The 72,089-nt window shown below is 37.1% G+C and overlaps 1 protein-coding gene and 1 non-coding gene across 2 annotated transcripts; both read right to left on the bottom strand.

The window, feature by feature from the left end:
• Positions 1-1,955: 1,955 nt before the first annotated feature.
• On the bottom strand, positions 1,956-2,062 carry LOC127133099 (small nucleolar RNA R71). Its single transcript, XR_007807093.1, has one exon. It is a non-coding gene; the product is annotated as a small nucleolar RNA R71 (small nucleolar RNA).
• A 30,112-nt stretch (positions 2,063-32,174) lies between these two features.
• LOC127128589 (ent-copalyl diphosphate synthase, chloroplastic) lies at positions 32,175-39,866 on the bottom strand. Its single transcript, NM_001427714.1, has 15 exons — positions 39,632-39,866; positions 39,059-39,127; positions 38,855-38,958; positions 38,494-38,776; positions 38,170-38,353; positions 37,328-37,542; positions 37,120-37,240; positions 36,917-37,029; positions 36,560-36,786; positions 35,092-35,207; positions 34,900-34,998; positions 34,560-34,799; positions 34,327-34,450; positions 33,202-33,396; positions 32,175-32,542 (listed from the first exon to the last, which is right to left on the bottom strand). The coding sequence occupies exons 1-15, from the start codon at positions 39,717-39,719 to the stop codon at positions 32,318-32,320; spliced, it is 2,403 nt and encodes an 800-aa protein (NP_001414643.1). The 5' UTR covers positions 39,720-39,866; the 3' UTR covers positions 32,175-32,317.
• Between the last annotated feature and the right edge of the window lie 32,223 nt (positions 39,867-72,089).

The raw sequence follows: 72,089 nt of genomic DNA, 5'->3' as shown, positions 1-72,089 counted from the left end.
TGAGGGATGAATATAAATAGATCTTAAGTGGTACCCTGTCGATATCTCTCCTTTTTTCCGCCGTGCAAGCTTTTACAGCAACATATTTTACAGCATTCTACTTTCTTAGCATTTTTATTTCCTTTTCTTTTCTACTTAATTTCCAAAGCATTGAATTTATTTTCTTTCACACTAGTTTCTACACCGGAAACTATTGTGTAGTTTTTACTGGATCTAACCTTACGTTAGGTCATAGTATTTTATTCCTTCGCCTTTATTTTCCTGTCCGAACGAAGATTGTGAAGAACAAATCTAACCGGTTTCTGGTGGAGTGTTCAAGCATCGAAGTTAGGGAACAACCAAGATTTCTATTAATTTTACAGGTTCATTAATTTATTGTTTTAATTTATATATGCTATGTACTGCTGTTTATCTATACTGTTTGTCTGATATGGCTGTATTTAAGCATAATTATTGTTTAGGCTTGTTTAGCATGTCCGGCTAAATAAACTTAGATATCGGTATGTAAAATAAGCGGAATAAAGGAATCAAAACTAAGTTGGTTTAAATTTATTTAAAAATATAGTCACTCTTTTTATGGTCTCAATTTACAGAGTTAATACCAAAGTTTTTGTACGAGAGTAAAAGACATAAAGAAGTTAAAATCAATAGAACGACAGTTTGAGCTTTTAACTGGACAGTGTAAATTGGACATTAACCTTAAATCAGGGCGAGAGCAATTTTTAAAGTTAATTAAATTCTAATCATTTTCAAAAAGTATTTTTAAAGGTTAAATGTGAGGACGAGAGTTAAGCATTTAAGTTTAATCATATAATCTAAGTCAACAGAGCGAGAGTTTGAGACGAGGGTGTTTAAACGATTAGTATTTCCTTAAAAAGAGTTTCTATAGATTCTATTGTTTTCAAAAAGTGATTTTAGACTTAACTAAATAGTGAGAGCGTACGTTAATATAAAGTCATAGTCTGATTCAACAGAGCGAGAGTTTGAGAGAAGATTTTTAATCAATAGTGTCTACTGAAAAGACTTATTTTAAAACTAAGAATCCAACGAAGATTTGATTCCCTAATTACGACGAACTACATACCGATATCCGCGTTATTTGATATTTAATCTAGATCCGATTTTAGTTTTACTTTTCCCCCTAACCAACAAAGTATTATCCGCCTTAGCTTTACGAAGTAACCTTAGAAAAACGGTATATCGATTCATTAAGTTCCTGTGGGATCGATATATTTTAAAACTACGCGATTAGACTGTGCACTTGCAGTCAATACCCCAATCGACTCATAAAGTCGCGATCAAGTTTTTGGCGTCGTTGCCGGGGACTTTTATTTAGTCGATATCGTAACTCTTCTGTTACGCTGTAGAGACTAAGGCAATTTTTATTTTTCCCTTGTCTTTCGTTGATTTGTATGCCACACACTCGCTCACAAGGCGAACCGTACTACTTACGAATTAACGACGTTGAACGATATCTCCGAGTCTTACGACGAATTCGGGAGTATCGTGCTGCAAACAATCTTCCTCCAATCGAAATTCCTGATCTCAAAAATCTTCTTCCTTTTCCGATACCCGAGATGGCAGAACCAGCTCGTGCTCTTCGAGATTACGCCGCTCCATCACAAGATGAGCCGCATTCGAGTATTGCTCCACCCGCAATCGAAGCAAACAACTTAGAACTTAAACCTTCGCTGTTGCAGGTAGTGCAACAGAACCTATTTTCTGGAAATCCTACCGCGGATCCAAACCTTCATTTATCCGTATTCGTCCAATACGTTGATACTGTTAAAGCTAATGGTGTCACTTCAGAGGCTATTCGACTTCGTCTCTTTCCTTTCTCGTTAAGAGATAAAGCTAAAAGATGGCTTCAGTCTCTTCCTTCCAACTCAGTCACCACATGGAATAAGTTGAAGAAAGTCTTTCTTGCCCGATATTTTCCTCCAAGCAAAACAGCTATGTTAAGAGCCCAGATAAATGGATTTAAACAGAAAGATAACGAGTCTCTTTTCGAAGCATGGGAAAGATACAAAGACTTGATGAGACTTTGTCCACACCATGGTTTAGAGGACTGGTTAGTAATTCATACCTTCTATAATGGTCTCTTATACAACACAAGGTTAACAATAGACGCCACCGCAGGTGGTGTGCTTATGGATAAACCCTACGCTGACGCTTATCAACTTATCGAGAGCATGGCCCAGAACCATTATCAGTGGGGAAGCGACCGAACGATGGTAGAAAAACCTCAAACAAAAGGAGGCATGTACGAGATAAGTAGCCTTGATCATGTTAATGCAAAAGTGGATGCTCTTGCCCAGAAAATTGAAAGTTTAAATGTATCACCTCCAGCCACCGTGGTTGTTGTAACTCAAAATTGCGAAGTCTGTGGAATTCAAGGTCACACTCCTACAGATTGTCAACTCCTAACAGGAATCCAAGCAGAGCAAGTGAACTATGCTCAAGGAAATCCCTACTCGCATACCTATAACTCGAACTGGAAGAACCATCCTAATTTTTCATATAAGAGTAATAATGCTTTATACGCACCAGGTCAAGCTCCCAGTCAAGCCCCAGCTATACCTCCTGGATATCAAAAGCCGACCCCATCTACACCTAACAATAACGTTCCTAGGAAATCCAACTTGGAAATCATGATGGAGAACTTCATAGCTTTTCAACAGCAAACCAATAAAGAGTTCTTAAACCAGAATGTACACACTAACGAACAGATTAAACAACTAGCAAGTAAAGTAGATGCCCTGGCTACCCATAACAAAATGTTAGAAACACAAATCTCGCAAGTAGCTCAACAACAAGCGCCTACCGCTGCCCCAACTAGTACATTTCCTGGACAGCCCCAACCTAACCCGAAAAGCCACGCTCATGCAATTATATTAAGAAGTGGAACAGAGGTAGAGGGACCGTATGACCCAAGGATTGAGAACCAAAACTCTAAAAAGTCAACCGAGGAAGAAAGTAAACCTAAGGAAAAGGAAGAGTGTAACAAGGAAATCATAGAAAAGAAAGAACCTTATGTACCTCCACCGCCTTACAAACCACCTATCCCTTATCCTCAAAGGCAAATTAAAACCAAAGACGCGGCCCAATTTAAAAAATTTGTTGACCTTCTGAAACAATTAAACGTCACCATTCCTTTTACAGAAGCTATTACACAGATGCCTTCATATGCTAAGTTGTTAAAAGAAATTCTTTCTAATAAAAGGAAACTTGAAGATAGCGAAACAGTTACACTCACTGCTGAGTGCAGCGTGATAATCCAAAATATGCCTCCTAAACTTAAAGATCCTGGTAGTTTCTCTATACCCTGTCACATCGGAAAATTTGTCATAGACAAAGCTCTATGCGATTTAGGAGCCGATATCAGTGTTATGCCCTTATCCATATGCAAGAAACTGGAAATGGGAGAATTAAGACCAACTAAAATGTATGTGCAATTAGCAGATCATTCCGTTAGATATCCCGTAGGAATTCTTGAAAACGTTCCCGTGCGCATAGGTCAATTCTACATTCCCACCGATTTTATAATTATGGACATAAGAGAAGATGAAGTTACCCCCATTATATTGGGAAGACCATTCTTAGCAACCGCCGGTGCCATCATAGACGTAAAACGAGGACGACTCACTTTCGAAGTAGGAGAAGAGAAAATTGAGTTCATTCTTTCCAAATTTTTGAAAGCACCTGCAATAGATGACACATGTTACTTCATGGATATCATCGATGAATGCATAAAAGAAACAGAATTAGAAAATGACGAATTGACCGACTGTCGTGTAGAAGACAGACTGAACCAATGTTTAGCAATAACATCGGATCCTACGCAATGCCTTAAGAAACCAACCCTCGACCTGAAAACACTTCCCAAAAATCTGAGATATGAATTCCTAGACATAGAACTTGAACGACCAGTGATAGTCAATGCATACCTAGGAAAACTCAAAACCGAAAAACTCCTACATATCTTAAGAAAATATCCAACCGCACTAGGATACAACATCACCGATCTTAAAGGGATAAGTCCTTCTATTTGTATGCACCGCATCATGCTAGAAGAAGACTGTAAAACTTATAGGGAACATCAGAGGAGACTAAACCCGATCCTGAGTGAGGTAGTGAAGAAGGAAGTAACGAAGTTATTAGAGGCAGGTATCATATATCCTATATCCGATAGCAAATGGGTTAGCCCTGTACACGTAGTACCAAAGAAAGGGCGTATAACCGTGATCGAAAATGAAAAAGGAGAAACTATAACCAAACGAATCGAATTGGGATGGAGAATGTGCATTGACTATAGGAAGCTAAACAAAGCAACCCGAAAAGATCATTTTCCTTTACCATTCATAGACCAGATGTTAGAACGACTAGCCAAGCATTCTCATTTCTTCTATCTAGACGGTTACTCAGGCTTCTTTCAAATACCAATTCATCCTGATGACCAAGAAAAGACAACGTTCACATGTCCTTTTGGTACTTTCGCTTATCGACGAATGTCGTTTGGCTTGTGCAATGCTCCTGCAACCTTCCAAAGGTGCATGATGGCAATATTCGCCGATTTTCTCGAAAGCATCATGGAAGTCTTTATGGATGACTTTTCCGTATGCGGACAAAGTTTCGAAGAATGTCTTGAAAACCTAGAAAGAGTTCTAGAATGATGTGTAAAAGTAAACCTAGTACTTAATTGGGAAAAATGTCACTTTATGGTACAAGAAGGAATTGTTTTAGGACACATCATATCAAATAGAGGAATTGAAGTAGACAAAGCCAAAATAGAAGTAATCGAAAACCTTCAACCTCCGAAAACTGTGAGAGAAGTACGAAGCTTCTTAGGACATGCCGGTTTTTATCGACGATTTATTAAAGATTTCTCTAAAATAACTAAACCTTTAACCGGATTATTAATGAAAGACGCTGAATTCATCTTCGACAATAAATGTTTAGAAGCATTTCAAACACTTAAACAAGCATTGATCTCCGCACCCATAATGCAGACTCCGAATTGGAATGAACCATTCAAAATAATGTGTGACGCAAGTGACTACGCCGTAGGCGCTATTTTAGGACAACAAAAGGATAAAAAACTTCACGTCATATATTATGCGAATAGAACTCTAGATGAAGCACAAATGAATTACGCCACGACCGAGAAAGAACTTTTAGCAGTAGTATTTGCACTAGATAAATTTCGTTCTTACTTGGTCGGAGCTAAAATAATCGTTTACACTGACCACGCTGCCATTAAGTACCTCTTAACAAAGAAGGACGCTAAACCCAGACTCCTAAGGTGGATCTTGTTGTTACTAGAATTTGATTTGGAAATCAAAGATAAAAAAGGAACTGAAAACGTAGTAGCAGATCACCTCTCTAGACTTGAAAACCTGGAACCGGTAAGAACATTGATCAATGATGATTTCTCGTACGATAAACTTATAGCTAATTTGGAAGAAAATAGGGCTGATGAACAGGTAGAGACCACCTTGGTTGTATGCGTTACACCATGGTACGCTGATTTTGTCAATTATTTAGCCGCCGGAGTGGTTCCACTTGATTTATCCTACCAACAAAAGAAACGATTCTTCCATGACATAAAACATTATTACTGGGACGACCCTTTACTTTTCAAAAGAGGCCCCGATGGTATTTTCCGTCGGTGTATACCTGAAGAAGAGGTAGAAAGTATAATCCAACATTGTCATTCCGCTCCTTATGGTGGACACGCAAGTACATCCAAGACCTGCTCTAAAATCCTACAAGTCGGTCTTTATTGGCCAAACATATGGAAGGATGTGCATGCTGCTGTCAAGAAATGTGATAGGTGTCAACGCACAGGAAACATATCTAGACGTGACGAGATACCACAAAAGGGCATTTTGGAAGTAGAAATTTTCGACGTGTGGGGAATAGATTTCATGGGACCTTTTCCATCTTCTTTCGGTAACAAGTACATACTCGTAGCGGTTGACTACGTATCAAAATGGATTGAGGCTATAGCTTCTCCAACAAACGAAACACGAGTAGTAACTAGACTCTTCAAGAATATAATCTTTCCAAGATTTGGTGTCCCAAGAATAGTCGTCAGTGATGGTGGATCACTTCATATCTAAGATACTCGAAAAATTATTGTTTAAGTATGGCGTAAAACATCGAGTAGCAACACCTTACCATCCTCAAACTAGTGGACAAGTGGAAGTATCTAACAGAGAAATGAAACAGATATTGGAAAAAACAGTCGCTACATCAAGGAAAGACTGGTCATCAAAACTACTCGAAGCTTTATGGGCATATCGAACCGCTTACAAAACTCCCATAGGAACAACCCCATTTAGGCTTATTTATGGTAAATCTTGCCACCTCCCAGTGGAGTTAGAACATAAGGCCTATTGGACTATTAAAAATTTAAATTTAAACTATAAGGCCGCCGGTGAAAAGCGAATCCTTGATATAAACGAATTAGAGGAACTTAGACAAGACGCATACGAAAATGCCAGAATCTACAAGGAAAGAACGAAAAAATGGCATGATAAACGTATATTAAGAAAAACTTTCAAACAAGGCGATGTAGTCCTTTTGTTCAACTCTAGACTTAAGTTATTCCCAGGAAAACTACGCTCTAGATAGTCAGGCCCTTTCCAAGTCACTAATGTCTTTCCTAGTGGAGCTGCGGAAATTAAGGGAAAATCTATGGAAGCATTTATCGTAAACAGGCAGCGTCTGAAACATTATCACTATGATGAAAACAATGAAGACTCGCTAGTCCTGCACTTAGACGCATTGTCTCCAAAATTTATAGATTAACATTTAATACTTTTATGTTGAGCTTGCGACAGTAAACAAAGCGCTTCGTGGGAGACAACCCACAACTTTCTATTTTATTTTCTATTTTTATTTTATTATTCTTTTCGATTTTATTCAGTATCCATTCTTCATTTATTTTATTTTATAAAACTTTTCTTCTTTTCTTCTTTCGGCATCTGGCCAAATCCTGACTAAATTCTTGTTTTTCTTTTCTTTAGTTAACATTAACCTGATGGGACATATTTATCGTATGGGTATCAAATTCAGAGGGAGACCTCAGAGACAAAAATTTGAAGAACTAGCAGAGAGAGAGATGCACCCAAGTTTATATGCTGATGATTGGGCAATGACTGCCCTTGGACTAAGAGAGAGTGTCCTGTATCTGCTGAGTCAAATAGGGTGGGAAACCACTCCTATTCGAAGACAATTTGTCACTTACCGGAGGCTAACTCTAGAATTCCTTAGCTCCCTGATGTATCTACCAAACCATGGAAAAGGAATAAGCCGAGGTTTCATTCAGTTCAGGATGTTCGACATGGAGTATCAGTATAACATTCAAGAATTTACAAACCTTTTAGGGTTCCCTACTTCATTTGATACATTCACCATGAGCCAAGAAGACCTTTTTGAATATAGAGAGCTTGAGCATTTTTGGGGAAGTTTGACGGGAAATGACGACCCCGAGGAACATGAGTTTCTTTCTGGAAACATACATAACCCGACCTTTCGTTATTTCCACAAGATCCTAGCACACACTCTTTTTGGGAAGAAATCAAACATTACCACAGTATCACGTGATGAGCTCTTCATAATATTTTGTGCTTCCCAGAACCGTCCAGTGAATGGTGCCACTTATATGTTGGCGAGTTTTGACCGCCTTATTCAAGATGATCGTGCACCGATCCTAATAGGAGGATTGATAACTATGATTGCTAATGCTATTGGACTGTGCCAACCCATGCTTGACTTGAACCCTTTTTGTGGCATTGAGCCTATGAATATACCTTTCCTCTTCAACACTATGTTTATAGGAAACCTTGGACCTGAAGAGTTTGAACTAATAATTAATAACCAAGATTTTTACCTATTCACCATGCCTAGTCCGATGACTAGTGTCCATAACCGAAATAATTGGCTCTACAACCTGAATGGAATACCTTCTCCTGTTAGATCTGTTGAATCCATCCAAGACTATGAGATTTATGACGACCAGATTCCTTATGCTGAGTCGGATCCACAGACACCAACTGGTTACCATGATGTTGCCTCTCCACCTCATCCTATCCCGCCCGCAAAATCGGGAATACCTGATCATAGACATCATATGCCCGGAACTGATTATAACACCGCCATTCAAGCCTTGATGTCAGAACAAGATGCCATTAGAGAAGAGTTAACTAATATGGGACATGAATTTCTGGGATACATGAGTAGTATGACAAATCAATTCCACGAGTTGCTAAACCGTGTCAATTCCTTTGCTCCTCCGGCCAGAGATCCTACAAGTGGCTAGAAGTTTTTAGTTAATTAGTTCTAGTTTTAGGCAATTTATAGTTTCGTTTAACATTGCTTTTAATCTTAGTATTTGATTTTCCATGTTTTCTTTTGTCTTCAAATGTTACATTATATTTATTGAAGCTATTGGCATTATTGGTTTATTTTATTTTGATTTATGCAATATCTACAATTACCCATAATGATATTCACTATATACTACTACTTACATAGCCTATTAAAGAAAAATATATATATACATTATGGTGTGTAGTAGAATAGCATACATGGCAATTCAAAAATATAACAATAGAAAATATAATAAACAAAACAAAAAAAAACAAAAAACAAAAAAAAAATTATTAATAAAAATAATTTATGAAGCACCCACGTCAGCAGTCACGAGCGCCAGTGACCGTTGCAAGCTAACTGGTGTGACGAGCGTCACACAAGCCATCACGGTCGTCACGCAAATGCACATGACGCCCGTAACACCTTCTGTCACTAGCGTGACAACTCCAGAATAGGTGAACATTGGTGACCGTTGGGGACATGACCGTTGCTCCCCATCTTTTCATTTTTCCATTCAACTCACCTTTACTCCATCCCACTCACATTCATCCACATTTATTTTTCTCTCACCCACTCACCTTCCCAATTCCAAAACTTTCCCTATAAATACCTACATCACCTTTCTTCCTACACCACATCATTCCAACAAACCACTCTATACAAATACATTTTCATCCCCTTTCCTTCTTTCAACCTACCTATCACTATGGGAGAGAACCCATAATTCGGAAATATCACCTTCCGATCTGAAGATGATAACTATCAACGAGAGCAGTTCGATCGGTTCCAACAACGAGGTATCGTATCTACCAGGTATCCTGATTTAAATTGTTTACAAAAATTAGGATTACTTCAAGGTGTGCAATGGCTACTTAGGCTTTCTGATTTAACTTTTCTTTGCTCACAAAATCAACCTACCTACCCATCACTCACCTTAGAATTTTTAAGTTCTTATTCATACACCACTCCAACCAGTGAAGACGAGTACTTAACCGGTACCGCAAATTTCCGCATGTTCAACACCGAGTACTCACTATCCCAGGAACAGTTGAGTGCCATGCTACACTTTCCTATAGGAGGCCAAGTCCACCCAAGAATCCCTCCGAACTCACAGTGGCACATAAACACCTTCGACCTCTTTAGAAAAATATCCGGTGTGGAAACCAATAACTGGGATGCACTACTTGCTTCACACATACATAACCCCACTATCCGGTATTTTATCCGCATTCTGCAAAACACCATTTTTGGTCGACCCAACAACAGCAAAGTCAACGCAAAGGAATTATTCTTCCTCCACTGCGTCTTTGAAATGGATACAAAGGTAAACGCTGCTTCTTTCTTACTTCACCATATTCGTACCCTTTGTGCTAGAGGCCGCCAACCTTTTGTGATTGGAGGATTAATAACCACCATAGCACTTGGTCTGAATCTAGGGGACCGACTTCAAAATTTGCAATCTCTGCCACCCCTATTTATGGATATAAGTTATTGTCGCTCCAGCCGCTTAATCAAAAATAGGGTAGGCGGAAGGTATTATCTTATGGTGAATAACCAAGAAGTCCCAAGCGTTGTTTTTCCCAACATTGCCCTCACAGATGTCACCAACCCCGACCGATTCATCTACGATCTGAATGCTCCCGAAGCTACCGAGCCTATACAAGCAAACCCGCCCCCGGATGAGTTTGAGGAAATGGAGCAAGGTGATCAAGGTCCTGAATAACAATCAGCCCCGCTTAACCCTTCCGATAATGCAACTGGTCCATCCTCCCGACGTCGTCGAAGAAGAAGGCCAGCAACTAATGATGACATCATGGATGCTATTGATGTTATGCATGCGCAGAATAACGAAGTAATGCAACTGATGTGCCAGATGCAACAATAACAGGAAGCGAGGAATGCAATAACCGACCAGCAGTTCACTGACTTGCTCAACAGGTTTGATGACTTGGAAGTTCGTCAACGATCATCAGGTCAGAGAACAAGAGGACGCAGGCATAATTGAGCATATTTATTTATTTTTTCCTTTCTTTCATTTCGCTTTTCTCTAAAACATTGGGGACAATGTTTCATTTAAGTGTGTGTGTGTGTGTGTGTGGGGGGGGGGGGGGGGGGAACTTTGTTTCAGTTATGATTATTTCTCTTTCAACATTCCTCTTTCAAGTATGTTATTTTCCCTTTCATTGTTATTTCCCTTTTATTAATTTATCTAATTTAAAATATATATATATATACATATATATATATATATATATATATATATATATATATATATATATATATATATATATATATATATATATATATATATATATATATATATATATATATATATATATATATATATATATATATATATATATATATATATATATATATATATAATATATATTTATTTCAAGTCGAGTCCCTAGTGTGAAATTTTTTATTATCTATTCCCCTCAATTTTCTCGAGCCATAACAAAAATTCAACACACTCAATAAGTATAAAGGTTGCTTATTTTATCAAACTTGAGTAAAATTAAGACAAAAATTATTACTGCCCTAACACTCTAAAAACCTCAACATGTTAGATCGGGCTAAGTACCTATTATGCCAATTCCTTGAACTTTTAGTTTTATAGTAACCCCGAGTAGTTTATACGAGAAGTCAGCACCATCTTAATAGCAAACTACGTGGAGAGCCGATGAATATAAGTGAATGATTCCCAAAAACAATATATTAAAAATCAGGTAATGCACTAATTAAGTTAGGTGATCCTTACCCGATCATTTAATCCAAAGGTTGCGGACCCTACAAAAACATTGTATGAATGATCCATTGTGAGTTGGTTCAGCGGTTTCTGGTGCTGAACTTGGTAGGGCGGACTACGATCTGATCCCCCGCAATTTGCAATGGACCAAATAACGAAGTTATCCAACTTATGTACCAGAACTTCTAGCTAAAATGGGATCAGAATCGCTAACCGGTTATTCCACTATGTGCGCGAAAAGATAAAGGGCTTAATGTGATTTCACTAGAACGAAAACGGGTGAATAAGAGTAAAAGAACTAGGATAGCTATAATAGCACGACTCGAACTGGTTTGCATAAGGTGGGGTTATCTAGTGTTGTTACAGTAATTTGTGATGTTAAGATTAAGCCCAAGTTATTTTTAAACGAGATTTACTTGCAACCTACTACAAATTGAGGTGTGTTTGGAAATTTCATCTGGCTAATATTTTAAACCGATTTCTACATTGTATCTTGCTTGAGGACAAGCAAAAGTCTAAGTGTGGGGGAGTTTGATAACATGAAATAATATCACATTTTTGGACTTGATTTAATTAAATTATATTATTATTTGGTCCGATTTATTTTATATTATTCGATATTACTTGGTATTTTCCTTCTATTTATTTCAGGTAACATTATTTGAAGCATAAGTGAAAAAGAAAGAAAAGGGGTGCAAAAAGAAGCATTCCACTAAAGCCCAACCCACAACTACAAAGGAGAAGCGCTGTGATGCTGTGACGACCGCCACACAAGGCGTGACGAGCGTCACGCCCCTCTGCTCAGTGTTACGAGCGTAACACAAGGTGTGACGAGCGTCACACCCCCATCCCTACTTTTTTGGCTTTGACGCGTAACAGAAGCATGTTCGCCCTTTTTCTTCGCTTGACTCGTTGACACACGAGGAAACCTACTGAAGGAATTTTTGGGAAACGGTTACATGAGGGATGAATATAAATAGATCTTAAGTGGTGCCCTGTCGATATCTCTCCTTTTTTCCGCCGTGCAAGCTTTTACAGCAACATATTTTACAGCATTCTACTTTCTTAGCATTTTTATTTCCTTTTCTTTTCTACTTAATTTCCAAAGCATTGAATTTATTTTCTTTTACACTAGTTTCTAACCGGAAACTATTGTGTAGTTTTTACTGGATCTAACCTTACGTTAGGTCATAGTATTTTATTCCTTCGCCTTTATTTTCCTGTCCGAACGAAGATTGTGAAGAACAAATACAACCGGTTTGTGGTGGAGTGTTCAAGCATCGAAGTTAGGGAACAACCAAGATTTCTATTAATTTTACAGGTTCATTAATTTATTGTTTTAATTTATATATGCTATGTACTGCTGTTTATCTATACTGTTTGTCTGATATGGCTGTATTTAAGCATAATTATTATTTAGGCTTGTTTAGCATGTCCGGCTAAATAAACTTAGATATCGGTATGTAAAATAAGCGGAATAAAGGAATCAAAACTAAGTTGGTTTAAATTTATTTAAAAATATAGTCACTCTTTTTATGGTCTCAATTTACAGAGTTAATACCAAAGTTTTTGTACGAGAGTAAAAGACATAAAGAAGTTAAAATCAATAGAACGACAGTTTGAGCTTTTAACTGGACAGTGTAAATTGGACATTAACCTTAAATCAGGGCGAGAGCAATTTTTAAAGTTAATTAAATTCTAATCATTTTCAAAAAGTATTTTTAAAGGTTAAATGTGAGGACGAGAGTTAAGTATTTAAGTTTAATCATATAATCTAAGTCAACAGAGCGAGAGTTTGAGACGAGGGTGTTTAAATGGTTAGTATTTCCTTAAAAAGAGTTTCTATAGATTCTATTGTTTTCAAAAAGTGATTTTAGACTTAACTAAATAGTGAGAGCGTACGTTAATATAAAGTCATAGTCTGATTCAACAGAGCGAGAGTTTGAGAGAAGATTTTTAATCAATAGTGTCTACTGAAAAGACTTATTTTAAAACTAAGAAACCAACGAAGATTTGATTCCCTAATTACGACGAACTACATACCGATATCCGCGTTATTTGATATTTAATCTAGATCCGATTTTAGTTTTACTTTTCCCCCTAATCAACAAAGTATCATCCGCCTTAGCTTTACGAAGTAACCTTAGAAAAACGGTATATCGATTCATTAAGTCCCTGTGGGATCGATATCTTTTAAAACTACGCGATTAGACTGTGCACTTGCAGTCAATACCCCAATCGACTCATAAAGTCGCGATCAGTTTCTTTCGCCATATGTCTTATCAGTTATTCTTCTGTGCATCGGCCAAGCTGACTCACTGCTATAATACTCGCGCTAATTAACCGAAGAGAATGGAATATTTAGAGCAAGAGAACAGAGAGATGAAGGATGAGATCGCCAAAATTACGGTGCTAATGAATTCTGTCATTGGTGCCCATAATCAGTCATCACCAACTCCTGCAACTCCTCCTCCTCAAAGGACCGTTATTTCTGAGATTGCTTCCTCAACTGTTCATGTTGCTGCTGCCAGTCAACCCATTCCTGCTATGCCTGTTGGATTCCCTTGGGGAATGCCACCAAATTTTATGCCAGAAGGGTATGCGTCCACATTTGTTTCTCTGCCGACATCTATCCCGGTCATATTAGTACCATCTCCTGTTGTTCACACTCTTCCTCGTGTTGAGCACACCATTTATTACTCTGAACTGTCTGACGGTCCAGATGTATACGAAAAGATGGATGAAATAAAAGATCAACTTCTTGAGCTGCTTAAAGAATTGAAAACTCTGAGAGGGAAAAATTTGTTTGGGAAGAGTGCTGTTGAACTCTGCTTAGTCCCTAATGTCAAGATTCTGGTGAAATTCAAGGTCCCAAACTTTGAAAAATACAAAGGGAATACTTGCCCGCTGAGCCATCTTGTTATGTATGATAGGAAAATGTCTATGCAAACTGATAATGATCAGCTGTTGATTCACTATTTCCAAGATAGTTTAATTGGAGCTGCCTTGAGGTGGTATATGGGTCTGGATAGTGCAAGCATTCGTACTTTCAATGATTTGGGTGAAGCCTTTGTCAAGAAGTATAAGTACAACCTGGATATGGCACCTGATAGAGATCAATTGAGGTCAATGTCTTAGAAGGATAAAGAGACGTTCAAAAAATATGCCCAGAGATGGAGAGAATTAGACGCTCAGATAAGTCCGCCACTTGAAGAGAAGGAGATAACTAAGATTTTCTTAAAAACGCTGAGTTCATTTTACTACGAAAGTATGATTTCAAGTGCCCCAATGATTTTACCGAAATAGTAAACATGGGGATGAGGCTAGAAGAAGGAGTCCGTGAAGGACGTTTGACTAAAGAAGAGGCGTCAGCCAGCAAGAAATACGGAGGTAGTTTCTCTAAAAGGAAGGAAGGAGAAGCTAATTCAGTGTCGGTATGGAGGCAGAGGAGGCCTCATGTCAGAAAGAGTTCTCAACCCCGTCAACATCAACACCAAGTTTCTTCAGTAATTCCTATTTTTTCCAACAATTCCAACAATCAATCAGCTCCAATTCAACAACAACATCAACAACAGCCGCAACAAAGAACCAACTACAACAACAACAATAATCACCAACAAAATTTTGAAAGGAAGAAGGTCTCCTTTGACCCTATTCCTATGACATACGCAAAATTATACTCGTCCTTGGTACTCAAAATTTGGATCCAGCCAAGAAACCCTCTGCAGATTCCTGAGCCACTACCATGGTGGTTCAAGCCTGATCTTCATTGTGCTTTTCACCAGGGAGCCCCTGGTCATGATATAGCGAACTGTTATCCTTTGAAGTATGAAGTTCAAAAACTGGTAAAGAATGGTATGGTGTCCTTTGAGAATATAGCGCCGAATGTGAAAGCAAATTTGTTGCCTCCTCATGGTAACGCGTCAGTGAACATGGTGGACGGTTGTCCCGGTGAGTTCAAGTTTTATGATGCCCGCCATATCAGAAAATACTTAGTGGCAATTCATAAATACATTTGTTTGGTCAGTGAGTGTGAGCATGATCACAATGGTTGTGTGATTTGTAGTGTGAACCCACGTGGGTGTGTCATTGTCAAGAGGGATATTCAAAAGCTGGTGGATGAAGGTCTTATTCATATTTTCCAGTCCTGTCATTGGGACAATGATGTGAACGTAATTGTACCAATATTCAAAACCTCTGAGCGGGTAGTCATTCATTTTGATAGCAGCAATAATAATAATGTCAATAAATCAGTATCGGCGTTGGTTATACGGTTAGTGGTCCATGTCCCTTATGCATCCGGTAAAGCTGTGCCATACCAATATAATACAACTATGATTAAGAATGGTCGAGAGGTTCCTCTACAAGTTGCAGGTCCACTGGTGAATATTGTAGATATAGCAAAGGTGACCCGTAGTGGTCGTATGTTCAGTCTAGTGTTTCCAAAGGTTGTGGAAGACGTATTAGTGGGTAAGAAGGCAGAGATTCCTATAGTGAATCTGGTTAGTGATCCAATGTGTCAGTCTGGTGAATCTAGCAAATTGAAGACTAACAATGATGATGAGGTGTTGAGACTAATCAAGAGAAGTGAATTTAATATTGTAGAGCAGCTGCTCCAGACACCGTCAAGGATCTTTGTGCTATCATTGTAAATGAATTCTGAAGCGCACAGAGAAGCATTGCAGAAAGTGTTGGAACGGGCTTATGTTGAGCATGATGTTACTGTGGATCAGTTTGAACACATAGTTTCCAACATCACTTCTTGTAATAATTTGAGTTTTTGTGATGAAGAGCTTCCTGAGGAAGGCAGAAATCACAATTTAGCGCTGCACATTTCAATGAATTGCAAGGAGGATGCTTTGTCCAATATTTTGGTTGATACAGGATCATCATTGAATGTGCTGCCAAAGTTAACTCTATCAAGACTCTCTTATCAAGGCATCCCGATGAGGTTTAGCGGCGTGGTTGTTAAAGCGTTCGATGGTTCTCGTAAAACTATCATTGGAGAAGTGGACCTTCCAGTGAAGATAGGTCCGAGTGGTTTCCAAATTACTTTCCAAGTAATGGATATTCACTCGGCCTATAACTGCTTGTTGGGAAGGCCATGGATTCATGAAGTTGTAGCTGTGACGTCTACTCTTCATCAAAATTTGAAATTTGTGAAGAACGGAAAGCTTGTCGTTGTTGGTGGAGAGAAGACATTATTGGTCAGCCATTTGTCATCTTTCACGTACGTTGATGCTGAAGAAGAGGTTGGAATGTCGTTCCAAGCCTTATCTATTGTTGATCAATTGAAGAAAGCTGGGGCACCCATGTCTTTTTTGAAAGATGCGCAAGAGGCTATTCAGGCTGACAGTATTGAAATATGGGGTCGTGTTGTGGAGATCGCTGTGAACAAGAACATAGCCATACTCGGATTTCAACCAGGGTTATTCAACACCAAAGCCAAAGTTACGCAACCAATTTTCCGCATTGTAGGGTTCATTCATGAGAATGATCAACACTCAACTGCCATTATTGAAGATAGTGGTGATGAAGATGAAACTTCCGCCAACTTTGTGACACATGGCCAGACTTGCAACAACTGGGTTGTTATTGATGTTCCTACTGTCATTCACCGTTCTAAGTAATTTTTTTTATTATTTTAAGAAAAGTCCTTCTCCTATGCCTAAGGGAGAAGTGAACATTGTCGGGCATTTTTATTATTATCATCAATAAAATACAATTTTATTCATCCACATCTATGATGTTTATTTTTACTTTTTGCTTTTTCTAAAAATGGTAATCACAAAAAAAACATAAATAAATAATAATCTTCCATCTGCATAATATTTGTTTGCACTTCACTTCTCTAAAATCAAAACATCAAATCATTATGCAGGTTGGTTCTCAAACCCATTGAATACAATGATCCTACTCCCTCCCCAAACTTTGATTTTCCTATGTTTGAAGACGAGGAAGAGAATGATGATGAAGAAGTATCTGATGAGTTATCCTATTTGCTTGAGCACGAGGAGAAAGCCATTCATCCATTTGAAGAGCAGATTGAATCAGTCAACTTGGGTTCCGAAGATGATGTGAAGGAAGTCAAGATTGGGTCTCAACTGTGTCCAGAAGCTAAGACGGGGTTGATTGATCTTCTTCGAGATTATTCTGATGTGTTTTCCTAGTCCTATCAAGACATGCCTAGTTTGGATTATGAGATTGTGGAGCATAGATAGTCGTTGAAGCCAGAACGCCCGCCGGTTAAGCAAAAGTTGAGAATGGCTCATCCTGATATGGCAGTGAAGTCAAAGAGGAAGTGCAGAAGTAAATTGATGTTGGTTTTCTTGTTACCTCTGAATATCCGTAGTGGATGGCCAGTATTGTGTCTGTTCCAAAGAAAGATGGAAAAGTTTGCATGTGTGTTGATTATAGAGATTTGAACAAAGCTAGTCTGAAAGATGATTTCCCTCTACCACACATTGATATGTTGGTAGACAATATAGCTAAATTCAAAGTCTTTTCGTTCATGGATGGATTTTCCGATTATAATAAAATCAAGATGGCACCTGAAGATATGGAGAAGACCATACTCATTATACCATGGGGAACATTTTGTTATAGAGTGATGCCTTTCGGTTTGAAGAATGGTGGTACAACGTACCAGAGAGCTATGACCACTCTTTTTCATGATATGATGCATAAAGAGATTGAAGTCTATGTTGATGACATGATTGCTAAGTCAAGTGATGGAGAGGAACATGTTAAGCATTTATTGAAGTTATTCCAGCGTTTGAGGAAGTATAAACTCCGCTTGAATCCCAATAAGTGTACTTTTGGTGTTCGTTCTGGTAAGTTGTTGGGATTTATTGTCAATGAGAAGGGTATTGAAGTTGATCCTGCCAAGGTCAAAGCAATACAAGAGATGCTTGCGCCTAAAACTGAGAAGCAAGTCAGAGGATTTCTCGGTCGCTTGAACTATATCTCAAGACTTATATCGCATATGACTGCCACATGTGAACCTATTTTCACGCTTCTTCGAAAAGATTAGTCTTGTGATTGGACTGAAGATTTCCAGAAAGCTTTTGATAGTATTAAAGAGTATCTGCTTGAACCTCTGATTTTGTCTCTGCCTGTTGAAGGAAGACCTTTGATCATGTATTTGACTATGCTTGATAAGAGTATGAGATGTGTCCTCAGTCAAGAAGATGAATTAGGAAAGAAAGAATATGCAATTTACTACCCCAGTAAGAAATTCACCGACTATGAGACTCGGTATTCTATGCTTGAGAAGACATGTTACGCATTAGCTTGGGTTGCTAAGCGTCTGCGCCAGTATATGTTGAATCATACTACTTGGTTGATATCCAAAATGGATCCAATTAAGTACATTTTTGATAAGCCTGCTTTAACTGAGAGGATTTCCCGTTGGCAGATGTTGTTATCTGAGTATGATAATAAATACTGATCTCAGAAAGCCATTAATGGTAGTGTCTTGGCTGCCCATTTGGCTGACTAACCTATTGAAGATTATCAATCAATGCAGTATGATTTTATTGATGAAGATATGTTTTACTTGAAGATGAAAGATTGTGATGAACCATTGCTTGAAGAAGGGCCAGAACCTGGTTCTCGTTGGGGCATGGTATTTGATGGATCTGTTAATTCATATGGTAATGGCATTGGGGCAGTGATTATTACTCCTCAAGGCACGTATTTTCTGTTTATAGCTAGATTGACCTTCAAGTGTACAAAAAATATGGATGAGTACGAAGCTTGCATTATGGGGCTTGAAGAGGCCATTGATCTCAAAATCAAATATCTTGACGTCTATGGAGATTCGGCTTTGGTTGTGAATCAGATAATAGGTGAATAGGAGACGAATCAACCCGGTTTGATACCATATAGAGATTATGCGAGGAGGATTTCAACGTTCTTTACAAAGGTTGAGTTTCATCATATCCCTCGAGATGAAAACCAGATGGCAGATGCTCTTGCAACATTGGCTTCCATGATTATGGTGAAATTTTGGAATGAGGTTCCCAATTTGACTGTGATGCGTCTTGATAGGCCAACTTATGTATTTACTGTTGAAGAAGTCAAAGATGAAAAGCCATGGTATTTTGATTTCAAATATTTCCTTCAAAGTCAGATTTACCCGCCAGGGGCATCTTTGAAAGATAAGAAGACTTTGAAAAGATTAGCCGACAATTTCTACCTGAATGGTGATGTACTTTATAAGAGAAACTTCGATATGGTTTTGCTCAGATATGTGGATAGATACGAAGAAGGCCTATTGATGACTGAAGTCCATGAAGGTTCCTTTGGTACTCATTCCAATGGACATGCTATGGCAAAGAATATGTTGAGAGCAGGTTACTATTGACTGACAATGGAATCTGACTATTGCAAATTTGTGAAAGAAATGCCACAAATGTCAAATTTATGCAGATAAGATTCATATTCCTCTGACACTGTTAAACGTCATTTCCTCTCCATGGCCCTTCTCCGTGTGGGGAATTGATATGATTGGTATGATTGAGCCCAAAGCTTTGAACGGACATCGTTTCATTCTGGTGGCTATTGACTACTTCACGAAGTGGGTTGAAGCGGCATCGTATGTGAATGTGACCAAGCAAGTTATTGTAAGGTTTATCAAGAATAAGATTATATGCCGATATGGTGTTCCAAGTAAGATCGTTATTGATAATGGATCGAACTTGAACAATAATATGGTGGAAGCTCTTTGCAAAGACTTCAAGATCGCACACCATAATTCTTCTCCCTACAGACCCAAGATGAATGGGGCTATTGAAGCTGCAAATAAGAACATTAAGAAGATCATTCAGAAGATGGTTGTGACATATAAAGATTGGCATGAGATGCTCCCATTTGCTTTACATGGGTATCGTACATCCATCCGCATTCCAACAGGGGAAACCTTTTTCTCTCTTATTTATGGCATGGAAGTTGTGCTCCCCGTGGAAGTTGAGATCCCATCGCTGTGTGTATTGATGGAAACCAAGTTGACAGAAGCCGAATGGTGTTAGACCATATATGATCAGTTGAATTTAATTGAAGAGAAAAGATTGACTGCCATATGTCATGGTCAGTTATATCAACAAAGAATGAAGAAAGCTTTTGATAAGAAGGTCAAGCCTCGTGTGTTCAGAGAAGGCGACCTCGTGCTCAAGAAGACTTTATCTTTCAAACCTGATGTTAGGGGCAAGTTGACTCCTAATTATGAAGGCCCGTATGTTGTGAAGAGAGCCTTTTCAGGTGGCACTTTGATTCTTACAACTATGGATGGTGAAAAGTTCACACGTCCTGTGAATATCGATGCAGTCAAGAAATACTTCGCCTAAAAATAAAAGAACAACTTGCTAAGTTGAAAACCCGAAAGGGCGGCTTAGGCAAAAATGAGCGTCTCGGTGGATTGAAAACCCGAAAGGGAAATCTAGGCAAAAGTTAGAGACATAAAACCGAAAATTTATCTCGGTAGATTGAGTACCCCACCTTGGGGCAATCTAGGCAAAAATTAGGGATTATGGCAAGTAACTGCATTCGGCTAGTCTTGATCTTTGAAGCAGTTTTGAGCAGTCATTTAGTTCTGATTCGTCATTCTCAACCAAAGACAAGAGCACAACGAACTTCAAAGTTGGTATGGAGAGTAGTGATCATTGTATTCAATGTAGAAATTTTCCATGTAAATTACCATTTTCAAACTTTGTAAAGATCCATGGAGTCCCGTCATTTACAAACTACCATTCTATTAAATAAAGTTGAGCTTTGATCCAATTACTTCTATTCTTATTTACTTATGTTAAATAAAATTGAATTTTTATGATGATAATTTTGAAATAAATTAATGAATAGTTATTTTTCTTAAAATAATAAAAGCATTCACTTTAAGAATAATCAATTTCAATAAGGAATGTCAACATCAATCTGAGAACAAGCAAGTCTTAAAGTGTGAAGCATTATTGGTCTTCCCCAAGCAGTTGGGTATGGTAACTTTTTCCTCCCCAACAGTTCGTCATTTATCCCCAGCTTGGTCGTTGAGTTTCTCCCCGAGTGGTTTCTCATCCCCAGTAGAGTTTGTGGGTCTCATCTCCAGTTGAGTTGATGATTGGTCCCCTTTGCAAATCCATATTCCCCTACTGAGGTGCTCATGTTTTGTATCCCCTAATTTGTGATTTGTTATTGAACCCTGGATATTTGAAACCTTTATCTGGTTTCCAGATCCCCTTTTGCATTTGTTTGTGTTGCATAACCGCGGCAGTTTCTCCTATGTGTGAGTCAGATCTGGTTGTCTTTGCCTTGGAATTGGTTTATTTCGTAATTTCCAAAAAGAATTTGATGATTATTGTGATGGTTCTCCAATTTTCTCCGACAAGTCACAACATCCCCAACATTTTGCTCGGTTCCCCACTCAGAGTTTTATCTCTGATATTCCCCGACGGAGTTTGTCTTCTGATGAAAATTCCCTCTCTCTCAGCAGTATTTGGTTCCGAGCAATATTTAACTTTGTCCCTTGCAAGGTTGTCTCCCATTTAACATGGTGTTGAGTTAAAATTCCCCGCAGTATTGACAATTTGGATCCTCAATAGATCCTTTTATCTATCCTTAACATGTTTGGTCGATCATCTTTCAGCAACACTCTCTTCCTCCAGAGTTTGCCATGACTGATTGAAAGCATGTGCCCCATGAATTTTCCCAGCCATAGTTGATTTATGCAGAGCTAGATGATTTATTTTCATTCCTATCATTTTTCTCCAGTTGGTGCTTCCATCTTGTTGAGATTAGCTGAGTGTTGTAGTGATAATTCAAATCTTTGTTATTTGTATCCTTTGTGTTGTTTTGTCAGCATGATCATAATCATACACGTGCATATTCATGCATAAAACACAGCATCAGATATTTCATTATGCATTTTATCGCATTGATTTTTCTTCTGATCCCCTGCTTTGGTGATATTATTTTCCCGTGCAGATTTGGTGTGTTTGTCGTCCTTCAATTAAATCATATCAGCCCTTTAAGCAGAAAGAGTTTAACCTTTCTCATTCCCCACTGAGTTATTTCCTCGTGGATGACTATTATTTCAGTTTCCTCCCCCAGTTAATTATCTGGATGGAACCACTCCCCCTGAGTTATATCCCCATTGGGTTGAGTCTTTGTTTGACCGTTTCTTTCTAGTTTTTACCTAAATAGATCTTTTGGTCTCCGAGAGTCTATTACCAAGTAACTGGTAATATTCTTCTTGATGTTGAGTATTTTACTTTTATCCAATACCCGGTAAAATGTAATCTATTTTCTTTGTTTTCCCCGGCGGGTTCGTTTTCACGTATCCCCGGTAAGTCTATCCTTGATATGTTCATCCTAACCGATGACATATATTCTTCCATTTCTTTTTTGGTAGTCGTAATCCCTATTTTATTCCCTAGAGAGTCTATCCTTGATATGTTCACTTTAACTAGTGATAAATTTACTCTTCTCTTTGGTATTCGACCCAGTAACCGGTAGTTATAATTCCTACTTTCCCCTGCTGAGCCTATCCTTGATATGTTCATCCTAATCGGTGACAGATACTCTCTCTTTGGTATTCTACTCAGTAACTAGTAGATATAATTCCTATTTCTCCCCGACAGTCTACCCTTGATATGTTTACCCTAATCGGTAACAAATATTCTTCCTCATTCCCCGGGTGGTCTATCCTTGATATGTTCATCCTAGCCGATGACTGATATTCTTCCTTTGAGTTTATCCTTAATATATTCGCTTTAACCAGTGACGGATACTCTCTTTTAGGTCTTCTACCCAGTAACTAGTAGTTTTAAATCCTATTTGATCTTTTCTCCCCAACAGGTTATTCTTACCCAGTAACCGGTAATGAATACACCTCTTTTTCCTCAGCGAGTCATGCTTGATATGTTTACCCTAACCGGTAACGGATGTCCCTTTGTCAAATTGTATTATCTTCTCACCCAATAACTAATAACGGATAATATATCTCTTTCACTCTTGTTTTGAAGTTCATTCTTCCCCAGTTGAGTTTGAGTGCGTATTTCCTCAGTGAAATTGCCATCCCCTATTCGGTTTGAGTATTTCATCTTTGTTCTGATCTACCCGTTTCCCCTGGAGATCTTCCCTGGTTCCGCAACCGAGTCTTTCCATTGATTTATTTTTCATGGAAATCCCTTGCGTCTCCTAGCAGTTTTTAAGTCGTGGCTTGGCCTAAGCACAACTTTTATCCCCTAGAGTCTTGGTCTCCTTAATGAGTTTTCCTTATGGAATGCATTATGCTCTTGTGGATCTTCAGTCTCTTCCGGATTTCTTTTCCTTTGTGGCAATATATTCCCCACAAAGATTATTTTAACATTCATATCATATGTATCATGAGGTCTCTTAGGGACAAAAATTTGTTTCTAGATGTTATTATTTAAGTCCATTCTACTGAGTTGATACGAAGATTTTAAGCTTCACATCCTTAGTTAGAATTTCCTTAAATAGGGGAAGCTGTAAGACCCCAATTTTGACCCTAAGATCCCTCATGCTATCTCATCATATACATTGGCTTTGGGATCACACCTTGGCATCCTCCTTACCCCTCATTCATTGGGTTTGCATTGGGAGAGATCACCAAGCACTATTTGATTATATCATACTTTATTTTCTTTTGTTTACTAACCAAAATACCAAAAACATATGCACACATAAAGAAGGGCTCCCTAGGAGTACCTAGGACACTTTGGGTGCTAACACCTTCCATCTGTGTAACCAACCCCCTTACATGTAATCTCTGGCATTTTATTAGTTTTGATTTGAAAACTTCTTATCTTTGGGGTTTGTTCGTACTTTTCCCTTTTAGTTTGAAAATAATAAAAGCGCGGCGACGACTCTGGTTTTTATTGACGTCAAGTTTATCCATAACTTAATGGTCATGAATTTACCGCTACAATACTCTATCATTGTAACTAATAATGCAGTTACATAGAAAAAAGATTAAATAAAACTTCAGTATGAAGGCAGAGAGAAACTCTGCAGAAATATTCTCCCTTTTCCCATTTTCTCTAAAATCATAATTTCTCTTTTCTTATTCAATTCATATTTTCTTTTTTTCTTAAATTTGTGTGTAGCAGAATCATCTTGCAACGAATGTGTGGTTGATTCACTTGAATGAAGAGTGAAGAACAAGAGGAGTAATCAATCGAAAAGATTGATTCTTATTCGATAAAATATATTCGAAATTCTCCAAACATACGTGAAATTCCAATATCAAGAATACTCGAAATTCCAACAACATATATGTATCTTTAAGCTATAGTAAAATTTGGGTAAAGTAACAAACCAAAAAAAGAAAAATTTTAGGAGAAATTTATTAGAAAATGACAATATCTATACATTGAATCACAATAACAAATATTTTCCTTTTTGTTTCAATATTACATTAAAGGAAAATATATATGCATATGAAAGAAAGTGAACTAATACCTATACAAATCAATAAATTTGATTAAACAACTTTTTCAAAGAGAACTTTGGCAATATGAAAGTTGATGGTCCTAGAATCACAGAAAGCTGCATAGTAAAAGGACTTTGCAATTGTGAAGAAAGTATTCTTGACATTAAAATCAATGTCATTAGGACATTTTTGAAACACCACTTGTACAAGTTCTTGCATTTTGAACTCTACTTCTGAGGTGGTGATGTTTTCTTGCATTTTGAACTCTACTTCTGAGGTGGTGATGTTTTCTTGACAGCTGATGCCTTTTAATTCCTAGATTTTTCATTCAAAGAAAATTTAAATAAATCAAAAAAATTAAACCAATCAACAAACAATATACCATAAACTTTTATTTTGACTAATATATATTAAAACTTAGTATTTTTTTAAGACCGACTAAGATCAATATTATTGTGTCTATTAGTCGGGTTCCATTTAAATTAAGAGCATAATGCGGGCACAAGTCTATGATTAGATTGTGAACATATTAGAAAAATAGGGGTGAGTGTCTTCGACCTCGATTGAATGGATTTTTTGTGGTTTTGATGTTTCTGCAGGTGTTATCGGTTTGAAGAATTCTAGCTTCGACTGATATTGATGCCAATAATTTTGTGCATTTTATTTTTGTAATTTTGTTTATTGTTATTTTTTATTCCGAATTTGATACTTCTTATACCTTTCTCCCGAAGTTCCAGCTTACTTTGGCCCTAGTTTCATTTGCCTATAAGAAATATTATGTAGTGCCTAAAACATATGCACCGTATCCTATATAAGTGATATGTGGTATGTATAATGTTCAAAAGATTTCAATTATGAGTATTTTGACAAAACTCAATATCATGGTTAAAATAACATTAATTCTAACTAAGTGACTTGTGAAGTCTGTAGACTTGAGAGGGCTAAGAGATTGTTGAACTATTAGACAATTATTGTAATTTATCTAGATTATTGGATTAAGTCCTTATTGAAGGCGAATCACCTTGGCCGGATGAACTGGAGTAACTTTGATTTTCAAGCGAACCAGGATAAACTTTTGTGTTGTTTGTTTTTACCTTGGTGTGTGTAGCGATGCTAAAAGGTTTTATTTTTCAGTGAAAACAATTCAAATCCTCATTTCTTGTTTTTCTCTACCTTCAGATAGATAGTTTCCTAAGGGAGGAGGAATTTGTGAAGTGCACAACTGAGCATGGAGTACATGTAAGAAGGAGTAAGAGTGAATTGCTTATATTGTATCTTTATGTCAATTACTTGTTAATAATAGGCAGCTGCAAGAAAGAGATTGAAGACTTCAAACGTGATCTTAGCAAGGAGTTCAAAATGTCCGATTTGGGCAACATTTTATACTTCCTTGGTATTTAATTCTAAAAGAGTAGTATAGGTATGATGATGCATCAAAGAAGATATGAAAATGAAATATTCAAACGATTTGAGATGGAATACTACAATGCAACTTTGACACTTGCTGAACCAAGACTGTAATTATTGAAAAACTCTGATGAAGATGATGTTGACCTAACACAATACATAAGACTTATTGGGTAATTGAGATAACATTGTCACACAAGGTCTTATCTAGCCAACAATGTAGGTATGATGAGTAGAATCATGTAGAAGCCAAAGGTATCACATTTAGCAGCGACAAAGACGATACTAAGGCATCTGAAAGAAACTCTCGACTATGACATTCTGTTTTCTGCATCTGATGAACGAAAATAATACAACCTAGTAAGTTACACCGATTCAAGTTCATGTAGTGATGCTGAGGATATAATATCCATAGTTGGTTATATGTCTATGCTAGGTGGTTCACCAGTTGCTTGGAGCTTAAGAAAGGAATCAATAGTAGTACTCTCATCATATGAAGTATAGTACATAGTCGATTCCCTTTGTGCATGTCAAACAACATGGTTGGTGAATTCAGTCGAAGAAATTACAGGGAAGAATCATTAAGCGATTACCATAAAGATCGACTACATGCCTGGTATCAATCTGGCGAAGAATCTGATAGCACATGGAAGAATCAAACACATCTAAATGAGGTTCCATTATCTTTGAGAAAAAGTAGCAAATGAGAAGCTGAGCTTGGAACACTGCAGAACTGATAATCAGATTACAAACATCATGACGAAAGGGGTGCAAGTCGAAGTGCTCAAAAGACTGAGAACAATGATAAATGTAGATAGCTTAGACACAATGAATTAGGTGGCGTGTTGAACGTGTAATCCTTTGTATCGAAGCAGTAATTCGATATAGCCTGCTACCGTCGAAATGTAGAAGAAGTGTGTCTTTGACAGAAAATAAGACTTAGCTTTATTTTGTGTTTTAGCCAAGTTAGTTTAGTTGGAGATTGTTTGGTGTGTGTAGCGGTAAAATGTTTGAGTTCAAGCTATTGATTAACTTAACTCACAAAGCAAGAGTCGTCACCGCGCTTTTATTATTTCCAAAGGAAATGGGAAAAAGTACGAACAAAACCCAAATAAGTTTTAAAATAAAACTAATAAAAAGAGATAAGGGTCCGAGGGTTAGTTATGTAAATGGAAGGTATGAGCACCCTAAACATCCATGGTACTCCATGGAAACCTCTTTGAAAATATGTACAATTTAGTTTGGAAAAAAAGTGTTGTTTGCAAAAGATTGGAGAGATGGGAAAAGAAATATTTTTCTTAATTTTGTGTTTTCCAAGACTTTTGAAGTCTCATGCCTACGTACCAACAAAGTGCAATGGAGGATCAAAACCTCATAGTTCATGGTAAAAGTAATGTTTATTTGATTCATTTTTAATGAAAATACATTTTGTCATTTTAAGGAGAATATCCAACTGGTCACCCACAAGTATGAGAACTTTGCATCATCATGGGAAGGGCTCCAACTTGGATAAAGATCAACAGGTATGTCACTAGCTCTCTTAAATGGAAAAGATTTATCATTAATACTATGGGATACGAGAATTATATCTCAACTATTGAAATGATTCATGTCTAAACTTTGAGAAAATATTTAAAAGGAAAAGTGCATAAAGGGACACAAAATGATTTGAGTGGGTTATACATTTTTTAAGTCTCTTGAAATTGGCCTGAATATGCTTAAGATAGATTAGTATTTATTAGGAAAAGGTTTTGAAAATCACTTGAAAAAATTCAAGGTTTATAGAGAAAGTGGTTTAAGTTTAAAAAACAAGAAGCTTTTTAAAAAAGAGGAAGATTTTGAAAATTAAAGAAAGAGAGGAGAAGAAGAGACTATCATAGAGCAAAAAGTAAAAGTTAGGGAGGAAAGATCTAACCAACAGATAACAAGTTGTATGACATAAGTCAAGCAAGAATTCCCTCCTTTAGATTAAACCTCAAGCAAACCAAATAAGCTAAGAATAATTATGCATCAGATGAAACCAAAATAACGAAGCCAAGTCTTCACTGAGAAGTACAAAATCAGAGGTATCAGATAAATCCCAAGGTCTCAAATCATAATCTCCCAAAGCAAAGGTCAAAGTCCTAGCTCTAAGTCCATAACTCCATTACAATGCTAAGGATAGTAACCTCTAGTCCATAAAATCAAGAGGACCAAATTTTATAGGGGTTTTTCTTTATTAATTTCTTTTACAAGGAAATGAAAGTCCAAATGGACAAGGAACAAATAACATAATCACAAATAAAATGATATGGGATGCTAAAAATAAACCATAAAGTAAATGGCAAAAAAAGTAAAAAGCATAAGGTAAATGACATTGAAGTAAAAGTTAATACAATAAAATGTTAGTGATCAATAAGGGAATGACAGTTTTTGTCATGTTTTGGAGAACACTCAACTATTCACTCACAATCATGAAAAACATGGGCCTTTACATCATATATGAGAAGGGCTCCAACTTAGATAAAATTAACAAGTATGCCACTAGCTCTCATAAATAAAAAGGGAGCAATATTTTCACACAATACCATGAGGAGTAGGAGACTTACAATCTCACTTATGAAAATGACTTACTTTGGGGGACAAATTTAGCACTATGTTAAGCAATCGTAATTGGACTTATGTAGAAGTCACAACTATCTGAGGTCGGTCAATAATAATATTTGTGTTAATACATGCTAGAGAAATGATATGTAAATCATTCTCCTAAAGCCATGTCACACAAAAAGAAAAAAGGAATGATCAAGCACAAAGGTCAGGAGGATGGTCCATTACTTCAATCCATACTTCATAGTGCTTAGGACAAACTTATGCATCAATCCAAAGTACCTTAAATGATCCATGATCATTAGGAGGTAGATTTGAAATGATGAAAGTTCATCAAGTACCAATTCGTGCATCATGAACAAGATGGTCATAAGTCATCCATTTGATCAAGGGGAAAGAAAGAGATGAAGAAGAAGGGGACAATAGAGATCACACCCAAATTAGTTCCAAGGTTTGATCAAGTCATCATCAAAATCAATCATTCATTTTGATTGATTATGGTTTTCACCCCATCAACACCCAAGATCCATTGAGTTTAATGAGACGTATGATCAAAACAAACATGATCCAAGGCCAACAGAAGTCAACAAAAGTCAAACAAATATAAATTGAAATGAAATAAAATAAAAATGCACCAAAAGTATTTTTAAAATGAATTTTAAAATAGAAATAAAGTGAAAAAAATCATAAAGTCCTTCAAAACACCAAATAAATGGCCAAGAAAACTATGGAAGGTTGGAAATAAAATAAGAAGCATATAATATTTTTTTTCAAAATTTAAAAATGCAGAAAAGTATTTTTAAACCAATTAAAACAAAGGAGAAAAGATAAATTCCACAAAAAATAGAAAATCAATCAAATAAAATATGGAAAAATAAAAATCAGATGGAGAAAAATAAAAGTGAATTTTAGAAATTGTTTTGGATGTAAAATGATTTTTCTATGAATTTTAAAAGAAAATGCAATTAAAAATTAAAATAGAAAAAGAAATAAAATCAGAAAAAATAGGGAGCGTTGGATCAAGCCTCATTAGTTTACGTGGTAGATCCAACACCCCTCAAGCTAGGACGCACAATGGGATTTAACTGAAATGAAACATGGGATTGCATTTAAATTGAACCAATCCGAATATTTCATTTAGCCAACGTGTCTCCAAACTCAAATGACCTTAGATAAACTCCGGTCATCTTCTCCGATGGTCCTCCACCGGAGTTTCATCGTTTGATAAATTCAAAATACGAGACCACCAACAATGTGATCGCCTCCTCATCACGAATTCAACGTCATGCTCCAAATTCATTTATCTAAAATGAGCACGGGGAATTTTAAAGAAGTTTCATAAGCAAGCAAGCCACGAAAATTAAATTAAATGATGAACACAATCAATCAATATCAGACAAGTTAGGGGAAAGCATCAGAGAGTGAAGGATTATATTATGGTAACTTGTTTGAGTTTAAATGGTGCTCAGAACTACCTTGTCCAAATGGTGATCAAAAGTTGATGAAGCTCGATCTGGTTTGAGCACTTTAGAAGGTCTCAGAGCTTGGGAATTGTTGCAAAAAATTTAGAGGGTGCCGAAGATGCTAATGGAATCAAGAAATTGGATTGAAATATGTTGGAACTCAAAACATGATAGTTAAACTTTTCTAGAAAACTTCAGATTATAGTAAGGGTTTCTTGGCTCTCAAAAGTTTGGAAATGAATGCAATAGCTTCCTCTATTTATAGGGAATGTGTTTGGATCCAAATACGTGTGGAATTAAGCTTAATTCGTGCAAAACGAATTTGATCAAAATGTGAGAAAAGTGTGACTTGCAATCCATCAAAACTCAGCCAAATGATGCGTTTCAAGGGTCAATTAATTTCTAGAGACTTGGTTAAACATGTTTAGATCCAAAGTACATGTTGATTTGGCTTGGAATTGAGATTAATGGAGTTCAAATTTCGGGCAATGGTGATTTCTTCAGTTCCAAGTCACCATGTTTAACTCAATGGGGCATCTTGCTCAGGAGGCTTTTTGGTCTCATTATTTTTGCAATGTGTTGAAATCATAACAAAGATTAAAATGTTCCAAGAAAGGTTGAATTTGGATGCTTGAGCACGAAGTTGTGGCATATTGAAGTTGACACGAAAAACTAGTCATGTAACTTAGAAAAATCTAAGTCTCAAATGCCTGAAAAGGATTTGTAATGTTTTGATGAATTCCATGACCTTCCAAGCATAATTTGACCTTGATCATTGAAGCAAACTTGTAGAGGGCATCACAAATGACATTATGCAAAAAGAATCAGGCTCAAGTGTTGAAAATTAAAGAAGTTACAATCCTTTAAAGTTGAGAAAAAGTCACTTGAAAATATGTCAAATTTCACTAAGTCCACAAATGACCTATAATGTCTCCAAACTTTTGATGACCCTCCAAGTATAATTCTCACTTATCATGTAAAGAGAAGTTGTAGAGGATAACAATAAGAGTCAAATGCAAAAGTAAGAATTCAAAGATGTTGATAATTGAAGGAGTTGTGATCCTTGTAACTTTGATTTCAAATGTTGACTTTTTAGTCAAACCTCTTGGAATAAAACTTGTGCAGTTGAACTTTTCTTGCATTTCAAAGCACATGGATGATCATATGAACTCAAAATAAGGTTTCTTTGAATGTCTCTTGATTAGATTTCTCAAAGCTTAAGGTAACTTATTGAAGAAGACATGAAAATAAACACATGAACCTTTGACTTTTTTCAGAAGTAAGCAACAAAACTTTCATGTACTCTTGATCAAAATGAGATTGAAAGGTGATTTAGAATCTTATAGATCATGCATTGAAATATATCCCCCTTGATAATCAATGGTTGGACATACTTTAACTTGAGGAATCCACACAAACCCTAGCCGAGGAGCCTGCTTGATACTCTTGATGACAAGCTCTATCTTGCATAATAAACTTAAGGAAACAAGACATATTTTTTTTCTATTTTGATTAGTGGTTAGATGGGTAATGAACATGTAAACACAAAGGTAAAACACCAATAAAGAAGGTGCTTGATGATCTCTGCAAAAAGCAAAACCCAAAGATGAGAGGGAGAAGGACCAAAAGGTGACCTTGTTTGTATGCAAGGATGTCAATGGTATGTGAGATCTTAGTGTTAAAAATTAGGGTATGACAATGTGCAAGCAATCTCAGCTTATAAATAGGGAGATATCATATCATTGTAATTAATAATGCAGTTACATAGATAAAAGATTAAATAAAACTTCAGTTTGAAGGTAGAGAGAAACTCTACAGAAATATTCTCCGTCTTCCTCTTTTCTCTCAAATCCTAATTTCTCTTTCCTTCCTCAATTCATCTTTTCTTTTCTTCTTAAATTCACGTGTAGTAGAATCATCTTGCAATCAATATGTGGTTGATTCACTTAAGTGAAAAGTGAAGAACAAGAGGAGTAATTAATTAAAAAGATTGATTTTTATTCAACAAAATTGATTTGAAATTCTCCAATTATATATGAAATTCCAACATCAAGAATTCTCGAAATTCCAACAACATATATGTATCTTTTAAGCTATAGTAAAATTTGGATAAAGTAACAAACCAAAAAAGAAAATTTTAGGAGAAATTTATTAGAAAACGACAATATATACACATTGAATCACAATAACAAATATTTTCCTTTTTGTTTCAATATTACATTAAAGGAAAATATATATTCACATGAATGAAAGTGAACTAATACCTATACAAATCAATAAATTTGATTAAACAACTTTTTCAAAGAGAACTTTTGCAATATGAAAGTTGATGGTCCTTGAATCACAGAAAGCTGCATAGTAAAAGGACTTTGCAATTGTGAAGAAAGTATTCTTGACATTAAAATCAATGTCATTAGGACATTTTTGAAACACCATTTGTACAAGTTCTTGCATTTTGGACTCTACTTCTGAGTTGGTGATGTTTCCTTGGCAGCTGATGCCTTTTAATTCCTAGATTTTCCATTCAAAGAAAATTTAAATAAATCAAAAAAAATTAAACCAATCAACAAACAATATACCATAAACTTTTATTTTGACTAATATATATTAAAACTTAGTATTTTTTTAAGACCGACTAAGATCAATTTTATTGTGTCTATTAGTCGGGTTCCATTTAAATTAAGAGCATAATAGACGCACAAGACTATGATTAGCTTGTGAACATATTAGAAAAATAGGGGGTGAGTGTCTTCAACCTCGATTGAATGAATTTTTTGTGGTTTCGGAGTTTCTGCAGATATTATCGGTTTGAAAAATTCTAGTTTCGACTAATTTTGTGCATTTTATTTTTGTAATTTTGTTTATTGTTATTTTTTATTCCGAATTTGATCCTTCTTATACCTTTCTCCCGGAATTCTAGTTTACTTTAGCCCTAGTTTTATTTGCCTATAAAAAATATTATGTAGTGCCTATGTAGTGCCTAAAACCTCTACACCTTATCCTATATAAGTGATATGAGGTATGTATAATGTTGAAAAGATTTCAATTATGAGTATTTTGACAAAACTCAATATCATGGTTAAAATCTTATTTATATTCTAGATTTATGATTGTGTAAAGTGCAAGTTGGAGAATTTGAATTTTAGAAAAAGTTTTGAGTTGTCACTAACCTTGTCCTTTTGATAGCAACTAAGTTTATGGCATATAGAGTTAGTGAGTTGAAGAAGATGCTTGTATTGTGGATTGCATACTTGTTCCTCAGAAATCCAATGGTTAGAACATAGGTTTATTATTTGTATCAAAAGTTCTGCTTCTCCTTCACATTTGTCTCCTTCACTTTGCCAACTTGAAAGCCACTTTTTCCACTACAATCACATGAAAGAAAAAAGTCAACATGCTTGTAAAATTTCAACCAATACTTTGGTGATTTGGTTAATCTTCTCATAGTTTGATTCTCTTTTTCTTTTAGCCATGATTTTCTTTTTCAGTTGGTTACTCTGTAGGGTAATAGGAAAAATAAAATCATGTTTAGAATATAAAATGTTAGCAATGGATACAATTTATATTTAATTAATAGCATATTGACCCAACATGTGTTAATGTTAGAGATGGCAATTTGATTATGGAGAATTTTTCTGTGAGATAGAAATAGGGAACAAAATCTCTTTGAAGACATCTAAAATAATTTTTCAAAAATATGTATTTCAAAAATAATTTTTATGAAAAATTATTTAAAATAACTTTAAATTTAAGTGATTTTTTTAAATTGTGACATCTAAAAAATTATAGTAAAATGACGAAATATTTAAAATAAAATTTTAAGAATAATTACTTAAATAAATATTTTATTTGAAGTTTTTTTAAAAATTTATTTGTAAAAAAAGTTTCACCAAAAACATATTACATTATACAAATAATATTTTAAAAAAGCTGAAACAATAAGAGATAATTAAATAACTACTTTAAAAAAATAATTGTTAATTTCCTTTTATTACTTTTTAAATTTTTTTTATTATTAATTTAATTGAAAATAATAAAATTTATTTTTATTTTTTAAACTTATAATTTCCTTAGAATTCAGGAGAAACTGGGATAAGATACATCATCTGCCTCCACCCTGCTAAGTTGATATTTTTAATTAAAGTTTAAAACAAATTTTATAATAATACATTTCAATATTATTAATTGTTAATTATATATTTATAATTAAATTATATATTTTAAATATAACTTTTAGCCAAAAGTTTTGATACTTAAAATCTTAAGTTGAGAGGATTGAGGATTGGTAAACTCACACATTGATGCATATCATATCCAATTTCATGACCATAAGACAATCTTACATCCCATGATATTTCATCTATGGTTGCAAACAGACTCTCAACAAGTTCATGTTCTGTTTTGTTCCTCTTCATCCTCCTGCATTTCATACATATAAAAAATGTTAATTTCAAGTGGAAAAAAAAGATTTAATAGAACATAATTGCACGTGTACGTATAAGTGTCGTGTCGAACATCAGGTACTTACCGGGCAATAGAATAGTCTCGAACATCGATGTGGTCATTGAATTTTTTCGCAAAATCTTTCCTCAAATCTTCATTCCTAACATAAGACTTGATTGTCTCAAGGAGAGCCGTAGTTTTTGCCCAAGCAAGTCTCTCATGAGATCTTTCAGGCTCAAATATGCTCCCGGTGGCCAAAAAATAAGCCAATAAAAGATCCCTTTTGCTCAATCCAAATTCGCCCAATCTAGATTCTAAGTACCATCTAGAAAAATAAACGATTGTGGCAACAACAACGGACGTTAACTCAATAGAAACAAGAATAGCAAAATAAATATACAGAATCCAAATTCTAAGACTCTTACGTTTGAATTGCATTCCATTCGATTAAATGTTGTGCTTGACAATTGTTGTAGTCTAATTTAGCAAGCTCGAGATAATTGTTGTTGTTCACATACGCCATCCTTTCACAATTGAAAGATAAATAAATAAAACATCGCAGATTCAAAATTTACACCCTATATCTAAATTTAATTACGACAAAAAAGATAAATTACCTGTAAAGAGTTTTGCCAATCCATACATCGCTTTCAGCACCATATTGATCAATGTAAAATCTTGTCTCAATGCGATCTAAATTTGCATACCATGGCATGTCCAATGCATAACCAACCTACCCAACAAAAACAATTACATTCATTCATAAGTATTTAGTACAAACAAAAACAAAGTGGTCCTATAACACACATTTAAAACCTAAGGAATATTTGCATTTATCTTTGTTTGTATCTTTGATCTTTGAGGTTTATTAAAACTATTTTATTTTGAAATGCTTTTGGTTAGGAACAATATTAAAATGTTGTATTTTTTGGATCATTTTATAAATTTTAAAAGTTTTATATTGAAATTTAAATTTAAAAATTAGGAGCCAATTTTCCATTTTTAAAAATTTAAAATGACCCGTTTGTAAAATTTGAAAATTATTAAAAATTAATTTACAATTTTTTGAAAAATTTGAAAAATTTATTTAAATCTTATAAAAATATAGGATCAACTTGTAAAATTTTAAAAATTAATAATAATTAATTTGACATTTACTAGGTACATTCATAAGTTCTTGTTATGTACATCAAAGTGGTCCTATAACATATTTATACTCATGAAATGGTTCCATAAATTCCATTTTTTGTCACTAACATAAGACACATCAAAATCCTTAGGAATATTTGTATTTACCTTTGTTTGCATCCTTCATCCTTTAGGGCCTATAGGTGTTGCTCAATATGAGCTGGTATGTAACTAAGACTTTGTAAGTATTTTCTTGCTCAACTTTTGAGCAAATGATTCCATGAGATCTCTCTAATTCTTTTTAGAAAATAGGTAAAATTTTGGGGGTGGATTAAGGTTTTAGATGCACGTATTTATGTTTGTTTCATCTATTATATTTTTTTCCGATAGACACGGACATTAGTATAAAATTTTATAATTTTTAAATTAAAAAAGGTGTTGTGTCCGTAAATCTGTCATACTTCATCCTTATTTTTTTCAGGACAGATCAAGATTTCAAACTCACGTTCTACATAATGTCCGTCTCTCCCCACTCTATTTTTTAGCAGATTATACCTAATAGGATCATGCATTTTTATCACCCTTAACTATAGTCGTTTTAAATTTTTAAATATTTTGTATAGATTAATTAAGGTCTAACTATAACAAACAAAAAGAATATTAATCACAATTTAATAATAATAATAGTTTTTAAAACCATATTTAACCACAATTTAATCGGAAACAAATTAATTATGTAAAATTGCTAGAGCTACTTATAAGTTTGTTAAATTTTAGATGTTTTTAAACCTAGTTATGAGTTTGTTAAAAAAAAATCAAAATTAAACAAGGTAACAACTTTTCTAACAAACTTGTAACTAACTTTGACAAATTTTTCATCTATATCAATCAAATATCTAACTAAATCTAACAAAGTACATTTTAAATTAATGTGGTAATGAGAAATTAGTTACTTACCTCTTCAGGCAGATTCTTCATTATGATCCATTTATCTATGAGTTCATTTGCTTCTCTCTTTTCCTTCAAAAACTTGGCAGAAAAGTGTTTGGCATGTTCAAGAATTTTCTCTCCTGGAAAAAGCACTTGACTGGCTCTAAATAGATTATACATTCCTGTCACTGCTTGTGTGCATTGACCAGCAAAGCAGAAGAATTCACCATTTCTCTCAAAGTGCTTAAACACATCTATCAAAAAAAAATTCATTACTCAAATCGCATAATAGTGTATCCAGTATCCGATACTGACGTTAATATATAATTTATTATTATTATAGTCTCAGGTTCGTTGTGTTAGTGTCGTATCTGCTATACTTACGGGCTGAAACTTGGTGACCATGTAATCTAAGTAATCTGAAAGCCATTGCAGTGTCATCAATATCTTGAACATTTGAATTTCTTGCCCAACAAATTCCCTTTTCACTCCAATATCTGAAATTTCATTTCCTCATTATTTATAAATTTAAATAGGGTATATTTTAAAAAAATTAATTAAAGGGTAATTAGTATTAATTAAATTACCTAGACACATAATTCATACAATCTTTGATCTCATGTCGAAAAAATCGAGATATTCCAAGGCGTTCGAGACGATCAACCACCCAAATATGTTCAAATAAATCCACCGGATACACATTTGGAACTGAAATATATTATATTAATTAATCACATATTTAAGCTATATTAACAAAGAAAAAAGGGTTAGGGAAATAGTAGATGATTAAGTTACCTCCTCCATTGAATTTTTTGACAACATTATTCAAGTATTTTAGGCAATTTCCATCTTTAGTTTGCATTAATGCAAAAGCTGTGGAAGATGGAGAAAACAAGAATGATCCATCTTGTGATTGCAATTTTAGAAGTTGTTTCCAATCCAAGCCAGACATACCCTCCAAGCTATGCAACAATGTTGTTGGCACTTTATGCATTATCTCTTTTGGTATTCTATTCCAACACCACACCACATTCAATTAGGTCCACACACATACCAATTATTGTAAGATACTCATAAATTTCATAGTTATGTTAAGATACTGATAAATTTCATAGCGTATGATACTGATAAATTTCATAGTAATTATGGTACGATACTGATAAATTTCATAGCGTATGATACTGATAAATTTCATAGCAATTATGGTACGATACTGATAAATTTCATAACATACGATATTGATAAATTTTATAGCATACGATACTGATAAATTTTATAGCCTACGATACTGATAAATTGCATAGCAAATATTATACGGTGAAAGATGAATGACTTCATAGCATTTTTAAAAGGTATAAGATGAACCACCGAATAGGGTTTCAATTTTTTATAGTTAAACTATGACGCACAAGTCTTTTAATTATTTTATCATAGTTAAACGGTAATTAACTGACCCAAGTTCTTCAAAAACTTAAGACTAGTTTAAAAAGTTTAAAAGTTAACCTAAATTTGATGTAATAATATATTGTATACTTCAATTTGGTTTCCAAGACTAAAAGATAAGGTTACTTTGGAAACAAATTATAAAAATAGATATGGGCATAGTGGAAACATAATTATGACAACAACTAAGGTACCTTGTGAGTTTTTCATCTCTCTTTTCAAATATGTTTTTCAATATTGGAGAATCATTTGGCACATCAATGTTTAATCCTCTAGCTCTTTCAAGTAGTGAAGGGAAAGCAACTTCAAACCCAATTGGCATATGCTCCTCATTCTCATTCTCAAGCTTGCTAAGATTCTCTCTAAAAAATATCATTCCTATAACCAAACATCAATTAGCAATTATAAAATTACACTATTTCGTCTGTCGCATAAACACGATCCTTTTAATCAGTAAAAATGGTCGTTTATTTGTAACTGCGTCAGTAACTTAAAAATCAGACAAGACTAGTATATACCTTTGTCACACTTTTCTGAATGCATATTCCATGATCGTAACGCGATTACACATGCCAATGTATTGATAATTCGATCATGAGCCGAGAATAATCGACTATCACCCCATGAACCATCTTGAAGTTGATTTTTTGCAATCCACTCTAGACTAGAAGGAAATTGAGGGGTGCTAATAGCATTAACATCTTCAACAAGAGCAACCCAAGCAGTATCATAAGCAGATATAGTTATCTCTCCATCTTCCAATGAACTCAATATTGATTTTATTTTGTTCACTAAACCCACCTTTTTATTAATAAAAAAATTAATATTAATTAACGAAAAATTAAATAAATATTATTTAATCATAAAAGTTAAAAGTACCCTAATATCTTGCTCCTCTTCATCATCTATGACTATGACATCTTCCACATTAATTTCACTCAACTTTAATGTTGCTACATTAGTTTGAAATACTCCTTCATATTCTGCAAAGCAGAAAATATAATATTAAACTATTTAATTTAAAATAATATTTTAAGAAGAAAAAAGGTACTAGTTTTAAAAGAATCTCAACTACATATATACCCTGAGTTCTTGATTTGGATATAGCTCTACATCTTTTCTCTTTGTCTTTAGCCACAAACGACACAGCACCTATATATAAAAAATAATAAAATATAAAATATAATAAAATATAAAAAATAATATTAATTTTTCTTTTTATATTGTTTTCTATTTGGGTTAAGGAAAAAACAAGAGACAAGTTCACATCTTCCAACTGTGACATTCTTTTGATAGTGAAATCTTAAAAGCTGAAAAGCTATAAAACCAAGATCACACACTTATTATTTAAATTAATCTCTTAAAGTAAGGTTAAACTTCAAATAACAAAAAGTAATTACTATATTGTCAAATTTAAAGAACCAAAATTCTAACTAAGTGTTCTTTTTGACGTTTGAGCTTCCAAACTCAGTTCTAATAATATAGTAAGGTTGAAGATAAGTAACATAAAATAATAATTATATTATATCAATTAACATGTAATGTCCCTATATAAGAAAGAAAGTAAAAAAAGAATAGATAAAATATGTATATGGTTTTGATTAAGAGAAAGAAAGATTCACCATTATATGTAAATGTGTATGATAAAAAACATACCTAAAGAAGAGGATTTGGTGAATGGATGAAGAAAGAAGAGAGAAGAAGAAGATGGAAGATGAAAGTGGGTGGAGAAGTGAGTGAACATGGTGATGATGATGATGATGATGATGATGGAAAGAAGTAAGTAATGTTTAGTTTTAGAGTGATGTATGATGAAAGAAAGGTAGATAGGAAGTGAGTGTTTAAAAGGCAAAGAAGAAGAGGCAAAGAGACAGAAATGACTTCTCTTGAGATTCCCACTAATGGATGCATGGCATCATCTCAAAACTCATTTACTTGAGGGCACACGTGTCCTTTTCTTTATTTTTTATTATTTTTATTCTTTTAATGTTCATTGCAATTTATACACCAATATTTATATTTGAAAAATAGAATTAGGGTTTATTTTGTATCCATGATATGACAATCTCATAACACATTTTTGTTTTATGGATATTTTGAAAGATAGCACATATTTCCTCACTATTTTTATTTTCTATTTTAAAAAATGTCAAAACATATTGTTAATGAAATTCGTTAAAAAAAATTCTAGGTTCACTTGTCTTCTCATTCACATTGTGAAACCTCTATAATGTTTTATTATCTTAGTAATTGTGAAACCTCTTCTCAAGCATAAGATAGTACTTAAGTGTTTTTTGTCGGTTGATCCTTATATTGTTTTATTATTTAAGCTTGAAATATTTGCTTCATTTTACCTTATAGACAATACCCTAGAGATGTTATGCGATGTGACCTTTCATGTTCAAACTTTAAATGATACTTTCTCATTACATGGACTATGATTGATAGAGTCATTAAATTATATGCTTTTATATCATATAACACATTCTTTTTTTTACTTTTCCACCCCATGTTTAAAACTAAAATTTCAAATTGTCTCACTTTGAATTTTCTTTTACCTTAGTGCTACTTTTTAAAAAGAGTTTCGTCTAATTAATGGACGAGTGCATGCTACGTTTGTAGTCAGTAAGGAGTTTAGTTATTCATTGATCAAGGGATGAATATTTTATATTTTTTAAGCATGCACCCGTCCATTGATTGGATGAACTTCTTCATAATTGCAAATGCAGCATACACTCGCCCATTGATTGGACGAGTCCCTTCTTGAAAAGAGATATTTTGGGATTATTTTTTTCAAAATGTAACAGTTTGGGATTTTAATTTTAAAAATGAGGTAGAACAGTAAAAAAAAGTCACAACAACATAGAGTTTCACAAAGCCCTTCTCCTATTTAACACTCAATTAAGTTGACATCTCTACTTTACTCTCGAGTAAAAGTTACTTTATTCAATTATTACTATAACTAATATTCGTCTTTTTTATTCATTCAATGATTATTACTATAACTAATATTCGTCTTTTTTATTCATTCAACAACAAATATATTGCATCTCTATATAAACTAAATACATGAGTTAAACAAATATTTGATATATTTTTGTTCATTCAACAAATGATATATATAATTTTTCAACTGATATTGTTCTGGTTCAACCAAACAACTCAATAAAATCGGTTTAACTCAGAGCTTCATCTACTCAGATAGACAAACAATTAGACTTTCACTAAGCAATTATGTATAGAAACCAAGCAGTTCACTTGTCTAAATCGTTGAAGTTCATTCAACGGCCTCCCCTAACAGACGCCCATTTACAAGAGTCGGTTCTAACTGTCATTCATATATAAGTGTGTATCTAAGTTACACCAAGGTATGATTCATATAAACTTGCAAATTTCATCTCTCTGACTTCAATGACTTGAGCATTGGAATGCTAATTTTATAGATAGATCCTCGATTCATTCATTGTAGGCTCACACCATCATATTGAGATCTTCTACGATGGATTTCACCAACATATTACCAATTTCTATTCCACATCTGAATAGTGGCATCTTCAGTGAGAATCATTTCTTGATTATCAAGCAATTCCACTTTAGACTTGGATTTATCTTGTTGCGTCATCACAATCATTTATTACAAATCAATGTTAGCAATGGTGGCTTCCAAAGTAACTCAATTAGTTTCCCATCGCAATGCCAACTCCGTGAATAATGTTGTCCCGCCAGTCCTCGTCTCCACTCTTGAAGATCATCTTCCCCTCTGGGAAAAGTGGTCCAGCTTCAGTGACTTCTCTAACCGCCACATTTTTCAAGATCCAGACCACTCTGCCTGATTGGACATGGAAATTTATAGGTTCTACTAAGGTTCCAACCATTTCTACAATTAACCAAGACCAAACATTGAAACAACCTCCATAAAAATTGCAATTGTAAGGGCTGGAAATGTCTCATTGTTGCTTCATTATTGTCTCTTAGGGACCTAATTCCTAAACCTCATTCAATAGTAGGATTACAAACCTTATGCTAAGCGATATTGATAATTTTATGTCTATTGATAATACCTACCTATATGAAGTTCCTTGTCCATTTGTCAATCATATTGAGGAGGTTGATAAACCAAGAATAATAAGGAAAGATTAAATCAACATGTCCTAGATGACATTCATGACAAGTCCAACTCTTCCAGCAATAGAGATAAGAAAAGTCTTCCAAGCACTCAATATGGATTTGATCTTGTTTGTAATAGGTTGAATAAAGTTGAATTTAAGCTTGCATTTAAAAAGGGAACCCTAAGATAATTAAAACGGTAAATGCTAATGTTGATTCTAAGCATCTCAACAAGAATGTTTGATATATTATGGTTGATAAATCCTCCAAAAGAAGTGGATTAAGCAGGATTCATAAGCGGGCCTAAGATCAAACTATAGTCATTGAACAAGCCAATGGGATTTCTTACATTACTATTAGTAGCCTTGTAAAATATCATGACGTTATATGCATATAACACATGAGAAGGGGCATGGTTGCATCTAGTTCTATTAAGTAGAGTCAACTTCCCATCATTGACCAATTTTATATTGCATCTACTAAACACATCTTTAACAAGACAAAACAAGAGAGTGAACAAGTGATCACATTGCCTAACACACCTTTTACAAGGAAAAAATCCTGCATTCTTCCTATTAGTGCAAATAGAGAGTATGGTAGATTGAAAAATAGTATGAAACTAAGAACGAAAAGTATGATTGAAGCCAAATATTTGAAGATATTTAAGAAGAAATTTCCAATCAACGATATAAAAAGCCTTTCTAATTTTAATCTTGAGGATGTTTACTGTGAAATTTGGTAAACAAATGTTAATCTCTTATTGAAGGTTACTTACATGATCAACCAGATAATCCTATGACATAGTGATAAAAGTTTTCTTATAGTATAGTGTAGAAAAGTGAAGGATTTCGACTTGGTCAACATCTTTGAGAAAAAGTAATGTAAAAAGTAGATTGTTTGGAAATGTAAGTGATTTCGACAATGCTAAAAGGAAAAACTTTATAAAAAGTGAATGTAACATGACGATGAAATTAATAATGGAATGAAAGTATATTTGAAATGAAGATACAATAAAGTAAAAGACTTTACATTTGAATGTAAATTGTGTTTCAGAATTCATACATTTTACACAGTGAAACTTGTTTCTCTATACGCTGAGTACTTTGAGTTTTTTGAGTTTTGTAGTGAAATCAAAAGAACACCCTGAATCCTAATGCTAGAACTCCTATTTATACAAGTGTAAAATAGTTGTTTCATAACGTTCTTCTTCTCAGTATTCACCATGTAGATTTATGCATGATTTTCTCTTTTGAAGTGTCTTACGCATGTCCCTTTGGATAAAACTGAGAAGTAGTTACTCGTTTTGAACTAACGTCTCTTAGCGCCAAAACAACTGCTAGTCGATGTGTCTTGCTGGCATCGAAATCTTGAGCAACACTGTCGTTGAAATGCTGGACAAAATATTTCTTTTCAGAAAAATACTAAGTCCAAATCTTTATCTCTCATTTTTTCGAAAATGTCCATTAAAATTCCCAACTTTTTCCAAATCTTCTCATTATGCTGAGATTTTTGATCCTGTCGAAAATCCCAACAAACAAATTGCCCCAAAAAAGTCCTCTTTCGACTAAAAGGAGATAGGGGCGTTTTTAACTTTCTTTGACACAGTTTCACCTAGTGGAGTGACGTCATGGACATCATTACCTTTATATCAACCGTCACCTAGAAAACATTTGTTTTCCCACAATCTCATGACTATCAATCATGGTTCCGTCTTTCTAGGGTGGCGTGGTTAGGTTTACAATTTTTTTTGATTCCGCCTTTAATACTATGGCACATGTCATCAAAGTTGACGCCATATATTCATCCAATATAGGGAGGTACGTGATCAAAGGCCTAATAGTAACATGTGGTATTAAGATCGGTGGTTCTTACAAGTATTCCTTTATTTTGTCAAATGCCTCTTGGCAATCATTATTCCATACAATCGATTGATTCTTTCTTAGAAATTTAAAAATTGGCTTACATGTATTCGTCAGATGAGAGATGAACCTAGAGATGTAATAAAGTCGACCCATGAAGCCTCAAACTTCCTTTTCTGTTTTGGAAGGTGGCATGCCTTGAATTGCTCGGACTTTGTCATGATCAAATTTAATGTCTTTATAACTAACATTGAAACCCATCAGTTTACCAGATCGTACCCCAAAGGTACATTTTGCAAGACTCAACCGCAACTTGAACTTTTGGAGTATGGCAAATAACTTCCTCAGATGGTCTAGGTGCTCATCTTCAGTATTGGATTTAGCAATCATATCGTCCAATTAAACCTCAATCTCTTTATGGATCATATCATGAAAGAGAGTTACCATTGAGTGTTGATAGGTTGCACATGCGTTCTTCGAACCAAACACCATGACTTTGTATAAGTAAGTTCCCTAAGGTGCGATAAAAGTGATTTTATCCATATCATCTGGAGACATTTTTATCTGATTATACCCAGAGAAACCATCCATGAATGAAAATGCAGAGAATTGAGCAGTGTTGTCGACCAAGACATCAATATGAGGCAAAGGAAAGTCATCTTTTGGGCCCACTTTATTGAGGTCTCGGTAGTCTACGCACATTCTAACCTTCCCATCTTTCTTTGGAACAGGGACGACATTGGCAACCCATTAAGGATAATTAGAAATGGCTAAGAAGCTAGCATCAAATTGTTTCTTAACCCCTTCTCTGATTTTCAGTGCCATGTTGGGTCTGGTCCTTTTGAGCTTCTACTTAACCGGAGGAAAATAAGTCTTGAGTGGAGAAATGATGCTCGACGATATTGGTGTCTAAACCAGACATATCTTGATATGACCAGGAGGAGACGCCTACATACTCTTAAAGAAATTTAACCAACTCAGTGTGTACATGCTCTTAAAGTGATGCCCGTATTATTACCTCTTTTCTGACTTCCTCGGAACCCATATTGATGAGTTCTACTGGCTCTTGATGTGGCTGAATCTCTTTCTGCTCGTGCTCAAGGAGCCTTGCTAGTTCAGCAAGTAACTCACAATCTTCCTCACTGTCTTCTTTGGCATGGTTAATTAGAAATCCATAGTTACAAGGGATATTTTCCATGTTGTTACCAATTGATTTACTTTCTCTGCATGTTTATGAGCTTATTTTAGAATGGGCTTTTTGATAAGTGTAAAAGAAAAAGAAAATTTTTCCATTTATTTTTGTTAAAAGTAAAATAATAGAAAGAAAAGGAGCATGATTTTGAATGCAAAAATGTTTTTATTTATTGATCACATAATACTTTGAAAACAATGAGGCCCTTACAAGCTATCCTCTTGTCTCGGGAGAGGAAAGGGGATTGAAAAAAAATGCATTATGTAGTAACAGAAAAGACCGTGGGGATCACAAAAGTTATCTGGTTGTCTAGCTTGAAGCCATATAGGAATTTACGCACGAAGCTCAGAATAACTCTTTTACCGCTTGCACCATCAATAACTTCTATAATATTGTCACTTTGAAAGCCAACAATATTGAATTTGACTAGGCAAAACTTCTTCTGGCTCTTTGGATCTAGTAGGCGTGAAGATGGACAATAAATGATACCAAAACGATCATGCTTCTCAACAACATCAACTATCCGGCCCCAACCAGGAGGAGTGCCTCTCTCAAGAGTTTCCTTGGTTCTCTTCACGGTTGACAAAACCAATTCAGACACCTTGTCTTGATTTGAGGTAGCTGAGCTAACATCTTCAAATTCTAAACAATGAAGAGGAATTTCATCTATACCTTCTTCAGTCTCCACATATAGAAACAATGATAGTTCACTAACGAGTAGATCATTTTTGCCACAAATAATGACCAATTTGTCTTTGAACATGAACTTAAGCTTTTGGTGTAGTGTAGAGGTCACTACCCCAACGACATGAATCCATGGTCTTCCTAACAAGCATTTGTAAGTTAGATTGATAGCCATCACTTGAAAATTAATGGTAAACAAATATGGTCTAATACAGATAGGTAGGTCCACCTCACCAATGACTTGTCTCCTAGAACCATCAAAGGCTCTTACGACCAAGGCACTGGCCCTCATTTCATACCCTTCTAACAATAATTGAAAAAATGCATTCTTAGGCATCACATTAAGAAGAGAACCAGTATCCACCAGGACTCGAGACAACAAGGTGTCCATGCATGTAACAAATATGTGTAGAGCTTTGTTATGGGAAGTCCCCTCAACAGGCAACTCAGCTTCATTGGAACCCAAATATCAACTTGTCGTGTTGTTTGATACTACGTTATCAAATTGATCAACAGTAATGTCGTGCATCACATGTGCAACATTCAGGACTTTCATTAGAGCTTTTATGTGAACCTCAAAGCTCAGCAGCAGGGGTAAGATTGAAATATTTGACGGTGTCTGCCCCAGTTGATCCACGATTTTAAAGTCACTTTTTCTGATCAACTTAACTCTTTGCCCTCTTCTAGAGACACATATTTCTTATGCTTTTCAGTTTGATCTTGCTCATTCATTACCTCTTTTACTTTGGAATTGACAACTTCTGCTGACTTGTTTATGGTATCCTTCGCTACAAATGGAACAATTGTCACAACCGTAGCGGCAAGAACAAATGTTGATGCCCCTTTTTGTTGAAACAATCTTATCTTTTGTAGAAGCCACTGTTGGTGGTGGAACTGCCTTTCGAGTAATTTTAGGAGCAAAAAACACGATTATTGCGAGTCATGCCCCCTTTTGCAACTATATTTACTATCTCATCCTCAAAGAAATGTATAGGTTTACCACCCATATATACATTGGTGTCATACCTCCAAGGCACTTCCTTGGTACTCAAATAAGGAAATGACCCAGGGACGCAAATGTTGATAGGTTGAATCTTCTTTATAGGGACTTCAACTTGCTTCTTCATGTAAATGATAGTGAACGGCTCGATGGTTGAAACCTCTTCGACAACTTTGGCTTTGGTGAATTGAATCATCTTTTGATTCATCAAGTCTTGCACACAACTTTTCAATTCAATACATTCATCAGGCTTTACTTCATAAATTGTACAACCATCATGAATACCTTCTAAGAAACCATGTTTTTGTAGTTAATTTACAACAACTTCCATAGAAGTCTTCACCTTAGCAACTTCTCTAACCAAATCAGTACGCTCTTCCTCTTTAATCACATTAACCACCGACCCATTATGAATAAGGAAAGGATTAGTTTTCACATTGGGATGTTCTTCAGACAAAGACAAAATCTTCTGATCGATGAGCTCTTGCACTTTGGTTTTGAAGACCAGGAAACCTTCTATGGAGCGCCTTATGTATCCAGCACGAAACGCATAAGACACATTAGGATTATGCCTTGGACCATGTGATAGAGGCGCATGTGGTATTTGTTGGTGTAAGCCCTAGAGGCCAATACTTTTGGTACTTGTATCGAATTATTTATTAATAATAAAAGGCTTTTTCTTTATTATGTTTGTTTAATAAAGTCCCTAGAATAGATAGTCCGTTTAATGTATCAAGTATGACTTAATCATGAGATCACATTAAACATAAGGACACTATTCTTAAAGTATCCGTAGTCGAGCTTTATTGTGAAGTGGGATAACATTAAAGCATGAAGACTATTATGTTTGTAGACTGATGATCACATCTCATGGATCATGGATAAGGAGTTATCAAGTCTTAAACATAAGTATGAATATTAAGATTAATATTTATACCGGATTGACCCGTTATGAGAATACTATATAGAAAGTTATGCAAAGTGTCATAAGTTATTCTCATGGTGATAATGGTGTATACCACTCTTCGACCTGAAACCACTATGGACCCTAGATGTAGAGTCGAGTGCTTTATTGATGATCAAACGTTGTCCATAACTAGATAACCATAAAGACAGTTGATGGGTACTCCACGAAGCATGCTAAGGGACATGAGTGACCTAGATGGAATTTGCCCATCCTACGTAATAGGATAAATGTCTATGGGCCCAATATTGAACTGGACAAGGATGACACGGTCTATGCCTTGTGTTCAATATAGACATAAGGGCAAAGCGGTAATTATACACATAATTATTATCATAGAAGGACTTGTCAGATCACATGACATTTTCGTGTCTTGGGTAGGAGTGATGTGTTGCTAGATACCGCTCACTGTTTATTATATTAAATACGTGATTTAATACAATTGCCAACGCCGCGAAAACCTATAGGGTCACACACAAAGGACAGATTGATGAGAGATAGAGTAATTAAGGAATACTGTAATGTACGGTTTCCTTAAGTGAATTATAGAACATCGTAAGGTACAATGTACTTAAGTAGAATACGAAATATGGTAAGGTACCAAACACTTAAGTGATTTTGGCATATTATGAGATATGGGCCAAATACACTTGAGTGGACTTTTTAGCTTGCAGCCCACACAAGTGGTTCTATAAATAGAACCTTTGTGTAGAAGCATTGTCACTCTTGCCTGCAATTTTGTTTCTCTCTCTCTCACTCAAAGCCTTCATTCGTAACAGCTAGCACTGAGATTGAAGGAATCCGTTCGTGTGGACTGAGTAGAGGCGTTGTCATCGTTCAACATTCGTGATCGCCACAAGAGGTAACGATTCTATCACTGATCATGCCCATTCGTAAGGATCACTAAATGGAGAAATTTTTAAATTCCGCTGCGCCTTGGATGGAAATTCTCCTTCAGTGGTATCAGAGCCACTTACGAAACCATGAATCTGATAACTGTTTATTTTCTGTATTAATATGATTAAAGACAGAATGAATCAAAGATTAAATTGAGATCGATCAAGTTATATATATGATATAAGTAATCCTGATGCAAAATACATTATATATGATATAGTGTTCTTGTTTCGTTCATTCAAACACTCAATGGTTGTTTTCCTTTGAGCGATCAATGGTCGTTTGCTTCTTGATCCGACATTAGTATGGTGAAGCAATGACGTGTTGATCAATCATACTGAATCAACAATCGAGATGTGTTTGACGGTCTGAAATTGGTGCATTAGGGTTAGTAATGGCACAAGGGTTGTGTTGTCAGAGAGTTATGCGATTGGGGTTGTGACTGCACAAGAGTTGTGGTTTCTAAACACTTTTTTGAATAGTGTTAACCGGTTAACGCATATGGTTAACCGGTTAACGTGAGACGGAATACAGCTTCCTAACAGTTTTTCAACAGTGTTAACCGGTTAACGTATTTGGTTAACCGGTTAACGCAAAACAGAATACAAATTATGAACAGATTTTCAAACAGTGTTAACCGGTTAACGTATATGGTTCACCGGTTAACGCAAGGCAAAATCCACCCGTTCGGCTAACTCTGCGTAATGTGATCGGTCGTCGAAATTTAATTTGGTTTTAATTGATTAAAAGAATTAAAATTGATAATAATAATAATGTGTTTATTATTGTCTTGTGGTGATCGGTTATGGCCTTAGTTTTCCTTTATTTTGTTTTGGGTTTTAAAATACGACCTGCGTGTCGTGCCTCTCTCTTAATCTCTCAATGTAACTTCTTTTTTTCATCTCACTCCCTCGTATGTAAAACGAGTTTCTTTTATGTAATATAATTATATGAAGAAAGAAAAGAAGTCAATGCCAAAGGAGGACAACCTTGAAGATCTTGCTTGGAGAAGCTTAGATCGTTATTAGGTTAGCTTAGGTTCTCTCATTGGCTTGGGAGAGCAATTGCGCTAGGGGCCATAACTGTTTCATTATGTATGTATGTATGTTGATGCATGTGAATGTATGTTGATACATGTGAGAGACGATTTATATGATAAATAAGCCGGTGAGATCAGAAAAATTGCAATTCCCTCAAATTAAATATTAAGTTTATGCTTTCCAAGTTTTAACACTCATCAAGACTAGTATCGGATAATGTAGGTTTCGCCTACGCGAGGTGCATGTTCTATATTAGTAAGGTGCGATGGGATAATTGTAATATCCAACTGTTAAAACAATGGGTCAAACTTAACTAAACAAATTATAATAATATTATATATGTTTGCTTTCCAAGTTTTAGCACTCATCAAGACTAGTATCGGATAATGTAGGTTTCTCCTACGCGAGGTGCATGTTCTGTATTAGTAAGATGCAATGGGATAATTGTAATATCCAACTGCTAAAACGATGGGTCAAACTTAATTATAATAATATTATATATGTCTAGAAGCAAGAGTTGGGAATGATCCATATGATGGATTGGAATAAGGTGTTATTCACCCAACTGAAATTTTCGAGAGTTGTATGAGATACAATTGGAAGGAGTTCCTACCTAAATAACCTAGTTTTGTGTAATCCACCTACGCGGACTTAGAACGAAGTGAAATCTGGATCTCGACCCACTAGAAAATCTTCCAACAGGATTTTCCGAATCAAATGATGAGGGTCATTTGTTTTGAGTAAAATAGTGGGAGCATATTTAATTAAAGGCCTAATTAAATATGTCAATGATACTTATATTTTCATTAATCCTTATGTAGATTACCATGACAACAAACACCTCTAACAACATTTTGCGATCAATCCTTGATAAGGAAAAATTGTCTGGGACAAATTTTCTGGATTGGCACCGAAACCTGAGAGTTGTCCTCAAACATGATAAAAAGCTGTATGTCTTGGAGAAACCTGTTCCTGAAGAGGAACCTCCTAGTTCTGCACCTAAGGCAGAAAGAGATGCTTATAAGAAGCATGTCGATGATGCCAACGAAACTGCTTGTCTCATACTAGCTACCATGAACTCAGAATTGCAAAAGCAACATGAGAACATGACAGCATTCAATATGATCGAACACCTTAAAATGCTCTATCAAGAGCAAGCAAGGCATGAAAGGTTTGAAGTTTCAAAAGCCATTTTTCAAGGCAAGTTAGCTGAGGGAGCCCCTGTAGGTCCCCATGTGCTCAAGATGATTGTGTATGTGGAAAACCTTGAGAGATTGGGTTTTCCCCTCGAAAAGGAACTTGCGACTGATTTGATCTTGCAATTGTTGCCAGATAGATTTAGTCAATTTGCCCTAAATTTCAATATGAATGATATGGACAAATCTCTTCCTGAACTGCTAGCAATGTTAAGAACTGCTGAGAAAAATCTGAAGTCAAAAGGAAAGTCCATTCTGATGATCGGAAATGGAAAGGGACAGAACAAAAGGCCCACCAAGCAGGGTGATAAAGGGAAAGGCAAGGAAGTTGTCAAACCCAAACCCACTGCTGCTTCTTTGAAGCCTAGTGGAGGCATAGCAAAAGAAGGCACCTGCTTCCATTGCGGTAAGACCGGACACTGGAAGAGAAACTGCCCAAAGTACCTGGAAGATAAGAAGAATGGAGTAGAGACTTCAACTTCAGCTATTTTTGTTATTGAAATTAATTTATCTACTTCTGCATCATGGGTATTAGATATTGGATGCATTTCTCACATTTGTACCAATGTACAGGGACTAAAAAGGAGTAGAGATTTGGCAAAAGGTGAAGTCAACCTACGAGTTGGCAATGGAACAAAGGTTGCTGCTTTAGCCATAGGAACTTATGTATTGACTTTACCTTGTGGTTTAATAATTCAGTTAGAGAACTGTTATTATGTACCTGCAATTAGCAGGAATATTATTTCCGTTTCTTGTTTGGACAAGTTTGGTTTTTCATTTATAATAAAGAACAATTGTTGCTCAATTTATTTGAATGATATATTCTATGCTACTGCACAAATGAACAATGGACTATATGTCCTTGATCTTGAAATGCCTATTTATAACATTAATACTAAAAGGATGAAACCTAACTTACCTTTGGCATTGTCGATTAGGCCACATAAATGAGAAACGCATTTCCAAACTCCATAAAGATGGACTCTTGGACTCTTTTGATTATGAATCATATGAGACATGCAGATCTTGTTGAATTGGAAAAATGACAAAGTCTCCATTCACAGGAAAAGGTGAAAGAGCTAATGATCTTTTGGCCCTCATACATACTGATGTATGTGGACCACTGAACATACCAGTCAGAGGAGGTTTTCAATACTTCATCACATTTACTGATGATTTCAGTAGATATGGTTATGCGTATTTAATGAAACACAAATCAGAATCCTTTGAAAAGTTCAAGGAATTCAAAAATGAAGTACAAAACCAACTAGGTAAGAATACTAAAACTCTTCGATCAGATCGAGGTGGTGAGTATTTAAGCCTAGAGTTTGATGACCATCTGAAAGAGTGTGGGATCCTATCCCAACTCACTCCTCCTGGAACACCCCAATGGAATGGTGTATCTGAGAGAAAAAATCGAACCCTGTTAGACATGGTCCGATCCATGATGAGTCACGCCGATCTTCCAAACTCCTTTTGGGGACATGCACTATTGACAGCAGCTTACACACTTAACCGTGTTCCATCTAAAAAGGTTGAGAAGACACCATATGAGATATGGAGTGGTAAGAAACCACATATGTATTACATGAAGATTTGGGGTTGCGAAGTTTATGTGAAACGACAAATTTCAACTAAGCTTGAGCCCAAATCTGACAAATGCTTATTTGTGGGGTATCCTAAAGAAACAAGAGGGTATTACTTCTACAATCCTTCTGAGGGCAAAATGTTTGTCGCTCGAACTGGAGTTTTCCTAGAAAAGGATTTTATTCCCAAAGGAATCAGTGGGAGGAAAGTAGAGCTTGAAGAAATTCAAGAATTACAAATCATCGATACACCTATGGAGGAATTAGAGCAGGAAACACAAGTAGTTGTGTAAGAGCAACCTGCTCAAGTAGAACAAGACCAGTGTTGGTCAGGCAGGATACGTCACCTACCTGAGAGATATGGATATCTCATAACTAATCAAGGTGATGTATCACTCATGGATCAAGAATGAACATGAGCCTTGTGTCTACAAGAAGGTTAGTGGGAGCATGATCGTTTTCCTGGTATTAAATGTAGATGACATATTACTCATTGAAAACGATGTCCCTACCCTGCAACAAGTAAAGTCTTGGTTGGGGAAATGCTTTTCTATGAAGGACCTAAGTGAAGCAGCCTATATATTAGGAATCAGAATCTATAGAGATAGATCACAAAACTGCTTGGCCTAAGTCAGAGTACATACATAGACAAAGTGCTGAGACACTTTAATATGCATGATTCAATGGTTATGTGTTTTTGCCTAAACGGTGGCGCTGTGAGCTGGAAAAGTTCAAAGCAAGATACAGTTGCTGATTCTACAACAGAGGCCAAGTATATTGCTGCCTCAAGTGCAACAAAGGAAGTTGTTTGGATCAAAAAGTTCATTAGTGAACTTGGCATAGTCCCTAGCATTGTGGATCCCATTGGTATCTATTGTGATAACAATGGTGCTATCGCACAAGCTAAGGAGCCTAGATCTCACCAACGATCCAAACACATACTCAGGAATTATCACCTCATTCGAGAGATAATAGATAGAGGAGATGTGAAAATATGTAGAGTACCTACACTTGACAATATTGTTGACCCACTGACAGAGCCTCTTGCGCAGCAGAAGCATGATGGCCATACTAGATCTATGGGCATTAGGGGTATGCCTGATTGGCTCTAGTGCTAGTGGGAGATTGTTGGTGTAAGCCCTAGAGGCCAATACTTTTGGTACTTGTATCGAATTATTTATTAATAATAAAAGGATTTTTCTTTATTATGTTTGTTTAATAAAGTCCCTAGAATAGATAGTCCGTTTAATGTATCAAGTATGACTTAGTCATGAGATCACATTAAACATAAGGACACTATTCTTAAAGTATCCGTAGTCGAGCTTTATTGTGAAGTGGGATAACATTAAAGCATGAAGACTATTATGTTTGTAGACTGATGATCACATCTCATGGATCATGGATAAGGAGTTATCAAGTCTTAAACATAGGTATGAATATTAAGAGTAATATTTATACCGGATTGACCCGCTATGAGAATACTATATAGAAAGTTATGCAAAGTGTCATAAGTTATTCTCATGGTGATAATGGTGTATACCACTCTTCGACCTGAAACCACTATGGACCCTAGATGTAGAGTCGAGTGCTTTATTGCTGATCAAACGTTGTCCGTAACTAGATAACCATAAAGACAGTTGATGGGTACTCCATGAAGCATGCTAAGGGACATGAGTAACCTATATGGAATTTGCCCATCCTGCGTAACAGGATAAATGTCTATGGGCCCAATATTGAATTGGACAAGGATGACACGGTCCATGCCTTGTGTTCAATATAGACATAAGGGCAAAGGGGTAATTATACACATAATTATTATCACAGAAGGACTTGTCAGATCACGTGACATTTTCGTGTCTTGGGTAGCAGTGATGTGTTGCTAGATACCGCTCACTGTTTATTATATTAAATACGTGATTTAATATAATTGCCAACGCCGCGAAAACCTATAGGGTCACACACAAAGGACGAATTGATGAGAGATAGAGTAATTAAGGAATACTGTAATGTACGGTTTCCTTAAGTGAATTATAGAACATCATAAGGTATGGTGTACTTAAGTAGAATACGAAATATGGTAAGGTACCAAACACTTAAGTGATTTTGGCATATTATGAGATATGGGCCAGATACACTTGAGTGGGCTTTTTAGCTTGCAACCCACACAAGTGGTTCTATAAATAGAACCTTTGTGTAGAAGCATTGTCACTCTTGCCTGCAATTTCGTTTCTCTCTCTCTCACCCAAAGCCTTCTTTCGTAACAGCTAGCACTGAGATTGAAGGAATCCGTTCGTGTGGACTGAGTAGAGGCGTTGTCATCGTTCAACGTTCGTGATCGCCACAAGAGGTAACGATTCTATCACTGATCATGCACATTCGTAAGGATCACTAAATGGAGAAATTTTTAAATTCCGCTGCACCTTGGATGGCAATTCTCCTTCAGTATTTCCTTCGGTACAATCTCCCCTACATGGACAAGATAGGGTGACAATTGAGTAGAAGGTACAAGAATCTTATCAGAATCAGAAGTGATCATGGGAAAGAATTTGAGAATAGTAAATTTGTGGATTCTGTTCATCTGAAGGAATTAGTCATGAGTTCTCATCTCCCATTACCCCTCAGCAAAATGGTGTGGTATAAAGGAAAAATAGAACTCTCCAAGAATCTGCCAGAGCTATGATTCATGCCAAGAAATTGCCCTACCACTTCTGGGTTGAAGCTATGAACACAGCCTGCTATGTTCACAACAGAGTAACCTTAAAGAAAGGGACTCCTACTACTTTATATGAAGTCTGGAAAGGAAGAAGACCTACTGTCAAATACTTCCACGTGTTTGGTAGTAAATGTTATATCCTGACTGATCGTGAACAAAGAAGGAAGATGGATCCCAAGAGTGATGAAGGAATATTTCTGGGTTACTCAACAAACAACAGAGCATTTAGAGTCTTTAATTCCAGAACAAAAGTAATGATGGAATCTATCAATGTTGTGGTTGATGATCAACAGACTGATGTCACAGACGATGTTGAGACGTCTCTAAATGATGCCCAAGCTGATTTCCCAGACAAAAGTAATGAGAGTGAACTCACTCAAGCTGAACCTAAAGCTGACAAAATTAATAAGGGACCCTCTATCAGAATTCAGAAGGATCATCCTAAAGATCTCATTATAGGAGACCCAAATAAAGGGGTCACAACTAGATTAAGGGAAGTGATATCACATGGTTGTTTTGTATCCAAGATTGAGCCTAGGAATGTCAAGGAAGCCTTAACTGATGAATTCTGGATCAATGCCATGCAGGAAGAGTTAGGATAATTCAAGAGAAATGAAGTATGGGAACTAGTTCCAAGACCTGATGGAATAAATATTATTGGAACAAAGTGGGTTTACAAGAATAAATCTGGTGAACAAGGGGTGGTTACTAAAAATAAAGCAAGATTAGTAGCACAAGGATACACTCAAGTTGAAGGAGTTGACTTTGATGAAACATTTTCCCCTGTAGTTTGCCTTGAGTCCATTAGACTATTGCTTGGAGTGGCATGTATTCTGAAGTTTAAACTGTTCCAAATGGATGTAAAAAGTGCCTTCTTGAGTGGTTACTTAAATGAGGAAGTGTATGTTGAACAACCTAAAGGGTTTACAAATCCAAATCTTCCAAAGCATGTGTATAAGTTGAGAAAAGCCCTCTATGGTTTGAAACAAGCTCCTAGGGCTTACTATGATAGACTCACAGTGTTTCTCATTGACAATGGATACAGGAAAGGAGGCATTGATAAGACCTTATTTGTTAAAAATGAAGGAGGAAAACTCATGGTGGCTTAGATATATGTGGATGATATTGTGTTTGGAGGGATGTCAAATAAGATGGTCAAACATTTTGTTAAACAAATGCAGTCTGAATTTGAAATGAGCCTTGTTGGAGAACTGACCTATTTTCTTGGGCTACAAGTCAAGCAAGTGGAAGATTCTATCTTTATATCTCAAAGCAAATATACCAAAAATATTGTTAAGAAGTTTGGCATGGAGAATGCAAGTCACAAAAGGACACCTGCTCCTACTCATCTGAAAGTATCTAAAGATGAAAATGGTGTTAGTGTAGATCAAAGTCTCTACAAAAGCATGATAGGAAGTTTGCTATATCTCACAGCAAGCAAACCTGGCAATGCTTTTGTTGTAGGTGTTTGTGCTAGATATCAAGCTGAACCAAAAGTCAGTCATATAAACCAAGTGAAAAGGATCCTGAAATATGTCAATGGCACTAGTGACTATGGGATGTTGTACACTCATGGATCTGGATCTGTGCTGACTGGATACTGTGATGCTGATTGGGCTGGAAGTGTTGATGATAGGAAAAGCACATCAGGAGGATGCTTCTTCTTGGGGAACAATTTAATATCATGGTTTAGTAAGAAACAAAATTGTGTGTCTCTGTCCACTGCTGAAGTTGAATACATAGCAGCTGGAAGTAGTTGTTCTCAACTGGTTTGGATGAAACAGATGCTGACTAAATACAATGTCACGCAAGATGTCATGACATTGTACTGTGACAACCTGAGTGCTATTAATATTTCCAAGAATGCTATTCAGCACAGCAGGACAAAACATATTGATATTCGTCATCATTTTATTAGAGAGCTAGTGGAAGATAAAATCATAGTCCTAAAGCATGTTGCTACTGAAATGCAGTTAGCTGATATCTTTACAAAAGCCTTGGATGCAAATCAATTTAAATCTCTAAGAGGGAAATTAGGGATTTGTATTTATGAGAATTTGTAGAAATTAATTTGGAGTGGAAAAGGTAATAAAATTATTGTCTGCTTACTTAAAATAAAGTGCCCCATTTATGGTAAATCATCACCTATTATTGGAAATTCCATCTATTGCCTTTTCACACGCAGCCTCTACTCAAACATTTCCAACTCCCTGCGACTTCATCAAACTTCTCTGCTAGGGGAACTGAAACCTTTCCATAAAATCAACAAGATGTCACAACATCCAACACCATCTGGTTCTAAAACTACCAAACCTACACACAAGGATAGAACGCCTTCAATAGACTTTCTTTATGAAGATATCTTAGACGTGATTCCCCTGTCTGTCATTCCAGGCGAAGCTCCTGACTCCAACCTGTAGCGGTGTATTCGTCACTTTATGATTTATTGATTAAATCAAAAGCAAAGCATACAATGAATCGAGTCGCCACCGCACTTTTATTTATCCAAAGGAATGGCTAAAAAGCGAACAAAAGCCTAAGAAGTTTTACACATAGAAAACTAATGAAAAGGTCAGAGATCTGGGTAAGGGGGTAATTATGTTGTGGGAAGGTGTTAGGCACCCACAACATCCTTAGTACTCTAAGGGAACCTCTTTTCACAACTTGTTGTACAATTATTTGTTTATGAAAGATTTTTGTGCAAACATTGATTGAAGGGATGAGAAAAGAATATACAATTTTTATTATTTTTGTGTTTGGATGGATGAAACCCATTGCCTACGTACCTTTTCATGAAAGATAAGGATCAAAACGCCGTAGTTCGGCTAAAAATTTCCAAAAGGTGAGTGGATTGATTTTAAACAAAAGCCCTAAGGTCTTTCATTATCCACGGGAGAAAACTCAACCTTATACAAACACACATCCACCATGTGAGAAAAGCTTCAACTTGCTAGTGAGGGACCATGTGTAGCACCTCAAATTTTCACCTCCCATTTTGTACATACATTTTCATTTTAGGTCATTAACATTGCATTTCATTGGCATAGTCCATCAAGTCATCAATCAGACTGGTCAGAAGATTCAGTTGTGCAAGCAAGCAAGTGCATTTTTTTATGGAATCAAAGCCCTGGGGTTGGTTCAATGAGGTCATATGATTCAAGGATCATTTTGAAGTGATTTGGCCAAGCATTGAAGGCTCAAAGCTCATCAGTCAATGATCAATTCATCTGAAACCCTAGAAAGTCAACAGAAGTCAACTGTCAATTCAATCATGGATTTGAAGGTGGGAGATGGTTAGAGATGCTTCATTCATGTCCATACAAGTCTCATTTGACATTTCAAACATCAACAATGAAGGATTTGAGGTCAGATGAAAACTTTCCAAAAATAGTAAGTGACCTGTAATTTGAAATTGCCAAAAATGGAAAGGTTTTCTCCTCAAGATTACATCATCAAGAAAGCTTCAAATGAAATTTTGTCCAACATGAAAGTTGAAGATCTTTCTCTCCCCTTTCCAAAAAGTCCAAGATCATGAATTTCTCATGTATGGTTGAAAAGATATGGATCAATCATGGCCAAGTGAATTTGAACTTCAAACATGCATAACTTTTTAACCAAATGTCCAAATGGAGTGGTTCTTTTTGCAACATTCATGTTTTGACCTCTACTATCCAAATTATGCATCACAAGCCATGCATTCTTATCACATAATTCTTTGGTTTTTCACTTGATTTTTTGGATGGAATTTTCAAATTTAAAAATAATGCATTGTTTTCATATGGCAACACTTGGATTGGCTTCCAAACAGAATTTCAAGTGAATTCAAGCCCAAAAACGTGCACTGTTCCATTCATTTCATGCATAGGGGTGCATTATCCAATTTTCACTTACACTCTCATATTTTGCTAATCCATTTGCCATTTGCCTAAACCTGATTAAGGACAATATTAGGAGCAAGTATATAAGCCAAACCCTAACAGATTTCAGCATTAGCATTCAGAACTTTCAGATCTAGAAAAAACTCTTCAAATTTTCTCTCTCAATTTTCTTTGAAATTCTGCAAACACGTTGCATATTTCTCGATCCATTCTTCACCTGGAAGCATACTTGAGTATTTCTGGAGCAAGAACCAAAGGAATCCATGCATTTTGGAAGCAGCTCGAAGCTTGCAATCATCAATGGTGAATTCAGATTTCTGTGGGATTAAGCACGATTAAACATTCATTCTTCATCCAACCAACTCCACAAACGCTTTGGAAGATCTGTTTGAGCTTTTCAAGGCCTGAATCAAGCTACTTCAATTCTGTTTTCTCCAAGAGGTCAGAACTCGAACTTCTTATTTCTTAAATTGATTATGTGATGGTTGTAGATCTTGTAATGCTGGTGAAACTGAGCTTTGAATCATTGATTTCCATGCCAAATTGAATGAGTTGTGCTGTTTTAAAGATTCACATGTGGAATTTGTTTGCTTCGATTTGCTTTGGTTAGTTAGAATTAGGTTAAATCATGTATGGATTGTTGATGTGTGTTGCAAGACCTACAAGATGATGTGCTTGTTTTTAATTTCTATGAACTTGTGTTCTTGAGTATGGTACTGTACATGATGATGATGAAGAACGTGTTTCCATAATGTATTTGATCTTTCCATTTGCTTTGCCCGCGTTTGCATGGTGTTTGTGCGTAAACTTCACATGTACTGGTCCACTTCATTATCCGCATGGCAAATTGATTGGTTGTTATCGCTTGGACATGACACGTCATTAAGTGAAACGCTGAGTTTCATCTTCAGCGCTCACTTCATTCCAATTAAATAAATATTAAATCCATTATTTCATTAATCCATTGTCCTTTTTCAATTTTTATTTCATTTGCCATTTGCATCTTAGGAAATTCATAACAAATTCAATAATGGTCCAAATAATGTGGGATTTTTTGCATTAGATCACATTTTGTTTCTAGTTTTTTATGAGCATTTTTCCAGAAATTGTGCACGGATGGAAATTAATTAGTGCTAGGGATTGTGCACATGTATGCTTTGTGAACCTTGTTTGCCATATCTCTTGTGAAATGATGAGTTTTGATCCAATGCCTTTGAAATTTTGTATGCTTAAACTAGACATCTTGCTGGACATTTTGGTGTTGAGTTTGCATTTTTCTAATTTATGGTTGTTGAGATATGCTCATGTTAATGTAGGTGTGACAATGTGTGTCACACTTTTGCTTGTCCAATTTGATTAATTTGTTTGCCATGCCAAATAAATTCCAAATGCCTTGATTTTTTGTATGATACTTGCTATGCATGTTATGCTTGATCATGAATTTTTGTGGAATTTTTGGAATCATTTCTGATTTATTTGAGATTTTTCCTTCTGGATTGCCATTTGTGAGCTTTTGGATAGTGTTGAACTTCAATGATTTGTGAAATGCTGGTTGTTTATCCTATGAATGTGAAATTTTGCACATTGTTTCTAGACATATTGAAGTTTGTTGTGGCTTTGGTTTGAGGTCTTTATCATTTGCCAATTCTGTTTTAGGCTTGTGCTAAGTGGATGTAGCATTTGGTGTCTTATTTGAGCTTGTTTTGGTTGCCTTGACTTGATGAATTTGATTACCATGCCTAATGTTGCTCAATTACTCTAATTTTTTGTGTGATGATCATCTTGTATGTTCTGTTTAGCCATGAATTTTGTTGAGATTAATTGAATCATTTTTGAATTAATGTGCATTTATTCACGTTGTTGTCTCAATGTGCTTTCAACTTGCATGCCTTGCCATGATTGGTTTGTGAAATGAATTTGGTTGATGCTATTGACATGAGACCTTTTGGATTATGTTCTTATTTGATTGAGGTTGATTCATGTCAATTTTCATGTGCTGTTTTGGATTTTTTCTCCCTCTTTGACCCTAGGCCTTGTCCTAGTGGTTTGTGCTTATGTTTGAGCTTTGTTTTCAGGATAAGAAGCACATGGCCATAAGAGGATTGATTCATTTTCTTGAGTTGGATGATTTGGTTGATGTTGACTAATCTTGACTTGTTTTGTAGGTGGCTTTTAGCTCATTTGATTTGAGCTTGTGCATTGCACATTGTTGCATTGCTTGTTTGTTTGACTGTTAACTGTTGACCATTGGTTGTCTGTTTGACTTTTTGAGTTGTATACTGATTGAGTTAGATTTTTTTCAGGTACATTAGTTGCTTAAGTTCTTTTGAACTTGCATTTGCTCTTGCTTGGTTGCTTGACCACTTGAGGTATAACTCTCTGACTGCATGTAGTCTGGAAGACCTGTCCTGTTACTTGGGCAGGCACCTGTCTGAAGTCCTCCTTAAGAGGCAATGCTTGTGTTTGTTTATCTTTGTCCCCTGTACATATCAAAGACCTCCTAAGTGAAGAGGCATTGGCAGATACAAGAGATGTGTAGTCCATCTCCTGCTATTCAGTGTGTCATCCACTTTGCTCACACCTTGTGTTGATGCAATGTGGATATTAACCCAAGATCCATGTTGTGTCAGTCATTTGTGGAGAAGAGTTCCCACTTTCTGAACTCCCACACTTTCATTTGTCTGAAGCTCTCCCAGGCCAGGGATAAGAGCTGTGAGGCACACTCCTCACTTCTCATTTCATCTGCTTCACCCTAACTCTCAATGTTAGGGTTAAGAGCTAACATCACCCTGTTACAGTGGTTTGTTTGTCGAGGTTGATATGACCCCTCGACTAAAACCTAACCTTGATTGAGCCAACTGATTGCATATAGTGTGTGCTACTTGTGCTTGTATGTTTGTGCTTTTTGGTTTAGCTTGCTTCCTGTGCAAGTTAGGATTAGTTTGGCTGGCTTCCTGTGCAAGTCATGTTTAGGTTAGCTTGCTTCCTATGCAAGTTAGATAGAAACCTTAACATAGGGCTATGATGCATGACAACTTCTAGGCTCGAGTCGTAGTCTCCCTAGTAGTTTGTGTCTCCCTTTGTATATGGTTAGGCTAGTCCTTTTTCCCTGCGTAGGGGAACTACGTCGCCCTGATCCTCATACCAGATGAGGTACGTAGGCAGGAGATGAGCTGATCTCTCCGGGCGCCCTTTTTCTTTTTCAACCCCTTGTGTGAGTTGTTTCTCTTTTTCTGGTTGGAGTCCGACGTAAGTCCAGCGATTGGCAGTCGGTTTCCTGTGTCTTGTTTGTTTATAGGAGTCTGACGTAAGTCCAGTGATTGGCAGTCGGTTTCCTGTGTGTGTTCGTTGGTTCGGAGTCTGATGTAAGTCCAGCGATTGGCATTCGGTTTCCAGGTTTGCCTGTTTGTGTGGAGTCTGACGTAAGTCCAGCGATTGGCAGTCGGTTTCCTGTGTTTGTGGTTTTGTTTGGCGTGCGTTAGCCGAGCTACGAGTGCTCTGATTCTTCTTTAGTCCAAGAAGATACGTATGCATAGGATGCGACATCCTAGCGAGCACGTTTCCCCTTGTCCCGAACTACGTCGACTCTGATGTCTGTGCCTGACAGACTACGTAGGCCCAGGATGCGATATCCTGCCGAGTCCTGTTTCTCTTGTCTTTCTGTGTGTTCTTTTCAGCCAGTGTGTTTGTTTGAGCAGTTTTAGCAACCTTTATCCTTTCTTTTGAGCGTGGATCCCGTCGAGTACGACGGATGCGTAGGGGTGCTAATACCTTCCCTTCGCATAACTGACTCCCGATCCCATACCTCTTTGGTCGCGAGACCATGTCTTTTCCAGGTTTACTTCGAGCATTTCCTTTCCCTCTTTTGGGATAAATAACGCACGGTGGCGGCTCTGTTGTTTCGTTTTCCCGCCGGTTTTTCGCGTAATGTGACAGCTGGCGACTCTGCTAGGGACAAGAGAAGTTGACCTCTTGCTGGTCCATCTTCCCTAAGCGAGTCTCTCCTAGCGCTCTCTAGGATAGGGTTTGGTTGCTTTTGCTGTTTTATTTATTGCATTCATTTATTTGTTGTTTGCATTTATTGTTTGCATTTATTGTTTGCATTTATGTTTGCATTCATTCATATTCATCTGTTCATCTGGCTGTGCTGTGTTGTCTCTCTGTTGGGGTGGGAGTTACATGAGGTAAAAGGCCCAATACCCAGGCTATGAGTGAAATCTAGGATACCTAGGAATAGAGTGATTCATGGGAAGCGGGTGGTATTGCGCCACTTAGCGGAACATTGATATCACGAGCAGTTCAGACTCTGATGGGGTATCGTCGTTACATACTTCGGGTGTGTATATGATGATATTCTATGAAAGGGTTATTTATGCTGCGTTTCTCTCGACTTTACCCTGGCCTAGATGACACCCGTGAGTGGGGAGGGAATGATCATTATTACAGGTACAGTTGGTGACTTGTGATCTTGTTGGTGACTATTGGTTCAAAATTTTGGGGTCTCAGATGACTTTGGGTTTCAGATGAATTTGTGGTTCCGAGTTCAAGCCGAAGCTTTGATCCTGTGCTCCGAGAAACACAGACAGCCAGTCTTGTCTGCATCATTTGCATCATAGCATGTTTATTTTCAAAAAAATACGCAATCAAAAAAAAAAAAAGAATTGAAAAAAAAAATCAGAATGTAAAAAAAGAAAAAAAAAGAGCTAATCTTTGCATGCATATCATTTCTCAGGTTCATTCAGGAGTTCGATTCACTGATAGAGATGGCAACAGTCCCGGAGTTGAAGCGGAAGACTTGTTCCTACAACTTTCACCGTGAGCCTTTGACATCTCTGGTAGAGTTGAGCAACTTTGTGACCAGTGGTAACCAGAAGGGGTTTGTTGATCAGTATGGGGATATTCTGACACTGTTGAAGATGGTAGTAGATCCAGTGCCGTTGCAGACTCTTCTACAGTTCTACGACCCAGAGCTCCGTTGCTTCACCTTTCAGGATTACCAGTTAGCGCCTACTCTAGAGGAGTACTCCATTCTGATGAATGTCCCGATCCGGTATCAGGTTCCTTTCTTGGATGTGCCTAAGGAGGTTGATTTCCAGGTCGTTGCCAGAGCTCTCCATTTGGGTATCAAAGAAGTCAGTGATAATTGGAAATCCAGTGGGGATGTTGTGGGTTTGCCTTTGAAGTTCTTGTTGAGGAGTGCTAGAGAAGAAGCAGAGAAGGGGAATTGGGAAGCCTTTCATGCTCAGTTAGCCATTATGATCTATGGGATTGTCTTGTTCCCGAGTATGCCCAACTTTGTGGACTATGCTGCAGTCACTATCTTTCTTGGAGGAAACCCGGTTCCTACTCTGTTAGCTGACACTTACTATGCTATTCACAGTAGGCATGGTAAGGGTGGAGCTATCAGATGTTGTCTCCCACTTTTGCTCAGATGGTTCTTGTCTCTCCTGCCAGTTAGTGGACCTTTTGTGGATGCTCAGAGCACTCATAAGTGGACTCAGAGGGTTATGTCTCTTACTTCATATGATATTAGGTGGCAATCTTACCGGATGGATGTGCGTGATGTCATTATGAGTTGTGGAGAGTTCCGGAATGTGCCACTTATAGGGACTAAGGGTTGCATCAACTACAACCCGGTTCTTTCTCTTCGCCAGTTGGGGTTCGTGATGAATGGAAGACCACTTGATGCTGAGATAGCTGAAAGTGTGTATTTTGAGAAGCGGAGTGACCCTGTCAGATTGGAGAGAGTAGGAAGAGCTTGGAAGACCCTTGGCGTCAAGGATGGAGCTGTTCTAGGGAAGAAGTTTGCCATTGCTATGCCTGATTACACTGATTGGGTCAAGAAGAGAGTAGAAACTTTGTTGTTGCCCTATGATAGGATGAAGCCGTTGCAAGAGCAACCGCCTTTGATCCTTGCTGAGAGTGTACCTGCTGAGCATTACAAGCAAGCCCTGATGGAGAATCGTAGGTTGAAAGAGAAGGAGCAGGATACCCAGATGGAGCTTTACAAAGCCAAAGCTGATAAGTTGAACTTGGCTCATCAACTCAGAGACATGCAGGGTGAAGATATTGCTAGAGTGAAGAGCAAGAAGAGATCCTATGAAGAGATAGAGACCCTGTTGAATGCAGAACACCGCGAGTGTTTGAGGTTGCAGAGAGCTGAAGCTACTTACCAAAAGAAGATAAGAGACTTGGAGAAGCAACTCAGAGACAAAGACATCCAGTTGAAGAAAGAGGTAGATTTGAGACATGCGTCAGAGAGCTATCTTGGATGAGAAGTTGTGGAGCTCAGAAGACAACTGAAGGAGAAGATCACTCCTCTACCAGAATGTTCAGAATACGCCCTGTTGATAGACCAGTGTCAGTACCTGAAGACTCTCATTCCTGGAGGCCATTTGTCTTAGTATTGTATCTTTGTTGTTCATGTTGAGAATCACCTCCAGGCTTGTTGGATGGGTTTCATTTGTTGTACCCTGATTATGTGGATCTTTGTTGACTTTGTGGTATGATCCTTTGTTGCTCTTATCTATAGATGAGGTTGTTGGTTTCACTTTGTACTCATTACTCTTGTGTATGGTGTTTCTGTGCTTCCGTGTTGTTTTTGTTGCAGGTTGCCATCTTTTGAAGATGAATCAGGCTCTTTGAATGCCTGAGAAATGAGCATATCATGTGCATCATATGCATTAGCATCATACTCATATCATTTTGCATAACAGGTGTTCTTGTTCGTGACTTCTCACTCTAGTTCCTGTGTCAGGCAGGATAGCTGATCAAAGACCGCATTGCTACTCAACCAGACTGAATCATCAAAGGAATATGGATCAAGTTCAGACAGAGTTGGCTGAGATGAGGGCTAACATGGCCCAATTTATGACGATGATGCAAGGGGTTGCGCAAGGTCAAGAGGAACTTCGAGCCCTGGTTCAGAGACAGGAAGCTATGCTTCCACCGCCTAACCGTGCTTCACCAGTGGGTGTCCAGGTTCATGATAATGCTGCTGTTGCTGCTCACGCCAACGACTACGCTGTGGGTGATGAGTTAAGAGGGATCAGAATCAACGGACAACCTCTTGCTGCAGAGACTGTCAATGCCAGAGCTACCCGGGCTCCGATTCGTCATCCTGCTCCGATTGTTGATAGACAAGAGGACATGTTCACTCTGCTCAGTGAAGATGATGAGGTTGTGGGGAGAGTTGAAGAGAGGGACCGTAAAGTTGACGCCCTTGCTGAGAAAATAAGAGCTATGGAATGTCAGAATTCCCTGGGTTTTGATGTGACTAACATGGGTCTGGTAGAAGGGTTGAGGATTCCTTATAAATTCAAAGCACCCTCTTTCGATAAATACAACGGTACTTCTTGTCCTCGCACCCATGTGCAGGCATATTATCGGAAAATCTCTGCTTACACCGATGACGAGAAAATGTGGATGTACTTCTTCCAGGATAGCTTATCTGGGGCTTCCTTGGATTAGTACATGGAGCTTAAGAGAGATTCTATCCGCTGCTGGAGAGATCTGGGTGAGGCCTTCTTAAGGCAGTATAAACATAATATGGACATGGCGCCTAGCCGGACTCAGTTACAGAGTCTTTGTCAGAAATCTGGAGAGAGCTTCAAGGAGTACGCCCAGAGGTGGCGTGAGTTGGCTGCCAGAGTACAACCCCCTATGCTGGAGAGGGAGTTGACTGACATGTTCATTGGGACATTGCAGGGAGTATTCATAGACCGGATGGGAAGTTGCCCATTCGGTAGTTTCTCAGACGTCGTGATCTGTGGTGAGAGGACTGAAAGCCTGATCAAAGCCGGAAAAATTCAAGATGTTGGGTCTTCATCATCGAAGAAACCATTCGCTGGGGCACCTCGCTGGAGGGAGGGTGAAACCAGTGCTGTGCAACACAGTGGAAGAAATGTAAACAGAAATCAGTATCGCCAGGTTGCTGCTGTAACCATTCCGGCGCCTCAACCTCGTCAACAGCAACAACAGAGAGCTCAACAACAACCGCCACACCAACAACAACAACAAAATCAACGTCCGTATCAGCCGAGACAGAGGATGCCTGATCGACGTTTTGACCCGTTACCGATGACCTATGCTGAGTTGCTACCTGAGTTGCTCAGATTGGGGTTTGTTGAGTTACGCACTATGGGTCCGCTGACAACGATACCACCTGGGTATGACGCCAATGCTCGTTGTGATTTCCACTCCGGTGCACCGGGGCACCACATTGAGAACTGCCGGGCTTTTCATCATAAGGTCCAGGACCTAATTGACGCTAAAACTATCAATTTTGCTCCTGTGCTGAATGTTGTGAATAACCCTATGCCTCCGCACGGTGCACACAGAGTGAACAGTATCGAAGGGGCAGAAGCTGAAGATCTGGTGGTCAGTGTTGAGGATGTTCAGACTTCTTTATTGGTTGTAAAGGGCCGTTTGTTGAATGGAGGTGTTTACCCGGGCTGTGATCAGGGCTGTGTTGATTGTGCTGAATCAGAAAACGGTTGTGCTCAGTTGAGGGCTGGTATCCAGGGTTTGATGGATGAAGGCTGTTTGCAATTCAGTCGGGCTGCTAGAGAACGTGGGATGGTGTCAACCGTCACTATCTATTTCAAACCGTCCGAGGGACGTGGACAGAGGGTTGCTAGTGCGCCTGCAGCTGGTGGTATTCCTGTTACCATCTCTGCACCTGTGACCGCCAGTACTCCAACTACAATCGCTGCTCCGGGCAGAAGGGCTGTCGACAGTAGGGCTGTGCCGTGGAGATATGACAACGCGTATCGCAGCAATCGAAGGGCTGAGAATCAGTTTAGGCCGATGAATCAAGCGCTTGTGACTATTGGTGTGCTAGTGAAAACTCCTGTGGTTGTGAGTCCAGTTGTGGACAATGTTGGTGGGTCAGGAGGTTTTACCAGAAGTGGACGTCTGTTTGCTCCACAACCTTTAAGAGATAATAATGTCGAGGCTCTCGCCAAGGCTAAAGGCAAACAGGCTATGGTTGACGAGGAACCGGCTCAGAAGGAGGTGCCTGAGGGTTCATTCGAGAAGGACGTGGAGGAGTTCATGAAGATAATCAAGAAAAGTGACTACAAGATTGTAGATCAACTGAACCAGACTCCGTCCAAAATTTCAATACTCTCTTTGCTTCTGTGCTCTGAGGCACATCGTAATGCCTTGTTGAAGATGCTGAATCTGGCTTACGTGCCTCAAGAGATATCTGTCAACCAACTGGAAGGAGTGATTGCCAACGTGAGCACCAGGCACGGTTTGGGGTTCACCGATTTGGACTTGACACCTGAAGGACGTAACCATAACAAAGCCTTGCATATCACCATGGAGTGCAAGGGTGCTGTTTTGTCTCACGTGTTGGTAGACACTGGCTCGTCGCTGAACGTGTTGCCTAAGCAGATTCTGAAGAAGATATCTGTTGAAGGGGTTGTGCTTACTCCGAGTGACCTGATTGTTCGTGCATTCGACAGATCCAAACGTTTTGTTTTTGGTGAAGTCACCTTGCCGGTGAAGATAGGTCCGGAGGTTTTCGACATAATCTTTTATGTAATGGACATTCAGCCCGCGTACAGTTGTTTGTTGGGGCGTCCGTGGATTCATGCAGCTGGGGCAGTTTCGTCAACTCTCCACCAGAAGTTGAAGTATGTCTGGAACGGTCAGATTGTGACCGTGTGCGGTGAAGAAGATATTCTGGTGAGTCATCTGTCCTCTTTCAAGTATGTAGAGGTGGATGGCGAGATCCATGAAACCTTGTGCCAGGCATTTGAGACTGTTGCTCTTGAGAGGGTGGCGTTTGCTGATCAGAGAAAGCCGGGTGCTTCAATTGTGTCTTACAAGCAGGCCAAGGAGGTTGTTGACTCTGGTAAGGCTGAAGGCTGGGGCAAGATGGTGGATTTGCATATCAAGGAGGACAAGTTTGGAATTGGCTATCAACCCTTGCAGGCAGAGCAGGGTGTGCAGGCAGGTCCAAGTACCTTTACCAGTGCTGGGCTGATGAATCACGGCGACGTCTTTGCGGTCGGTAGTGAAGATGGTGATAGTGATTGTGATCTCGACAACTGGGTTCGCCCGCGTGCACCAGGGGAGTCAATCAACAATTGGACAACCAAAGATGTGGTCCAAGTTACTCTTCAAATAGAGTAATTTTCTTTTGTTTTTTTCATTATGCACAAAACCCTACGTTCTGCCCAAGGCGTAGTGGTTCATTGTAGGGCCTCATCATGTTTTCAATGATTATCATTAATAAAGGACGTTTTGCAAACAATTTTGTGATCCCTGTCTTTCTTTTTTTGTTTTTGCTTTCATTTTTCAAAAATATAAAAATGGCAATGTTTTTGTGTTTTGTGACTTTCTTGAACTCTTTTTCTAAAACAAAACATTAAACATGCAGAAGTGATATCACGGAATCCACTATGAACAGTTCTGTTATGGCTCAGTATGATTTCAATAATCCCATCTACCAAGCTGAAGAGGAGAGTGATGAAGACTGTGAACTCCCTAAAGAATTGGTCAGATTGTTGAAGCAGGAGGAGAGGGTCATCCAACCTCATCAGGAGGAGTTGGAGATTGTTAATCTTGGTACTGAGGACGCCAGAAGAGATATTAAGATCGGGGCTGCTTTGAAAGAAGATGTCAAGAGAAAGTTGATTGAGATGCTGAGAGAATATGTTGAGATATTCGCCTGGTCGTATCAAGATATGCCTGGGTTGGATACTGATATAGTGGTGCATAGACTACCTCTCAAAGTAGATTGTCCTTCAGTCAAGCAGAAGCTTCGCAGAACGAGTCCTGATATGGCTGTTAAGATCAAGGAAGAGGTTCAGAAGCAGTTCGATGCTGGTTTCTTGTCAGTAACTACTTATCCCCCGTGGGTGGCCAACATCGTTCCAGTGCCGAAGAAGGATGGCAAAGTTAGAATGTGTGTCGATTACCGGGATTTGAATAGAGCGAGTCCGAAAGATGATTTCCCATTACCTCACATTGATGTATTGGTTGATAATATGGCTCAATCCTCGGTTTTCTCTTTCATGGACGGTTTTTCTGGTTATAATCAGATTAAGATGGCGCTAGAGGACATGGAAAAGACGACATTCATTACACCTTGGGGCACGTTCTGCTATAAGGTGATGCCATTTGGGCTGAAGAATGCCGGTGCTACCTATCAGAGGGCTATGACGACTCTCTTTCATGACATGATGCACAAAGAGATTGAAGTGTACGTGGATGATATGATTGCGAAGTCGCAGACAGAAGAGGGGCACCTGGTTAATTTGCAGAAATTGTTTGACTGGTTGAGAAAATTCAAACTGAGGCTGAACCCAAACAAGTGTACGTTTGGCGTGAGATCCGGGAAGCTGTTGGGCTTCATTGTCAGTGAGAAAGGGATTGAGGTTGATCCAGCAAAAGTCAAAGCTATTCAAGAGATGCCTGAACCGAAAACAGAAAAGCAGGTTCGTGGGTTTTTAGGGAGATTGAACTACATTGCAAGGTTTGTATCTCACCTAACTGCCACGTGTGAACCGATATTCAAATTGCTAAGAAAGAATCAAGCGATCAGGTGGAATGATGATTGTCAGAAAGCTTTTGACAAGATAAAAGAGTATTTACAGAAACCTCCAATCCTTATTCCTCCAGTTCCTGGGAGACCGCTGATAATGTACCTGTCAGTGACTGAGAATTCGATGGGGTGTGTATTGGGACAGCATGACGAGTCTGGTCGAAAAGAGCATGCCATATACTACCTTAGCAAAAAGTTTACCGACTGTGAAATCAAATATTCACAGCTCGAGAAAACTTGCTGTGCTTTGGCCTGGGCTGCTCGCCGACTGAGGCAGTATATGTTGAACCATACTACCTTGTTGATTTCTAAGATGGATCCAGTGAAGTACATCTTTGAGAAGCCGGCTCTCACCGGACGTGTTGCCCGTTGGCAGATGATCTTAACAGAATATGATATCCAGTACACGTCGCAGAAGGCCATCAAAGGTAGTATTCTGTCAGACTACCTTGCCGAGCAACCGCTAGATGATTATCAGCCGATGATGTTTGAATTCCCTGATGAAGACATCATGTATCTTAAGATGAAAGATTGTGAAAAGCCTCTTGTCGAGGAAGGACCGGATCCTGATGACAAGTGGACGCTGATGTTTGATGGGGCTGTGAATATAAACGGTAACGGTGTTGGGGCAGTGCTCATTAATCCTAAAGTGGATCATATACCTTTTTCTGCCAGATTAACCTTCAATGTCACCAACAACGAGGCTGAGTATGAGGCTTATATCATGGGGATAGAAGAAGCCATCGATCTGAGAATCAAAACTCTTGACATCTATGGAGATTCCGCTCTAGTGATCAATCAGGTCAATGGAGATTGGAATACTAACCAGCCGCATCTGATTCCTTACAGAGATTACACCAGAAGAATACTGACGTTCTTCAAGAAGGTGAAGTTGTATCATGTCCCCCGGGACGAGAATCAGATGGCTGATGCTTTGGCTACTTTGTCTTCTATGATCAAAGTTCATTGGTGGAATCATGTGCCACATGTTGCGGTGAATCGACTCGAGAGGCCTGCGTATGTGTTTGCAGCCGAGTCTGTTGTTGATAAGAAGCCGTGGTACTATGATATCAAGAACTTCCTCAAGAGTCAGGAGTGTCCTGAAGGTGCGTCGAAGAATGACAAGAAAACCCTGAGAAGGCTAGCTGGAAGCTTTTATTTGAATCAGGACGATGTATTGTACAAGAGGAACTTTGACATGGTTCTGCTCAGATGCGTGGATAGACACGAAGCAGACCTGTTAATGCAAGAAGTGCATGAAGGATCTTTTGGTACCCATGCTGGTGGTCATGCAATGTCTAAGAAATTGTTGAGAGCCAGTTATTACTGGATGACTATGGAATCCGATTGTTTCAAGTACGCTCGGAAGTGCCATAAGTGTCAAATCTATGCTGATAAGGTGCACGTACCACTAAGCCCTCTAAATGTCATGAATTCGCCT

The sequence above is a fragment of the Lathyrus oleraceus genome, chromosome 3, assembly GCF_024323335.1.
Source record: "Lathyrus oleraceus cultivar Zhongwan6 chromosome 3, CAAS_Psat_ZW6_1.0, whole genome shotgun sequence".
Taxonomy (NCBI): domain Eukaryota; kingdom Viridiplantae; phylum Streptophyta; class Magnoliopsida; order Fabales; family Fabaceae; genus Lathyrus; species Lathyrus oleraceus.
The sequence above is the reverse complement of the archived record's forward strand: the minus strand, read 5'-3'. Positions and strand labels throughout refer to the sequence as shown.

Coding starts and splice junctions, on each gene's coding strand:
- LOC127128589 (NM_001427714.1), bottom strand. CDS start 39,719: ATGTTCACTCACTTCTCCACCCACTTTCATCTTCCATCTTCTTCTTCT. Junction 38,959..39,058: donor ATCCAAATCAAGAACTCAGG/GTATATATGTAG, acceptor TCTGCTTTGCAG/AATATGAAGGAGTATTTCAA. Junction 34,800..34,899: donor GAATGGAATGCAATTCAAAC/GTAAGAGTCTTA, acceptor TTATTTTTCTAG/ATGGTACTTAGAATCTAGAT.